Here is a 72089-nt window from a genome sequence, read left to right on the forward strand (position 1 = left end):
TCATCTACACTGATTGAAGTGGATTTAACCTGTCTCCTTCATCTACATGTCTTCCCCTTCATCTACACTGATCCCCTTCATCTACACTGATTGAGTGGATTTAACCTGTCTCCTCCCCTTCATCTACATGTCTCCTCCCCTTCATCTACATGTCTCCTCCCCTTCATCTACACTGATTGAAGTGGATTTAACCTGTCTCCTCCCCTTCATCTACATGTCTCCTCCCCTTCATCTACATGTCTCCTCCCCTTCATCTACACTGATTGGTGGATTTAACCTGTCTCCTCCCCTTCATCTACACTGATTGGAGTGGATTTAACCTGTCTCCTCCCCTTCATCTACACTGATTGGAGTGGATTTAACCTGTCTCCTCCCCTTCATCTACATTTTCATCTACTGTCTCCTCCCCTTCATCTACACTGATTGGAGTGGATTTAACCTGTCTCCTCCCCTTCATCTACACTGATTGGAGTGGATTTAACCTGTCTCCTCCCCTTCATCTACACTGATTGGAGTGGATTTAACCTGTCTCCTCCCCTTCATCTACACTGACTGAAGTGGATTTAACCTGTCTCCTCCCCATCTCATGATTGGAGTGGATTTAACTCCTCCCCTTCATCTACACTGACTGAAGTGGATTTAACCTGTCTCCTCCCCTTCATCTACACTGACTGAAGTGGATTTAACCTGTCTCCTCCTCTTCATCTACATGTCTCCTCCCCTTCATCTACACTGATTGGAGTGGATTTAACCTGTCTCCTCCCCTTCATCTACATGTCTCCTCCCCTTCATCTACACTGATTGAAGTGGATTTAACCTGTCTCCTCCCCTTCATCTACACTGACTGAAGTGGATTTAACCTGTCTCCTCCCCTTCATCTACATGTCTCCTCCCCTTCATCTACACTGATTGAAGTGGATTTAACCTGTCTCCTCCCCTTCATCTACACTGATTGGTGGATTTAACCTGTCTCCTCCCCTTCATCTACACTGATTGGTGGATTTAACCTGTCTCCTCCCCTTCATCTACACTGATTTGTGGATTTAACCTGTCTCCTCCCCTTCATCTACACTGATTGGTGGATTTAACCTGTCTCCTCCCCTTCATCTACACTGATTGGTGGATTTAACCTGTCTCCTCCCCTTCATATACATGTCTCCTCCCCTTCATCTACACTGATTGAAGTGGATTTAACCTGTCTCCTCAATAAGGGATCATAGCCTTCACCTGGATTCACTTGGTCAGTTTGTCACGGAAAGAGCCGGTGTTCTTAATGTTTTGTCCACACAATAGATAAGCTTGCCTGGTCCCAGATCTATTTGTGTTGTTGTCACCTTTTTTGAGTTGGTAAGACTGCATAGCTCTGGGAACCAGGCTATAAATGACCTGATGACTGTAATGGTTCGGAGAAAACAAACTAGTCTAGTGGCACAACTGAGATGAGTGTCAGTTTATGGCAAACTTTGTTCCCTTATGTTTAGAACCAGTGCATTCGGAAAGTATTCAGACTCCTTCCCTTTATCCACATTTTGTTACATTATATACATATACCCTGCTCAAAAAAATAAAGGGAACACTAAAATAACACATCCTAGATCTGAATGAAGGAAATATTCTTATTAAATACTTTTGTCTTTACATAGTTGAATGTGCTGACAACAAAATCACACAAAAATGATCAATGGAAATCAAATTGATCAACCCATGGAGGTCTGGATTTGGAGTCACACTCAAAATTAAAGTGGAAAACCACACTACAGGCTGATCCAACTTTGATGTAATGTCCTTAAAACAAGTCAAAATGAGGCTCAGTAGTGTGTGTGGCCTCCACGTGCCTCCACGTGCCTCCACGTGCCTGTATGACCTCCCTACAACGCCTGGGCATGCTCCTGATGAGGTGGCGGATCTCCTCCCAGACCTGGACTAAAGCATCCGCCAACTCCTGGACAGTCTGTGGTGCAACGTGGCGTTGGTGGATGGAGCGAGACATGATGTCCCAGATGTGCTCAATTGGATTCAGGTCTGGGGCACGGGCGGGCCAGTCCATAGCATACAATTTTTTTTTAAATAAAATGTTATAATGCTACCAAAGTTGTCTTTGAACTCACAAACTTGAGCCCAATATAACCATGACCAATTATCAATGTTTTTTCAGGCTCACATGTAAGATGCTCATCTGTCACTTCGCAATAGAAACCTTCTCCATTTGAAAAATAGGCTCTACTTTTCTATATCATTCTTATTGATTATGAATTGTGAAATATCATGTGAAATGTTAGCTCACAGAATAAAGGGTTTGTTAAGGGAGCCAGTAGCTAAAACCCGAAGCTAAGGTGAGGAAATAATTTCCAATTCATCATGGTATATTAATGGCCATCAAGTCTCAGCCGTCTAACCCATCAGCCATCAAGTCTCCTCAGCCGTCTAACCCCTCAGCCATCTAACCCCTCAGCCGTCTAACCCCTCAGCCATCAAGTCTCCTCAGCCATCAAGTCTCCTCAGCCATCAAGTCTCCTCAGCCGTCTAACCCCTCAGCCGCTCAGCCATCAAGTCTCCTCAGCCACCTCCTCAGCCGTCTAACCCCTCAGCCGTCTAACCCCTCAGCCATCAAACCCCTCAGCCGTCTAACCCCTCAGCCATCAAGTCTCCTCAGCCATCAAGTCTCCTCAGCCGTCTAACCCCTCAGCCATCAAGTCTCCTCAGCCATCTAACCCCTCAGCCATCATGTCTCCTCAGCCATCAAGTCTCCTCAGCCGTCTAACCCCTCAGCCATCAAGTCCCCTCAGCCATCAAGTCCCCTCAGCCATCTAACCCCTCAGCCGTCTAACCCCTCAGCCGTCTAACCCCTCAGCCATCAAGTCCCCTCAGCCATCTAACCCCTCAGCCGTCTAACCCCTCAGCCATCAAGTCCCCTCAGCCATCTAACCCCTCAGCCGTCTAACCCCTCAGCCGTCTAACCCCTCAGCCATCAACCCCTCAGTCTCCTCAGCCGTCTAACCCCTCAGCCGTCTCAACTCCTCAGCAGTCTAACCCCTCAGCCGTCTAACCCCTCTCAGCCCCTCAGCCATCAACCCCTCAGCCGTCTAACCCATCAAGTCCCCTCAGCCGTCTAACCCCTCAGCCATCAGCCCCTCAGCCATCTAACCCCTCAGCCGTCTAACCCCTCAGCCGTCTAACCCCTCAGCCATCAAGTCTCCTCAGCCGTCTAACCCCCTCAGCCGTCTAAACCCTCAGCCGTCTAACCCCTCAGCCGTCTAACCCCTCAGCCGTCTAACCCCTCAGCCATCTAACCCCTCAGCCGTCTAACCCCTCAGCCATCAAGTCCCCTCAGCCGTCTAACCCATCAAGTCCCCTCAGCCGTCTAACCCCTCAGCCATCAAGTCTCCTCAGACGTCTAACCCCTCAGCCGTCTAACCCCTCAGCCGTCTAACCCCTCAGCCGTCTAACCCCTCAGCCATCTAACCCCTCAGCCGTCCCCTCAGCCGTCTAACCCCTCACCCATCAAGTCCCCTCAGCCGTCTAACCCCTCACCCATCAAGTCCCCCCTCAGCCCTCAGCCGTCTAACCCCTCACCCATCAAGTCCCCTCAGCCGTCTAACCCCTCAAGAAACCCCCCCATCCCATCTACTTCTTATCCCCAATTTAAACCTATATTGAGACCTAAGAGACCTATATTGAGACCTATATTGAGACCTATATTGAGACGTATATCTAGACCTAATTGAGACTTATATCGAGACCTATATCGAGACCTAATTGAGACCTATATTGAGACCTTCCCCTTTTTCCTCCAAACATAACGATGGTCATTATGGCCAAACAGTTCTATTTTTGTTTCATCAGAACAGAGGACATTTCTCCAAAAAGTACGTTCTTTGTCCCCATGTGCAGTTGCAAACAGTAGTCTGGCTTTTTTATGGCGGTTTTGGAGCAGTGGCTTCTTTCTTGCTGAGTGGCCTTTCAGGTTATGTCTGGTTAGGTTAGGACTGGTTTTACTGTGAATATAGACACTTTTGTACCTGTTTCCTCCAGCATCTTCACAAGGACCTTTGCTGTTGTTCTGGGATTGATTTGCACTTTTCGGACCAAAGTACGTTCATCTCTAGAACGGGTCTCCTTCCTGAGCGGTATGACAGCTGTGTGGTTCTATGGTGTTTATACTTGCGTACTATTGTTTGTACAATGAGCGTGGTACCTTCAGGCGTGTGGAAATTGCTCCCAAGGATGAACCAGACTTGTGGAGGTCTCCAATTTTGTTTCTGAGGTCTTGGCTAATTTCTTTTGATTTTCCCATGATGTCAAGCAGAGGCACTGAGTTTGAAGGTAGGCCTTGAAACATATCCACAGGTACACCTCCAATTGACTCAAATGTTGTCAATTAGCCTATCAGAAGCTTCTAAAGCCATGACATCATTTTCTGGAATTTTCCAAGCTGTTTAAAGGCACAGTCAACTTCTGACCCACTGGAATTGTGATACAGTGAAATAATCTGTCTGTAAACAATTGTTGGAGAAATTATTTGTGTCATGCTCAAAGTAGATGTCCTAACCGACTTGCCAAAACTAGGGGTGATCAGTCCTTTATTCCAAATATTGGGGAAGATGCCAGAGCTAAGGATGATGTTAGAGTTTTCGTATCGCCAATTGGAATTTGTTGCCTGTATATTTGCTCATTTCACTGAGAATACCATCAACACCCCATGCCTTTTTGGGTTGGAGGGTTTTTATTTTTCCCTGTAGTTCATTGAATGTAATTGGAGAATCCAGTGGGTTCTGGAATCCAGTGGGTTCTGGAATCCAGTGGGTTCTGGTCGTCTTTAATAGTTGATTCTAAGATTTCTATTTGATCATGTATATGTGTTTGCTGTTTGTTCTTTGTTATGGAGCCAAAAAGATTGGAGAAGTGGTTTACCCAGACATCTCCATTTTGGATAGATAATTCTTTGTGTTGTTGTTTGTTTAGTGTTTTCCAATTTTCCCAGAAGTGGTTAGAGTCTATGGATTATTCAATTACATTGAGCTGATTTCTGACATGCTGTTCCTTCTTTTTCCATAGTGTATTTCTGTATTGTTTTAGTGATTCACCATAGTGAAGGCGTAGACTCAGGTTTTCTGGGTCTCTTTGTTGTTGGTTGGACAGGTTTCTACATTTCTTCACAGTTACAGTGAAACGTTTTGTCCAGGAAGTTGTCTAAAAGGGATTGAATTTGTTGTTGCCGAATTGTTTTTTGGTAAGTTTTCCACACTACATTCCTTCCATCTATAGCATTTCTTAATATCACTGTTCCTTTGGCTTTGATGCTTTCATGATTGAGTATTGCTCTGTTCAAGTAGACTGTGATTTTGCTGTGGTCTGATAGGGGTGTCAGTGGGCTGACTGAACGCTCTTAGAGACTCCGGGTAGAGGTCAGTGATAAAGTAATCTACAGTACTACTGCCAAGAGATGAGCTATAGGTGTACCTACCAGAGTCTCTCTCCTTTTTGAGTTTTGATTCTGTTCGTTAACTTATAGGGTACTATGGATGTCTAATTGTTGCCAGAAAAAAAAGCAACGCTTGGAGAAAAAAAATGGGTATGTGGGTGAAGGTCAAGCTTTAGGCGAATAAACTCTAAAGGAAAATAAATTGCTATAGTTTACACTTTTTTTGTTTGTAGTTATTTCATGAAATGTTGTTTTTAGAAAAGTGTTTTTAGTGTTTTTTAGTGTTTAAAGGTACCATGGAATAGCGTTACACACAAGTGTGTTAAAGTCCATTTAAATCAGGTTGATTTAGCAATTCTTTAGTAAGTAATACTTAAAAGCCAAGTCTAGTTGTCTTATTTGCACGATTTAAATCAAATATGAGGTGGGAATGGTGTTGCACATGTCACCATTAACATCCGCACTGAGGAGATTTGGCGTAAAGTCATCTGCTTCACTCACCGACACGACACATTCATTTTCTCTGTTCGTTCTTTGTTGTTTCTTTGCCATACATTCCATGATGTACAATTGCACTAAATATGATTTGAATAATACAAAATCTTAAATCTCGGCAGTTTTTTTATGTATTTTACATCAGACGATCTGGTAATAAATAAGGTTGCTAGCTAATTACTCCAATGAGCTTAAGCTAACCAGCTAGCTGGCTAGCATTTACTGCTAGTGAAGTTGCTAGCTATGACTCCAATGAGCTTAAGCTAACCAGCTAGCTATTTACTCCTAGCTATTACTCCAATGAGCTTAAGCTGGCTAGCATTTACTGCTGAAGTTGCCTATTACTCCAATGAGCTTAAGCTGCTGGCTAGCATTTACTGCTAGTGAAGTTGCCAGCTATGACTAATGAGCTTAAGCTAACCAGCTCTGGCTAGCATTTACTGCTAGTGAAGTTGCCAGCTATGACTCCAATGAGCTTAAGCTAACCAGCTAGCTGGCTAGCATTTACTGCTAGTGAAGTTGCTAGCTATTACTCCAATGAGCTTAAGCTAACCAGCTAGCTGGCTAGCATTTACTGCTAGTGAAGTTGCTAGCTTTACTGACTGAATGCTAACCAGCTAGCTGGCTAGCATTTACTGAGTGAAGTTTAGCTATGACTAACTTAAGCAACCAGCTAGCTGGCTAGCATTTACTGCTAGTGAAGTTGCTAGCTATTACTCCAATGAGCTTAAGCTAACCAGCTAGCTGGCTAGCATTTACTGCTAGTGAAGTTGCTAGCTATTACTCCAATGAGCTTAAGCTAACCAGCTAGCTGGCTAGCATTTACTGCTAGTGAAGTTGCTAGCTATTACTCCAATGAGCTATTACATTTACTGCTAGTGAAGTTGCTAGCTATTACTCCAATGAGCTTAAGCTAACCAGCTAGCTGGCTAGCATTTACTGCTAGTGAAGTTGCTAGCTAGCATAAACTAGCGCTAACTGGGCTAGTCATTGTCTAAATGACAGGTAGAAACACATTCATAACCCCCCAGGGGCCAGTTACCCCACAGGAGTCAGTTACCCCCCCCCCCCCAGGGGCCAGTTACCCCCAACACACTCATCCAATATATTACTACTCTAGAGAGAAAAAATATGAGTATTATTTTATTAAACAACTGGATTATTTATCTTAAGGCTTTCCTAGAGTGTCAAAACGACAACAAAACCAAAGTATTGATTTGTTGAGTATAAACTTTTAAAAGGATGTGTCATTCCACTACATTTTATGGGATGAAAATGCAAGCTTGTATTGTACTGCTTTCACAAATAGTATGTACTGTACTTTAGCCTATAAAAACAAATAGGGTAATGTTATATGAGCCCCTTATAAACAGGCCCATTTTTGACCACATTCTTGCCTGCATACACCTTTTAAAATCTCCTGTGTGTATAACAGCATGCCGTGGATGATTGGTAGTGGTGATATGCAGATGCAGGGTATTCCGTCACTGTAAATAAGAATTTGTTCTTAACTGACTTGCCTAGTTAAATAAAGGTTTAAAAAAAAGTTGTATATATATATATATATAACATGTGGGTGGGGTCTATTTTTATAAATCTATTGAAGATAAACCATCAAAAATAAATCCATTATTAATTTGTTTAGGAAAGTCCTAAGAAACACAAGACTAATAAAATGTATTTTCAAAACAATACAATGCCATATTTTGAATTTAATTAGGCCTATGTTATGGGTGTGTGCAGATGAATGAAACCAAATTAAATTTATATTTTGTTCATTAAAACAGACCAGACACACCTACTTGAAGTCAACACACATATATTTCGTAGTAAGAATGGAATACAATAGAATAACAAACAAATATTGTTCCCACACAACTGGGTGAACAAACAGCTGACCCGCACCCCACTAGTGGTGTCAGGTTGGGTGAAAATGGTGTTAGGTACTGTTGAATCAATGAAGGTAACCTGAAGTGGACTTGTGATAATTTTGTGTGCTTCTTCCGCCCAGAGGGAGGGGGCGCTCTGCGCCTGGAGAAAATACCCGATACTTGCTTTGCTCTCAGGAACAGGGCGTCACTGAAAGGAAGTGATTATTTGGAGTGGAGGTGGATCAACTGAAATGGAAGATTCCCAGTGTCTGTGAAGCTCGTAGTTTGGTATGACGCAGACGAGCAATGTAAAACAGAAGAGTCACTGTCTGTCCTTTTGAGTTTTGATTCTGAGTCTTTACCTGACAAAGTCATGTTAAGATATATCACTTATCCCGTAAGAGCTTTTGTTCCGAACCCACTACAGTGTTTCAGGTGCCAAGTTTATGGTCATGTTGCAGAAGTGTTTAGGAGGGATATTACAAGTACTTGACTTGGGCAGGAGCTCACCGGAGCTGAGTTTATTTTATTTATTTATTTTATTTCACCTTTATTTAACCAGGTAGGCTAGTTGAGAAAAAGTTCTCGTTTGCAACTGCGATCTGGCCAAGATAAAGCGTAGCAATTCGACACATACAACAACACAGAGTTACACATGGAATAAACAAAACATACAGTCAATAATACAGTAGAACAAAAGAAAACAAAAAGTATATATACAGTGAGTGCAAATGAAGTTAAATCAAGTTAAGGAAATAAATAGGCCATGGTGGTGAAGTAATTACAATATAGCAATTATACACTGGAATGGTAGATCGGCAGAAGATGAATGTGCAGGTAGAGATACTGAGTACCGGCACCTCAAATGTTCTACTGCTTGAGTTCCTGCACCTCTTATAGAATATTAGCGCAAATGTATTGTGGAAATATAAACAGTACCCTCACCCAATATAAGTACTGGCAAATATTTTAGTCCAAGTCGAGCAGAAGATGTGAGAAGTGTGCTCGAGGGCAGCTGCAGAGAAGTACGAGATTTTACTGCAGAAGAGTTACAAGACATTTTGAATGGCAGTGTGCCCTCCTCCCAGGCTGCTGGCCTGGAGTAGAATCTGATAGGGCCAAAGTAGTGGAATAGTGGTGAGCTTTTAATGGAAGTAGGGTTAGTTGGTAGGGCAATAGAGAATTCATAATAGAGAACAGTAGGCTGATACATAGCCAATGCAGTAGGTGGCGGCATGCACCTATAAAAACAATTTGCAGACCGCCATAATACCAAAGAAGAAGAGGCAGAAGAATCCGAAATGAGGACCAAACACTTAAAAGACACACCCTCTCCCCTCAGCCCTCAAATTAAGTGGACACTTCTCATGACGTCTGACGAGGTGACACTTGCAGGGCAAGGGGCGAGGGATAAGCAGGATGTTGTATCTATACCTTATGTCATGCCTTATTGGAATGGATTTATTGATAATATCTGTTGGAAAAAAGTTTGGATGTTGCCACAAACATACCTACTTGTTAACAAAATTAAGGAAGTTTCCTTTAAAATTATTCATAAATATTATTCTGCCAACCACCATATGAAGAAGTTTAAGGAAAACATCAACTCAAATTGCTCCTTTTGTAATGACCACCCAGAAACAGTTGTGCATCTTTTTTGGCATTGTATGCATGTAAGAAAACTGTGGCAAGACATCAGTAGGTTTATAATTGAACACATTTATGAAGATTTTACACTATTGTGGAGAGATGTACAGTTTGGATTCTTTACATACAATAGAAATAAGCTGAAACATTTTTATGTAATTAATTTCATTATTCTTTTGGCCAAATTTCATAATCACAAATGTAAATTTACAAACAGAAAACCACATTTTCGTAACCTACAAAAAGAAATGGAACTGTATTTTAAGACAGTTAAATGCTCTACTAACAAAAAAAGCTGTTAGAATTGTAAGTATATGCATGTCCCTTAAGGTCCTTGTGTAATTGTAATGTGATATTGTACCCCCTAGCCCCGCCCCTAGCCCCGCCCCCAGCCCCGCCCCTAGCTCGATTGTCCATTGTTTGTAATCTATGTATGCTTGTGTTCCCTCATGTGCTTTATGTATTGATTTGTTGTTAATAAAAAATAAATAAAAAAGGGGCGAGGGATAACAGGACTGACCAAGATGGCGGCTTGAACAGACGCTTTTTTTACCGAGCTCCGTACCAAACTTCAGAAAGATTGTGATTTTTTGTATTTATTTGTTCAAGATATAAGACCTTTCCTGTGACTGGAATAATAATTGGATCATTTATTTCAGCATGGCCATGCAAAGTCGTGACAAAAAAGAAAGGAAGAAGTTAACCGTTCTATTGCTAATCAACAAGAAAGAAACGCGCTTATAGACAACTGCCATAACTACGCTTGGCCTGTGGATAATATCATGCTTTTGAATGCTGTTGAAGACGACGAATACCCCTCTTTACCGGTTACTCCGTGCAAACCTCCACCCTCCAAAAACCCCAACATGAACTCTGACATCGTGGCTACCCTCTCCTTACTCATCAACTCCAGGTTTGACGCCATTGAGAAAATGGTAGGCGCGAACACCATGGTTATCGAAGGCTTGAAACAGACTGTGGAGTTTGCATGTGGTGAAATTCCTCCCTAAAATCTCACCAGAAGGAACAGGTTGACGGTTTCAGCCATGCTATTCTCCTTTTCCTTATGTTGTTTACCTAACAAGCATCAGGTGACTATTTTACAGGAATACTCAGGTATTTCAATTTATTAGTTTGTTCTTGTATGACCAGAAGACCTATTTTGTTTACAAACTTACGAAGAAGCCTGAAAGCTGTATTTATGTTTTATGTATACAGTAACTAAGATACTGTTTTAAAGGGCATACAGGTCTGCTCTGACTTTACACGGTTATTGTTCTATTTAGTTATAAATACTTATTTCCAAAAAAACGTCTTGTTGTTCAATTATTTTATGATCAGTTTTCATATGTACTTAAAATAGTAGGTACCCTTTTATTTAAATTATTATTTGTTGTTTTATTTCTCAGAATAGTTCCTGATTAAACTACATTTACATTTACATTTAAGTCATTTAGCAGACGCTCTTATCCAGAGCGACTTACAAATTGGGGTTTTTAGTCTCTCTTACTAACAAGAACCCTTGGTTTGGTCTTGAACATAATTTCCAGTTGCGTTGAATTTCAAAGCCAGATAACGTCTAGCTCAAAGGTTATGGAATAAGCTATTTTCACTTTAAATTGACTTGAATGGTGCAGATCTCGGTTCCTTGTCGTTTACGTTCACTGCTCCTACGTCTTTGACTCATCCTACTACAGTTTATACTTTTATATAATCTTTGTTGTTTTTCTTTGTCTATATTATATCTTAATGCTAGGGGGTTACGAAACAATGTGAAGCGCAAGGCCTTATTTTTATTTGCTCAACAATTTCGAACAGATCTTTTTCTTTTTTCAAGTCTCACTCAATTTTGGCTGATGCCAACTTCTGGAGGTCACAGTAGGGCAACGATATTTGGCTTTCCCATGGATTTGAACGCTCCGCTGGTGTCACTACAATGAACAATACCTTTGGTGGTAATATTCTACACTCTGTGACCCCGTTGGTGGTAATATTCTACACTCTGTGACCCCTCTGGTGGTAATATTCTACACTCTGTGACCCCTTTGGTGGTAATATTCTACACTCTGTGACCCCTCTGGTGGTAATATTCTACACTCTGTGACCCCTTTGGTGGTAATATTCTACACTCTGTGACCCCTTTGGTGGTAATATTCTACACTCTGTGACCCCGTTGGTGGTAATATTCTACACTCTGTGACCCCTTTGGTGGTAATATTCTACACTCTGTGACCCCTCTGGTGGTAATATTCTACACTCTGTGACCCCTTTGGTGGTAATATTCTACACTCTGTGACCCCTTTGGTGGTAATATTCTACACTCTGTGACCCCTTTGGTGGTAATATTCTACACTCTGTGACCCCTTTGGTCACTTTATTTATCTTGTGATCAGTTACAATGACATTACGCTCATTACTGTAAACTTCTACGGGTACAACACCAAACATGAGAATGATGAGTTGCTTGAATCTATAGAGAAACATATACTTCATTGGTTATCTAAATTTCCCAATTTGTTATTATTGATAGGAGGGGACTTTAACATTACAATAGATTATTCAACTGATAGATGGCCCCCAGGTAGGCCAACCAATCAGAATTTGGGTTTAATACTTTTTATGGAAGAGTTTGATCTTACGGATGGAGAGAGAGGTTTTCCGGCCAACAGATCATTCACTTGGAGTAACAAAACAGGCGCCAGACAATCCAGAATAGATTTTGGGTTTATATCCAAATGTATTGATGGTGAGTGTGTTACTACAAATATTTGTACTACTTCCCTCACAGACCATAGGGACATTTACATTGATATCAAAATATTCACCCCTGATACTAACCTTGGCAAAGCATCCTACTGGAAGGTAAATAGCTCATTATTAATTAATGATATACACTGCTCAAAAAAATAAAGGGAACACTAAAATAACACATCCTAGATCTGAATGAATGAAATATTCTTATTAAATACTTTTTTCTTTACATAGTTGAATGTGCTGACAACAAAATCACACAAAAATTATCAATGGAAATCAAATGTATCAACCCATGGAGGTCTGGATTTGGAGTCACACTCAAAATCAAAGTGTAAAACCACTACTACAGGCTGATCCAACTTTGATGTAAGGGAACACCCCCCTGAAATGGACAAAAATGAATGGGAAGTCATTGGCACTGGACAAACCATATACGCGGTGTCTAATACCACTCAATTCGGCGTTGTTTCGTTCAAAGTTGATTGCAAATGCCATTTGGCAAATGCCAGGTGTAACACTTTAAAAATCCAACAGGTGTTGAGCGCACTCCACTGTGGTTTTTCATATTGTAATGTCCTTAAAACAAGTCAAAATTAGGCTCAGTAGTGTGTGTGGCCTCCACGTGCCTGTATGACCTCTCTACAACGCCTGGGCATGCTCCTGATGAGGTGGCGGATGGTCTCCTGAGGGATCTCCTCCCAGACCTGGACTAAAACATCCGCCAACTCCTGGACAGTCTGTGGTGCAACGTGGCGTTGGTGGATATAGTGAGACATGATGTCCCAGATGTGCTCAATTGGATTCAGGTCTGGGGAACGGGCGGGCCAATCCATAGCATCAATGCCTTCCTCTTGCAGGAACTGCTGACACACTCCAGCCACATGAGGTCTAGCATTGTCTTGCATTAGGAGGAACCCAGGGCCAACCACACCAGCATATGGTCTCACAAGGGGTCTGAGGATCTCATCTCGGTACCTAATGGCAGTCAGGCTACCTCTGGCGAGCACATGGAGGGCTGTGCGGCCCCCCAAAGAAATGCCGCACCACACCATGACTGACCCATCGATAAACCGGTCATGCTGGAGGATGTTGCAGGCAGCAGAACGTTCTCCATGGCGTCTCCAGACTGTCACGTCTGTCACGTGCTCAGTGTGAACCTGCTTTCATCTGTGAAGAGCACAGGGCGCCAGTGGCGAATTTGCCAATCTTGGTGTTCTCTGGCAAATGCCAAACGTCCTGCACGGTGTTGGGCTATAAGCACAACCCCCACCTGTGGACGTCGGACCCTCATACCACCCTTATGGAGTCTGTTTCTGACCGTTTGAGCAGACACATGCACATTTGTGGCCTGCTGGAGGTCATTTTGCAGGGCTCTGGCAGTGCTCCTCCTGATCCTCCTTGCACAAAGGCGGAGGTAGCGGTCCTGCTGTTGGGTTGTTGCCCTCTTACGGCCTCCTCCACGTCTCCTGATGTACTGGCCTGTCTCCTGTGCTCCTCCTTGCACAAAGGCGGAGGTAGCGGTCCTGCTGTTGGGATGTTGCCCTCCTACGGCCTCCTCCACGTCTCGCATTGATGTGCCATCCTGGATGAGCTGCACTACCTGAGCCACTTGTGTGGGTTGTAGACTCTGTCTCATGCTACCACTAGAGTCAAAGCACCGCCAGCATTCAAAAGTGACCAAAACATCAGCCAGGAAGCATAGGAACTGAGAAGTGGCCTGGTCACCACCTTCAGAACCACTCCTTTATTGAGGGTGTCTTGCTAAATGCCTATAATTTCCACCTGTTGTCTATTCCATTTGCACAACAGCATGTGAAATTTATTGTAAATCAGTGTTGCTTCCTAAGTGGACAGTTTGATTTCACAGAAGTGTGATTGACTTGGAGTTACATTGTGGTGTTTAAGTGTTCCCTTAATTTTTTTGAGCAGTGTAGTTAAGTTTGAGGTTAAAGATCTGCTCTCACACTTTTGGGAAAGGGCTTGTGAAGAAAAATCTTATTGAACAGGGAGCTCTTTAAATTTGAGGTGTACAAATATCTTAGAAAATATGGTAGTAATCTTGCTAAGACCAGAAGAGCTGAGGAGGAAAAGGTGATCATTAAGATAACTTCCCTTTCTCAGAGGTCCCCAGCCGGCCTCTCGGGGGAGGAGAAGATGGAACTAATTGAGTTACAAAATAAACTGGATAATATATATAAATTAAAAGCAGAAGGAGCCTTTATTAGATCTAGGAAAAAAATGGATTGAGGAGGGAGAACAGAATTAATCCTATTTCTTTAGACTTGAGAAATTTCACTCTAAAAACACTATCCATAAGTTAAACATGGGTGTTATTACAGATGACCAAAAATGTATCGCTAAATACTGTAGCAATTTTTACAGGAAATTGTATAGCTCTACGTACTGTCAGGAATCCACAGATATGTTTTTTTAACTCACTGAATAATGTTCACTCTATCAGTGATATAGAATCTAAACAGTGTGATGAACCCATCAAAGTTGGAAGAGATTATAGAGTCTATCAAACATCTAAAGAACAGTAAATCACCAGGTGTTGATGGAATTACATCAGAATTTTACAAATTATTTTCTGAACAAGTAGCTCCCTTCCTATTTGAAGTCTTTTTAGAGAGTATTAAAAACAATGTTCTCCCTCCTACAATGAGTCAGGGGTTAATAACACTGATACCTAAAACCTAAAAAAGAAGTGCTGCTCATCGATAACTGGCGTCCAATTTGTCTTCTTAATAATGACTATAAGATATTAGCCTTACTACTTGCAAAAAGAATTAAAGAAGTCCTGGATGCAATCATTGATGAAACACAGTCTGGCTTCATGAGGAACAGACATATTTCTAAAAATGTCAGACTAGTATTAGACATACTTGCCTACTCAGACCTAATAACTAAGGATAGCTTCATATTGTTTTTAGATTTTTATAAAGCATTTGACACAGTAGAGCATCAGTTTCTTCTTCCACTCCCTTGAGAGACTTGGCTTTGGGGATTTTTTTTCTGTAAGGCTATTAAGACTCTCTATGCAAATGGTAACAGCTCTATCAAATTGAAATATGGCACCTCACCTAGATTTGAGTTAAAGAGAGGAATTAGACAAGGTTGTCCTATCTCTCCGTACCTGTTTTTATTAATCTCCCAACTTCTTGCAAATTCTTTAAATAATAGTCCTACAAAGTACAAGGGATTTCCATAGCTGGTAAAGAAATTATTATAAATCAGCTGGCTGACGATACTACACTTTTTCTGAAAGACGCTAACCAAATTCCCATATCGATCAATGTCCTTTTCCAAAGCGTCTGGTCTATATCTTAACATTAAGAAATGTGAACTCATGGCTGTCAAAGATTGTGTGACACCTTTCATATTATGGTATTCCAGTGAAAGAAGAACTTACATATTTAGGCATAACCATTACAAAGGATCAGAAGTCTAGAGGCTTACTAAATTTGAACCCTCTTATTAAAAAAAACCCAGAAGAAACTAAATCAATGGCTACAGAGGGACTTCTCTTTAAAAGGTAGAGTCCTAATAACCAAGGCTGAAGGTATCTCTAGACTAACATATGGTGCTCTATCTTTATATCTTGACCGTAAAATAAGCAAGGAGATAGACCAGATGCTTTTCAACTTTCTGTGGAGAAACCGTACTCATTACATTAGGAAAACTGTTGTAATGAACACTTATGAGAATGGTGGACTGAATTTTCTGGACTTTACTACTTTAAATAATACTTTTAAGATCAATTGGATAAAACAATTTCTAAGAAGACCCACTTCTATCTGGAATTTTATTCCTCATCATGTCTTCTCTACTTTTGGTGGCCTTAACTTCATGTTGTTTTGCAATTATAATATTGACAAAGTTCCAGTGAAACGTTCTGCTTTTCATCGGCAGGTTTTCTTGTCATGGTCCTTAATTTATAAACACAATGTTTCTCCACACAGATATTATATATGGAATAATGGGGATATATTGTATAAAAATATCTCTCTGTTTTTAGAATATTGGTTCAGAAATAATATCCTATTGGTGAGCCAACTGGTAAATGCAGAGGGTCTTTTACTCAGTTATAAAGAATTCTTATCACTTTACAAGGTCCCTGTAACACCTAAAGATTTTGCAATTGTTTTAGATGCCATTCCCTCAGGTGTTGCTCTGTTATTCAGGAACGTGTCAAGACCTGACCCTCAGAGCCTACCTTCTATTGACCCTGTTGACTCATCAGTAGGAAAGACCTGACCCTCAGAGCCTACCTTCTATTGACCCTGTTGACTCATCAGTAGGAAAGACCTGACCCTCAGAGCCTACCTTCTATTGACCCTGTTGACTCATCAGTAGGAAAGACCTGACCCTGTTGACTCATCAGAGGAAAGACCTCAGAGCCTACCTTCTATTGACTCCTGTTGACTCATCAGTAGGAAAGACCTGACCCTCAGAGCCTACCTTCTATTGACCCTGTTGACTCATCAGTAGGAAAGACCTGACCCTCAGAGCCTACCTTCTATTGACCCTGTTGACTCATCAGTAGGAAAGACCTGACCCTCAGAGCCTACCTTCTATTGACCCTGTTGACTCATCAGTAGGAAAGACCTGACCCTCAGAGCCTACCTTCTATTGACCCTGTTGACTCATCAGTAGGAAAGACCTGACCCTCAGAGCCTACCTTCTATTGACCCTGTTGACTCATCAGTAGGAAAGATTTGTTTCTCTTTTAGTCCATTCAACAACAGAGCGATACGATCCTTGTTTCAGCAGGATGTTTTATCTATACCTTATGTCATGCCTTATTGGAATGGATTTATTAATAATATCTGTTAGAAAAAAGTCTGGATGTTGCCACACACATACCTACTTGTTAACAAAATTAAGGAAGTTTCCTTTAAAATTATTCATAAATATTATTCTGCCAACCACCATTATGAAGAAGTTTAAGGAAAACATCAACTCAAATTGCTCCTTTTGTAATGACCACCCAGAAACAGTTTTGCATCTTTTTTGGCATTGTATGCATGTAAGAAAACTGTGGCAAGACATCAGTAGGTTTATAATTGAACACATTTATGAAGATTTTACACTATTGTGGAGAGATGTACTGTTTGGATTCTTTACATACAATAGAAATAAGCTGAAACATTTTTATGTAATTAATTTCATTATTCTTTTGGCCAAATTTCATAATCACAAATGTAAATTTACAAACAGAAAACCACATTTTCGTAACCTACAAAAAGAAATGGAACTGTATTTTAAGACAGTTAAATGCTCTACTAACAAAAAAAGCTGTTAGAATTGTAAGTATATGCATGTCCCTTAAGGTCCTTGTGTAATTGTAATGTGATATTGTACCCCTAGCCCCGCCCTAGCCCCGCCCCCAGCCCCGCCCCTAGCTCGATTGTCCATTGTTTGTAATCTATGTATGCTTGTGTTCCCTCATGTGCTTTATGTATTGATTTGTTGTTAATAAAATAAAACATTTTTAAAAAGGGGGTGAGGGAGGAAGGAAGGATTTTTAAATGGACCGCCCTTGGTCGGAAATTCGTCACTCGTTCATCCTGCAATGATTGGGTTTCCACCGGTAGCTTGTGGGTGCTTTATATGAGCTACAGTGAATTATGAGTGCATGTCTACTTCTATTAAATATATCATTATTAATATACACCTACTGTATGATAGCTAGTAAATTTATTAGCTAGCTAATGTTAGCCTGCCCACTGTATGATAGCTAGTACATTTATTAGCTAACTAATGTTAGCCTGCCTACTGTATGATGGCTAGTAAATTTACTAGCTAACTAATGTTAGCCTGCCTACTGTATGAGAGCTAGTACATTTATTAGCTAACTAATGTTAGCCTGCCTACTGTCTGATAGCTAGTAAATGTATTAGCTAACTAATGTTAGCCTGCCTACTGTCTGATAGCTAGTACATTTATTAGCTAACTAATGTTAGCCTGCCTACTGTATGATAGCTAATAAATGTATTAGCTAGCTAATGTTAGCCTGCCTACTGTATGATAGCTAGTACATGTATTAGCTAACTAATGTTAGCCTGCCTACTGTATGATGGCTAGTAAATTTACTAGCTAACTAATGTTAGCCTGCCTACTGTATGAGAGCTAGTACATTTATTAGCTAACTAATGTTAGCCTGCCTACTGTCTGATAGCTAGTAAATTTATTAGCTAACTAATGTTAGCCTGCCTACTGTCTGATAGCTAGTAAATTTATTAGCTAACTAATGTTAGCCTGCCTACTGTATGATAGCTAGTACATTTATTAGCTAACTAATGTTAGCCTGCCTACTGTATGATAGCTAGTAAATTTATTAGCTAACTAATGTTAGCCTGCCTACTGTATGATAGCTAATAAATGTATTAGCTAGCTAATGTTAGCCTGCCTACTGTATGATAGCTAATAAATGTATTAGCTAGCTAATGTTAGCCTGCCTACTGTATGAGAGCTAGTACATTTATTAGCTAACTAATGTTAGCCTGCCTACTGTCTGATAGCTAGTACATTTATTAGCTAACTAATGTTAGCCTGCCTACTGTATGATAGCTAATAAATGTATTAACTAGCTAATGTTAGCCTGCCTACTGTATGATAGCTAGTACATGTATTAGCTAACTAATGTTAGCCTGCCTACTGTATGATGGCTAGTAAATTTACTAGCTAACTAATGTTAGCCTGCCTACTGTATGAGAGCTAGTACATTTATTAGCTAACTAATGTTAGCCTGCCTACTGTCTAGACATTTAGCTAATGTACATTTACTGTCTGATAGCTAAAATTTATTAGCTAATGTTAGCCTGCCTCCTACTAGTACTTTATTAGAACTAGTTAGCTACTGTAAATTTATTAGCTAACTAATGTTAGCCTGCCTATGATAGCTAATAAATGTATGATAGCCTACTGTATGAAAATAAATGTATTAGCTAGCTAATGTTAGCCTGCCTACTGTATGAGAGCTAGTACATTTATTAGCTAACTAATGTTAGCCTGCCTACTGTCTGATAGCTAGTAAATTTATTAGCTAACTAATGTTAGCCTGCCTACTGTCTGATAGCTAGTAAATTTATTAGCTAACTAATGTTAGCCTGCCTACTGTATGATAGCTAGTACATTTATTAGCTAACTAATGTTAGCCTGCCTACTGTATGATAGCTAGTAAATTTATTAGCTAACTAATGTTAGCCTGCCTACTGTCTGATAGCTAGTACATTTATTAGCTAACTAATGTTAGCCTGCCTACTGTATGATAGCTAATAAATGTATTAGCTAGCTAATGTTAGCCTGCCTACTGTATGATAGCTAATAAATGTATTAGCTAGCTAATGTTAGGCTGCCTACTGTATGATAGCTAATAAATGTATTAGCTAGCTAATGTTAGACTGCCTACTGTATGATGGCTAGTAAATTTATTAGCTAACTAATGTTAGCCTGCCCAGCTGGAACTTCTGAAGAAGGAAAATGTTTTATTTCTACAATTTCCAAAAGATAACCAAATAAAACATTGTTACTTTTAATGAGATGTGTTTGAGCATTAATAGCACAAATGTTTTACTTATTTGCATTCGTTTTTTACTTCCACTTGTATGTTGACTTCTCCATTGATGTTGTGTTTAAGTTTTCTCAGACTTTTCTTAGCGGATGTACGATCGTTGCAAACTGATTTATGGGGAGTGTCAGGCTCCGGATTGAACATAATTGTACACTCGCAAAGTCGAATAAGAACGAGGGCTGAGGGGCTTACGTTGCAAACGTCCCTTGTTTGGCTAATCATTTGGACCGCCCCCCAAGGGCATAAGGCGAGGGGGTAAGTAGACAAGGATGTGTCTTTTAAGTGTTTGGACAATAGCCCCCATCTCTACATTTTCCTCCCTGGCTTTACCTGTGGGATGCTCTAGCTCAGTGCTTCCCAAACCATTTATAGTCCCTTACCCCTTCAAATATTCGGCCTCCAGCTGTGATCCCCCCCCCCCCCCCCTGACTTAGGTCAGTAAAGAAAACATTAAGCTCGTCTCTCAATTAAGAAAAACGTGTCCATACTTTGTCCCTTGATAACCAGCACACTTCTGTATGTTGTAAAAGCGTTACATGGTCCCTGCCCATATCATTGCATAGTGAATCAAATACATGAGAGTTCAGGGGGCCTTGCTTTAACAAAGTTAACCATTTTCACTGTAGTGTCCAAAACGTCTTTCAAGATGTCAGCAACAGCCTCTCGGTGGATGCTGCAGTGTACCCAAGTGGCATCGACTGCTTGCGTGCGCGTTACCACTCCACTATGTCTCACTGTCATGGCTTTTGTGCCATCAGTACAGGTACCAACACATCTTGACCACCAAAAACCATTTGTCACAAAGCTGTCCAGTACTTAAAAAATATCCTCTGATGTTGTCCTGGTTTGCAGAAGAGAATGTCTTCCTTAATTGACCCCCCCATGAACGTAACGGACAAATACCAGGAGCTGTGCCAGGCCTGTTGACTCATCCAGCTGTAACAGACATATACCAGGAGCTGTGCCAGGCCACGTCTGTTGACTCATTCAGCTGTAACCATATAATTCACTGTGAAGTGGTAATTGTTTCAAAACATCTCCTGCCATGTCACTAATGCGTTGTGAAACAGTGTTGTTTGATGAAGACATTGTCCGTATAGTTTTTCTGTCCTTTTCCCCCAGCATTGTCCCAGCCATATCTGCGGCAGCAGGAAGAATTACGTCCTCCACAAGAGTTTGGGGCTTGTCTGTCCAAGACACTCGGTAGCTCACCATATATGACGTTTCTAGCCCCTCCTTATTAATGGTATCTGTTGATTTTATACATGTCTAACTACTCGGAAGTCGTCCTAATTGTCGCTCAAAAAACTCCTGTGGCTTATTTTTCAAATGGGCATATTTTGTTTCTAAATGTTTGCGCAAGAGTGAAGGTTTCATCGAGTTGTGAGATAGTACTTTTGCACATATAACACACTGTGGCTGAGGAAAGGCACTACTCTGAATATAAGTAAACCCCAAATCAATGTAGTTCTCATCATATTTGAGTGGCTAGGACAGACACGCCCCATACTATTGTGGAGGACTTGGGTCCAACGTCCCTGTCTGTTGTTAGGTGCTCTCCCGGGTAAGGGGACAGTAGCTCTTCCGCTGTATCAGATTCACAACTGTCATTGTCCATGCTAGCTGGGCTAACAACAAATGTAGAATTACTAATGCTAGCATTGGATGTGCTCAGGGAAGCAGAATAACTTGTCGTCGACAGGTACAGAAGCAGTACTACCAGTAGAGCTGGTGTGCGTCTCTATGGACGCAGGCCTAACTAAATGTTTGAAAAAATATATATTTTTTTACAAAGAAATACAACTTTTTTTTTCTTTTTTTTTGTGTAAATGTGAATCACATTTTTTGTTGTTGTAGTTTTTCATTTTTTTATCGTACCCCGAACGGCATTGCCTACCCCAGTTTGGGAATACCTGCCACATTCACTGCTCTCGTTATCACCTGCCGCCATATTGGATCAACTCCCAGCGGAAGAGGAAGAAAACTGAAATGATTATGTCTCCTCCTATTCGTTGTAGGATAGTTAAAAACCAGACGTCCGTAGCTGTATGTATCGGGATAAACATTTGAAGTGGTTTATAACATCGGTCAGTGAGAGTACGAAGCGAAGGGTTTCGTCTTTTTGAGGGTTTTATTTGTTTTAGGACTTGTTGTAAATATGACTTCCCTGACACAGCGGAGTTCGGGCCTAGTGCAGAGGCGGACCGAGGCCTCTCGTAGCTCTGCCGCCGACAAGGACCGAGGAACCGGGGATGAGGACTTCGAGACCCGCCGCCGCGGAGGAGAGGAAGAGGAGGAAGAAGAGGATAAGGCAGACTCCAAAGAAACTCGACTCACATTGATGGAAGAAGTGTTGCTCTTGGGATTGAAGGACCGCGAGGTATAACTTAATAACATGTATTATATTATTATTATTCTTTTTACAGCTACAACCATATTATAGTATTTAGCTGGTTAGGTAACGTAAGTTAACGCTACTCAAAGATCTCATAAAATGTACTAACAGGTGCTATCTTCATTTTGTCAACATCGAATGAATGCAAATGTCAGCTAGCTACAATGTTGTTGTTTTTTCACCTTTATTTAACCAGGTAGGCCAGTTGAGAACAAGTTCTCATTTACAACTGCGACCTGGCCAAGATAAAGCAAAGCAGTGTGACACAGACAACAACACAGAGTTACACATGGAATAAACAATAAACAAGCCAATAACACAATAAACAAGTCAATGACACAGTAGAAAAAAGAAAGTCTATATACAGTGTGTGCAGAAGGCATGAGGAGGTAGGAAATAAATAGTAACTTGAGCGGGTATTGCATGAAGGAAGCTAAATCTACTCTGGGGAGGTTTTCTAAAGTTAACCAGTTTCTCTTAGCTTCACAGCGCAGTCATCTGCCTTACCATGATGATGATGATGATGGTGGTGGTGTGGTGGTGATGATGATGATGATGATGATGGTGGTGGTGGTGGTGGTGATGATGGTGATGTAGTATGTTGTTCGGCTTGTAATATACAGGGCCAACCCCGTTTTGGTCATTTCTGGTAGCTATGTAGCATACCACCCTGCATACCACTGCTGGCTTGCTTCTGAAGCTAAGCAGGGTTGGTCCTGGTCAGTCCCTGGATGGGAGACCAGATGCTGCTGGAAGTGGTGTTGGAGGGACAGTAGGAGGCACTTTTTTCCCCTGGTATAAAGAATATCCAAATGCCCCAGGGCAGTGATTGGGGACATTGCCCTGTGTAGGGTGCTGTCTTTTGGATGGGACGTTAAATGGGTGTCCTGACTCTCTGAGGTCAGTAAAGATCCCATGGCACTTATCGTAGGGGTGTTAACCCCGATGTCCTGGCTAAATTCCCAATATGGCCCTCAAACCGTCACGGTCACCTCATAATCCCCAGTAACTATTCCCCAGGTTGTTGCTGTAAATGAGAATGTGTTCTCAGTTAATTTACCTGGTAAAATAACAGATAAATAAAATGAAAATGTCTTACAAATTTAATCGCAACACGTTCATTCAGCAGTTTTTAAGTACAATACCATTGGAAATGAATGTTGAATGTATATTCCTTTAAACTTAAAATTGGAATTGATGCTTCCTGTTGACGAGACATTTTGATAAATATCCCAATCCAAACGCAGTTTGTTTATTGAAAACCTACAACATAGTGTATCTACATGTAACGGATGTGAAACGGCTAGTTTAGTTAGCGGTGGTGCGCGCTAAATAGCGTTTCAATCGGTGACGTCACTCACTCTGAGACCTTGAAGTAGTGGTTCCCCCTTTGCTCTGCAAGGGCCGCGGCTTTTGTGGAGCGATGGGTAACGATGCTTCGTGGGTGACTGTTGTTGATGTGTGCAGAGGGTCCCTGGTTCGAGCCCGGGTATCGGTGAGGGGACGGACTAAAGTTATACTGTTACATACATGTGCAACAATAGTAATCATATTTAATCATTAAGGGAGCACCTTAGAACCTACACATGTTGTTTTGAAAAGTGACATTCCGTCGATGATATTGATTAGGGGGGGGAATCGGGTTGTACACGCTGTTAAAACAAACACAACATCCCTGGTTAGAGCACAACTTGCAGAAGACATCTAGCCACATTTTGAAGTGTTGCGTTTTGATTCAAGTAAGTGTAACGCAATATATATATATTCACTTCCATCGACGTCACACTGAAATCAATAGAACGAGGGCGTTTGTGGGGTAGTGCTGTTTAAACTAACGCTATTCAATGGCTACACAGGAATGTGGAATAACCAATACTATTCAAAGGCTACACAGGAATGTGGAATAACCAATACTATTCAATGGCTACACAGGTGGAATAACCAATACTATTCAATGGCTAACAGGAATGTGGAATAACCAATACTATTCAATACTATTCATTCAATGGCTACACAATACTATTCAATGGAATGTGGAATAACCAATACTATTCAAAGGCTACACAGGAATGTGGAATAACCAATACTATTCAAAGGCTACACAGGAATGTGGAATAACCAATACTATTCAATGGCTACACAGGAATGTGGAATAACCAATACTATTCAAAGGCTACACGGGAATGTGGAATAACCAATACTATTCAAAGGCTACACAGGAATGTGGAATAACCTATACATGGTTGGTTTGATGAGAATTTACATTAGGCTTATATCTATATTTAGGAAGGTGGATTTTTTTTTTTGGGGGGCTGTTATCACGGAAAAGGTAACAATCCACTTTTTTTCTGTTAATTAACTTAACCTACAGTGGGGGGGGAAAAGCATTTAGTCGGCCACCAATTGTGCAAGTTCTCCCACTTAAAAAGATGGGAGAGGCCTGTAATTTTCATCATAGGTACACTTCAAATATGATGGACAAAATGAGAGAGAAAAATCCAGAAAATCATATTGTAGGATTTTTTAAATGAATTTATTTGCAAATCATGGTGGAAAATAAGTATTTGGTCAATAACAAACGTTTCTCAATACTTTGTTATTTACCCTTTGTTGGCAATGACAGAGGTCAAACGTTTTCTGTAAGTCTTCACAAGGTTTTCACATACTGTTGCTGGTATTTTGGCCCATTCCTCCATGCAGATCTCCTCTAGAGCAGTGATGTTTTGGGGCTGTTGCTGGGCAACACAGACTTTCAACTCGCTCCAAAGATTTTCTATGGGGTTGAGATCTGGAGACTGGCTAGGCCACTCCAGGACCTTGAGATGCTTCTTACGAAGCCACTCCTTCGTTGCCCGGGCGGTGTGTTTGGGATCATTGTCATGCTGAAAGACCCAGCCACATTTAATCTTCAATGCCCTTGCTGATGGAAGGAGGTTTTCACTCAAAATCTCACAATACATGGCCCCATTCATTCTTTCCTTTACACGGATCAGTCGTCCTGGTCCCTTTGCAGAAAAACAGCCCCAAAGCTGTTTTTTTACCAAAAAGTTATATTTTGGTTTCATCTGACAATATGACATTCTCCCAATCTTCTTCTGGATCATCCAAATGCTCTCTAGCAAACTTCAGACGGGCCTGGACATGTACTGGCTTAAGCAGGAGGACACGTTTGGCACTGCAGGATTTGAGTCCCTGGCGGCGTAGTGTGTTACTGATGGTAGGCTTTGTTACTTTGGTCCCAGCTCTCTGCAGGTCATTCACTAGGTCCCCCCGTGTGGTTCTGGGATTTTTGCTCACCGTTCTTGTGATCATTTTGACCCCATGGGGTGAGATCTTGCGTGGAGCCCCAGATCGAGGGAGATTATCAGTGGTCTTGTATGTCTTCCATTTCCTAATAATTGCTCCCACAGTTGATTTCTTCAAACCAAGCTGCTTATCTATTGCAGATTCTGTCTTCCCAGCCTGGTGCAGGTCTACAATTTTGTTTCTGGTGTCCTTTGACAGCTCTTTGGTCTTGGCCATAGTGGAGTTTGGAGTGTGACTGTTTGAGGTTGTGGACAGGTGTCTTTTATACTGATAACAAGTTCAAACGGGTGCCATTAATACAGGTAACGAGTGGAGGACAGAGGAGCCTCTTAAAGAATAAGTTACAGGTCTGTAAGAGCCAGAAATCTTGCCTTGTTTGTAGGTGACCAAATACTTATTTTCCACCATAATTTGCTAATTAATTCATTAAAAATCCTACAATGAGATTTTCTGGATTTTTTTCTTCTCATTTTGTCTGTCATAGTTGAAGTGTACCTATGATGAACATTACAGGCCTCTCTCATCTTTTTAAGTGGGAGAACTTGCACAATTGGTGGCTGACTAAATACTTTTTTGCCCCACTGAATATGTCGCGTTGTGATTCGTTTATCAACAGTGACTTGTTTGGCTGCTATTTTAAGTGATAGTTTGATTGTCAAATCCATGTATTGGTGTGTGGCCAATTTACTTTTATAGAGAGACAATGGTGTGCATGCTGGCGTTGCCGGGGATGAGTGGTGGTGTGCATGCTGGCGTTGCCGGGGATGAGTGGTGGTGTGCATGCTGGCGTTGCCAGGGATGAGTGGTGGTGTGCATGCTGGCGTTGCCGGGGATGAGTGGTGGTGTGCATGCTGGCGTTGCCGGGGATGAGTGGTGGTGTGCATGCTGGCGTTGCCGGGGATGAGTGGTGGTGTGCATGCTGGCGTTGCCGGGGGATGAGTGGTGGTGTGCATGCTGGCGTTGCCGGGGATGAGTGGTGGTGTGCATGCTGGCGTTGCCGGGGATGAGTGGTGGTGTGCATGCTGGCGTTGCCGGGGATGAGTGGTGGTGTGCATGCTGGCGTTGCCGGGGATGAGTGGTGGTGTGCATGCTGGCGTTGCCGGGGATGAGTGGTGGTGTGCAGTTGTGGGTGGGGTCTATTTTAATAAATCTATTAAAGATTCAGCATAAAAAAATATATCTATTAAAGATTCAGCATGAAAAATAAATCCATTCATCATTTTTTCAGTAGGTCCTAAGAAACAAGATTAATGTATTTAATTAAAACAAATATATAGAATAGCATATTTTAGAGTTTTATTTATTTATCCTTATTTATGTTTTCTGAGTCTACAGCCATGGCTGCGCCATCCAAATGAAATCAATATTTTGTTATTTTGTTCATTAAACAGACAAGGCACACCTACCCGATCAAAGTCAAGACACTAGGGCTGTCCCTGACTTCAAAAATAAAATAAAAATAGTAGTCAATCGAAAGTTAAACTTGTTTTTAATAAAATCAACAATATATGCATTAAGCTTGTCTGATGCTTTAAAGACTAACAATGAAATAGACAACACTTTATTTTAACGGTGATGCATAATTCAAAACATCAATACGCGTATTAGAGCTCATGCATATGAGAGAAGAAAAAAAAGATTTTAAATCATTATTATTATCCCGTTGGTTATACAATGCATAGCCTATTGCATATTAAGCACGGCCGAAAAAAAAATAAACTGATTTTAAGATGTCTTTTCATTGTTCTAGCCTATATTCCCGAAATTAAACAAATTCTAGTTTATTGCCTTTTTGAGTGCAGACTGTTATTGTTATGCATTACTGGATGGACTTGATTACCTTGTGTTACTCTCCACGTTCTATCCACGGGTCTGGGAGAGAACGTATAGGCCCTGGTGATGCTGTTGGTTCACTGATTGTGCATGGAGGTCTACAGAGTTAACCTAGAATTAGTGAATTTCTATTTGAATAGGACTTATAAGCATATCTAGTCTGCTAAATGAACAAACCTACAGCCTACGGCACGGAGCATAACTAGATAACATTCAGTACGTAGGATACATTTTATAAATTGTATAAATTTATAAATATTGAAATCCTGAAATACATTTTCATCATATCCTGTTTCTTTACCTAAAATAAATAATGGGTTTATTGTTATGGTTTATATTTAAATTGATTTATTAGACTTAAAATGTAGATTTTCCAGAGGCTTCTATGAGGCCTGGAGATACTAAACGTTGTTTGTCAATTACCTTGAGACCCGGCAGTCAGACAATAGCCGACTGACAAAAATGTAATTACCGCCACAGCCCTACACTCATAGGATAAATGCTGGATCTGGGGTCTCAGTCAGCAGTCACACGGGCATTAGTCTCCTAAGCAGCAGGCTGACCACTGTCCTTTCTGTCTCCTGACCTGCTCAGTTGCCCTTTCGGACCACCTGGTGGTACCACTAAACAACGATTGATTTAGAACCAGAGAGAGAGAAGGCTACAGGATGGCTCGGTGATCTGCATGCTCACACACACACACACACACACACAGTGTCTTCTCTCTGTGTTCAGGACTACATGTTGTTCTTGAACAACCATCTCGTCAGGCCTGTGTTGCAGCTTACACACACACACACTCACCCCCTGTCCTCCTCTCTCAGGGCTACACGTCGTTCTGGAACGACTGCATCTCGTCAGGCCTGTGTTGCAGCTTGCACACACACACACACACACACACACACACACTCACCCCCTGTCCTCCTCTCTCAGGGCTACACGTCGTTCTGGAACGACTGCATCTCGTCAGGGCTGCGTGGCTGCATGCTCACACACACACACACTCACCCCCTGTCCTCCTCTCTCAGGGCTACACGTCGTTCTGGAACGACTGCATCTCGTCAGGCCTGTGTTGCAGCTTGCACACACACACACACACACACTCACCCCCTGTCCTCCTCTCTCAGGGCTACACGTCGTTCTGGAACGACTGCATCTCGTCGGGGGCTGCATGCTCACACACACACACACACACTCACCCCCTGTCCTCCTCTCTCAGGGCTACACGTCGTTCTGGAACGACTGCATCTCGTCGGGGCTGCGTGGCTGCATGCTCATAGAGCTGGCCATCAGAGGACGACTACAGCTGGAGACCTGTGGCATGAGGAGGAAAAGCCTGCTCGCCAGGAAGGTAGGGGATCCTGACCAATCGGCTGCTCTTAACTAGTAACAGGAAGGTAGGGGATACTGACCAATCGGATGCTCTTAACTAGTAACAGGAAGGTAGGGGATCCTGACCAATCGGATGCTCTTAACTAGTAACAGGAAAGTAGGAGATCCTGACCAATCGGCTGCTCTATGTTCACTAACCGGGATCCTGACCAATCGGCTGCTCTATGTTCACTAACCGGGATCCTGACCAATCGGCTGCTCTATGTTCACTAACCGGGATCCTGACCAATCGGCTGCTCTTAACTAGTAACAGGAAGGTAGGGGATCCTGACCAATCGGCTGCTCTCAAGTAACTAGTAACGTTGGAAGGTGAAGGATCCTGACAAGGTACAAATCTGGCTGCTCTGAACAGGCGGCAGGTTAGCCTAGTGTTTAGACCGTTGGACTAGTAACCCACTGTTCCTGAAGGTTAACCCACTGTTCAAACCCCCAGCTGACCAGTTAACCCATTCCTAGACCAGTTAACCCACCGCCCCTGAACAGGCCAGTTAACCCACTGTTCCTAGACCAGTTAACCCACTGTTCCTAGACCAGTTAACCCACTGTTCCTAGACCAGTTAACCCACCGTTCCTAGACCAGTTAACCCACCGTTCCTAGACCAGTTAACCCTAGACCAGTTAACCCACCGTTCCTAGACCAGTTAACCCACCGTTCCTAGACCAGTTAACCCACTGTTCCTAGACCAGTTAACCCACTGTTCCTAGACCAGTTAACCCACTGTTCCTAGACCAGTTAACCCACTGTTCCTAGGCCAGTTAACCCACTGTTCCTAGGCCAGTTAACCCACTGTTCCTAGGCCAGTTAACCCACTGTTCCTAGGCCAGTTAACCCACTGTTCCTAGGCCAGTTAACCCACTGTTCCTAGACAAGTTAACCCACTGTTCCTAGGCCAGTTAACCCACTGTTCCTAGGCCAGTTAACCCACTGTTCCTAGACCAGTTAACCCACTGTTCCTAGACCAGTTAACCCACTGTTCCTAGGCCAGTTAACCCACTGTTCCTAGGCCGTCATTATAAATAAGAAGTAGTTCTTAACTGACTTGCCTAGTTAAATAAAGGTACAAAATAAAAAAGTATGTGTGTGTTGCCAGTGTTGTGACTTTGGCTATGAAAATTCAAGATCATTTACTGATTAAATTATTAAATTAATTTGGTTTCCTATTCAAATGAATCTGAGGGGCACCGTTTAAGGGTTTTGATATAGAGAGACCCCTTGAATGAATTCCTATCAGTAGTTACCATTTGGCCTGTTACACCATTTAATCCTATATCAACAATAGTCCTAATCAACAGTCACTTTGCTATCTTCTCATTCTGATTGGTCGTCGAGCTCTCAGACTTGGAGAATCCAATCGCTCGTGAAGGACTTCAATGCAACAATGGATTGAATTCAACGCTTTATCATCAAGACTAACAGATGGAAAATGAGAGGTACAGGTGTCTTAACAGACCCAAATGGAATGTGGTACAAATGAGAGAGGTACAGGTGTCTTAACAGACCCAAATGACAGAGGTACAGGTGTCTTAACAGACCCAATGGGATGTGGTACAAATGAGAGGGGTACAGGTGTCTTAACAGACCAATGGGATGCGGTACAAATGAGAGGGGTACAGGTGTCTTAACAGACCCAATGGGATGTGGTACAAATGAGAGGGGTACAGGTGTCTTAACAGACCAATGGGATACAGTACAAATGAGATGTACAGGTGTCTTAACAGACCAATGGGATACAGTACAAATGAGAGAGGTACAGGTGTCTTAACAGACCAATGGGATGCGGTACAAATGAGAGGTACAGGTGTCTTAACAGACCCAAATGAGAGGTACAGGTGTCTTAACAGACCCAAATGAGAGGTACAGGTGTCTTAACAGACCCAAATGAGAGGTACAGGTGTCTTAACAGACCCAAATGAGAGGTACAGGTGTCTTAACAGACCAATGGGATGCGGTACAAATGAGAGGTACAGGTGTCTTAACAGACCCAAATGAGAGGTACAGGTGTCTTAACAGACCCAAATGAGAGAGGTACAGGTGTCTTAACAGACCCAAATGGAATGCGGTACAAATGAGAGGTACAGGTGTCTTAACAGACCCAAATGAGAGGTACAGGTGTCTTAACAGACCCAAATGAGAGAGGTACAGGTGTCTTAACAGACCCAAATGGAATACAGGTGTCTTACAAATGAGAGAGAGTACAGGTGTCTTAACAGACCCAAATGAGAGGTACAGGTGTCTTAACAGACCAATGGGATGGTGTCTCACAAAAATGAGAGAGGTACAGGTGTCTCAACAGACCCAAATGAGAGAGGTACAGGTGTCTTAACAGACCCAAATGAGAGAGGTACAGGTGTCTTAACAGACCCAAATGAGAGAGGTACAGGTGTCTTAACAGACCCAAATGGGATGCGGTACAATCGCTGACATGGGGAACTCTCCAGATCAATCGAATAGTTTGATGTAGCCTACTGACAGGCAGAGTACAGGCAACACCTTAACAGGACTTTGGAGAATTATACATTCTTATTTGTGAGAACAGGACGTGTTGAGAGACTACTACATCAGTGAAACTTCAGTCGTGAAACTAAAATCAGGGGTTAACCTGTAACCGGGCATGTTAACACCCACTGTGGACAATATTGGTTATTGATATGTCAATCCAACTAACAGTCTTACAGTAATCAGCATCTGCCACCACTTTCACACAGACACCGCGTCACCTAAAGGGAAATCCGATGCAATTATGTATTTAACGTGCATTTTGAGCTGATCGTCGTCTGGTTCCGTTGGGTTTTTCTGATTTGACAGAGATGAAACGGGGAAAAGATCAGTGTTTCTGACAACTGGGCTTGTAGCCCGAAGAAGCTTCTTCCCTCGTTGGAGCTCACGCATAGGGGGGGGGGGGGCTGCTCTCTTTCTCAGACTCAGTCCTCAAATCTGTTCAGTCCAAAGATCTAAAGTTTAAAGCATACCAAGGTGCAGTGGAATGTTCTGGTCCTCTTAGGGAAAGGTAAAACCCAGCGGGTCGTCGTGAGCGACCAGAGTGTTTGTGGCTCTGCCAAGTTCCTCTCAGGTGACTCTTCTGTCTGAGCTGGATAATGCTTCCTCGATCTGAGTTTTGGGTTTTCAAGGAGATGGGATCATTTGTCCCACGGATGTGGCCTTGCCTTAAAGAACTTGATTCTTGTTTCTGGTTAGTAAAGGTCTCTAATTTATAGGGAGACTCACAGAAGGTGGGCTCTAATGGACGGATAGTACCATTTGGTACCTCCGGATAGTACCATTTGGTACCTCCGGATAGTACCATTTGGTACCTCCGGATAGTACCATTTGGTACCTCCTGATAGTACCATTTGGTACCTCCTGATAGTACCATTTGGTACCTCCTGATAGTACCATTTGGTACCTCCGGATAGTACCATTCGGTACCTCCGGATAGTACCATTCGGTACCTCCGGATAGTACCATTCGGTACCTCCGGATAGTACCATTCGGTACCTCCGGATAGTACCATTCGGCACCTCCGGATAGTACCATTCGGCACCTCCGGATAGTACCATTCGGCACCTCCGGATAGTACCATTTGGTACCTCCGGATAGTACCATTTGGTACCTCCTGATAGTACCATTCGGTACCTCCTGATAGTACCATTCGGTACCTCCGGATAGTACCATTCATTCGGATAGTACCTCCGGATAGTACCATTCGGGATAGTACACCTCCGGATAGTACCATTCGGCACCTCCGGTATAGTACCATTCGGCACCTCCGGATAGTACCATTCGGCACCTCCGGATAGTACCATTCGGCACCTCCGGATAGTACCATTCGGCACCTCCGGATAGTACCATTCGGCACCTCCGGATAGTACCATTCGGCACCTCCGGATAGTACCATTCGGCACCTCCGGATAGTACCACCTCCGGATAGTACCATTCGGCACCTCCGGATAGTACCATTCGGCACCTCCGGATAGTACCATTCGGCACCTCCGGATAGTACCATTTGGTACCTCCGGATAGTACCACCATGCCTCAGCGTTGATTGTAAGGATTCGGCATGGCAACCTGAGACTTTTACAAGTGTTCACAGTATGTTATTATTTTTGTTGCCCGGGAGACGGTTACACATTCCCCATGATGAAGAACGAAGCCTGTAAAGGTACAGACATGACCATGGTTCCTTCACACACTCTGTATGCTAACAGTAAAACCACCATTAAACCCTCTTTTAATGACAGGATTATCAGAAGAAAGATATTCAAGTAATATCAACAGTTTTAATAGTGAAGATTTTAATATATATATATTTTTACCTTTTTATTTTACTTAGGCAAGTCAGTTAAGAACAAATTCTTATTTCCAATGACGGCCAAATCCGGATGACACTGGGCCAATTGTAAGCCGCCCTATGGGACTCGGCCGGTTGTGATACAGCCTGGAATTCGAACCAGGGACTGTAGTGACGCCTCTTGCACTGAGATGCAGTGTCTTAGACCACTGCGCCACTCGGGAGCCCAAGAAAGCGTGTTTAAATGTCCTTTTGTGCTCTTGGTGCCATTTTTCTCTTTGTTACGAAGAGTAAAAATTCCTGACTTTCCTCTTAGGGTACACGTGTAGTTCACCAGGCGCTCTGCAGACTCTGCAGTGGTTTCTGTCTCCTGACCTGCTCAGTTCCTGAAATAGACGTTTCGGACCACCTGAACTATTGATTTAGAACCAGAGAGAGAGATACCGCAAGTCGCAAAGAGAACAGGAGCTGCTTCCACTATTCCAGCACCATGTCCACATCAACGTGACAAATAAAAGATACCAAAAACAATTTAGTCCTATCGACATAAGCTAAATATGATATGGCTGTCCATGGTTCTGCTTTCTGTTTGTAGAGTGACGCCAATGCCATTCTCTCTTTCATGTTTCTGTTAGTGATGTGTGCTCTCAAAACAATTTGATAGGAGAGAAGCCAAATCCAGTGATGTATGCACTCAAAACAATTTGATAGGAGAGAAGCCAAATCCACTAATGTATGCTCTCAAAACAATTTGATAGGAGAGAAGCCAAATCCAGTGATGTATGCACTCAAAACAATTTGATAGGAGAGAAGCCAAATCCACTAATGTATGCTCTCAAAACAATTTGAATAGGAGAGAAGCCAAATCCAAGCTAATTCCATTATGCTCTCAAAACCAATTTTTATTTATTTATTTCACCTTTATTTAACCAGGTAGGCAAGTTGAAACAAGTTCCATTTAATGTATGCTCAAGATAAAGCAAAAGTTCAATTTGACACAGAGTTACACATGGAGTAAAACAAACATACAGTATAAAAAAGTCTATATACGATGTGAGCAAATGAGGTGAGAAGGATTGAGCTTGCTCGGTTTAGCTGAAAGATGATTAGGAATATGTTTTTTTTTTTTTTTTTTTTTTTTTTGTGAGCATCTGTTCTCCCTTTACCAATAAAAAATCAATAAAAAGACAAGTATTCTTCTGCTGATTCTGACATGTATTTAGTCTATAAGTTGTGTTCTGTGTGGTTGTCTCATCTCGAGGGAATCTATAGGTCATTGAGTGGCAGTATTGTTCCGACTGTGATCTACATACAGTCGACTAAAGCTTTTTGTGGTTTTTGTATTGTGTGTCTAGGTGTTCTGTAAGTCATTGAATGGCGGTACAGGTTGTGTTTTCATTCTGTCTCATCTATTGTGTATCCTAGGTGATCTGTAAGTCAGATGCTCCGACAGGGGACGTGCTATTGGACGAGGCTCTGAAACACGTGAAGGAGACCCAGCCCCCAGAGACACAGAGCTGGATTGAGCTGCTCAGCGGAGTAAACCACAAACATAGAGTTCACTACTAACAGAGTGGTCTCAGCCACCAGAGGTTCACTACTAACAGAGTGGTCTCAGCCACCAGCAAATACTAACAGGTGGTCTCAGCCACCAGACAGAGATTCACTACTAACAGAGTGGTCTCAGCCACCAGACAGGTTCACTACTAACAGAGTGGTCTCAGCCACCAGAGGTTCACTACTAACAGAGTGGTCTCAGCCACCAGACAGAGGTTCACTACTAACAGAGTGGTCTCAGCCACCAGACAGAGGTTCACTACTAACAGAGTGGTCTCAGCCACCAGAGGTTCAAAAAGAGTGGTCTCAACCAGACAGAGGTTCACTACTAACAGAGTGGTCTGCTGATTCACTACTAACAGATGGTCTCAGCCACCAGACAGAGGTTCACTCTGAGTGGTCTCAGCCACCAGACAGAGGTTCACTACTAACAGAGTGGTCTCAGCCACCAGAGGTTCACTTAACAGAGTGGTCTCAGCCACCAGAGGTTCACTACTAACAGAGTGGTCTCAGCCACCAGACAGAGGTTCACTACTAACAGAGTGGTCTTTGCCACCAGAGGTTCACTACTAACAGAGTGGTCTCAGCCACCAGACAGAGGTTCACTACTAACAGAGTGGTCTCAGCCACCAGACAGAGGTTCACTACTAACAGAGTGGTCTCAGCCACCAGACAGAGGTTCACCACTAACAGAGTGGTCTCAGCCACCAGACAGAGGTTCACCACTAACAGAGTGGTCTCAGCCACCAGACAGAGGTTCACTACTAACAGAGTGGTCTCAGCCACCAGAGGTTCACTACTAACAGAGTGGTCTCAGCCACCAGAGGTTCACTACTAACAGAGTGGTCTCAGCCACCAGACAGAGGTTCCCTAACAGAGTGGTCTCAGCAGGTTCACTACTAACAGCTGGTCTCAGCCACCAGAGGTTCACTACTAACAGAGTGGTCTCAGCCACCAGAGGTTCACTACTAACAGAGTGGTCTCAGCCACCAGACAGAGGTTCACTACTAACAGAGTGGTCTCAGCCACCAGAGGTTCACTACTAACAGAGTGGTCTCAGCCACCAGACAGAGGTTCACTACTAACAGAGTGGTCTCAGCCACCAGAGGTTCACTACTAACAGAGTGGTCTCAGCCACCAGACAGAGGTTCACTACTAACAGAGTGGTCTCAGCCACCAGACAGAGGTTCACTACTAACAGAGTGGTCTCAGCCACCAGACAGAGGTTCACTACTAACAGAGTGGTCTCAGCCACCAGACAGAGGTTCACCACTAACAGAGTGGTCTCAGCCACCAGACAGGTTCACTACTAACAGAGTGGTCTCAGCCACCAGACAGGTTCACTACTAATCTCAGCCACCAGGTGGCAGTATGGTTGTTTTTATTCTGACAGTGATTGTATTGGATATATGTGTTTAGTTATTACAGTTGTATTATAAAAAATAAAATAAAAACCCTGTAACACCTTCCCCCTTAAGACAACAAATATCCTATATTTTTGTTGGACAAGTTTGCTCACAACCAACAGAACTTCCATTTCACAACATGATCAAGTTAAATGGTCACTTTCTCCAATGTCAACATGGTGTCTACTGGCTGTCAATATTTTATATATATTTAGTATGTTACGTTCCCCAGCAAGAAACCAGTAATGCTAATCAAACAGAAGGGGAATTAGCAACGACTCTCTGACCTGTGCTAGCCCAGGTGTTATTTTAACAGTGGCTGACCAAGTAACACAGCTTAGTGAGTTACCACAGAGAGAGCATCAGTAACACAGCTTAGTGAGTTACCACACAGAGAGCATCAGTAACGCAGCTTAGTGAGTTACCACAGAGAGCATCAGTAACACAGCTTAGTGAGTTACCACACAGAGAGCATCAGTAAGTTACCACAGAGAGAGCATCAGTAGCTGTGAGTTACCACACAGAGAGAGCATCAGTAACACAGCTTAGTGAGTTACCACACAGAGAGCATCAGTAACACAGCTTAGTGAGTTACCACACAGAGAGCATCAGTAACACAGCTTAGTGAGTTACCACACAGAGAGAGCATCAGTAACACAGCTTAGTGAGTTACCACACAGAGAGAGCATCAGTAACACAGCTTAGTGAGTTACCACACAGAGAGAGCATCAGTAACACAGCTTAGTGAGTTACCACACAGAGAGCATCAGTAACACAGCTTAGTGAGTTACCACACAGAGAGCATCAGTAACGCAGCTTAGTGAGTTACCACACAGAGAGAGCATCAGTAACACAGCGTAGTGTGTTACCACACAGAGAGAGCATCAGTAACACAGCGTAGTGAGTTACCACACAGAGAGCATCAGTAACACAGCGTAGTGAGTTACCACACAGAGAGCATCAGTAACACAGCGTAGTGAGTTACCACACAGAGAGCATCAGTAACACAGCTTAGTGAGTTACCACACAGAGAGCATCAGTAACACAGCTTAGTGAGTTACCACACAGAGAGCATCAGTAACACAGCGTAGTGAGTTACCACACAGAGAGAGCATCAGTAACACAGCTTAGTGAGTTACCACACAGAGAGCATCAGTAACACAGCTTAGTGAGTTACCACACAGAGAGAGCATCAGTAACACAGCTTAGTGAGTTACCACACAGAGAGCATCAGTAACACAGCTTAGTAAGTTACCACACAGAGAGCATCAGTAACACAGCTTAGTAAGTTACCACACAGAGAGCATCAGTAACACAGCTTAGTGAGTTACCACAGAGAGCATCAGTAACGCAGCTTAGTGAGTTACCACACAGAGAGCATCAGTAACACAGCTTAGTGAGTTACCACACAGAGAGCATCAGTAACACAGCTTAGTGAGTTACCACACAGAGAGCATCAGTAACACAGCGTAGTGAGTTACCACACAGAGAGAGCATCAGTAACACAGCGTAGTGAGTTACCACACAGAGAGCATCAGTAACACAGCTTAGTGAGTTACCACACAGAGAGCATCAGTAACACAGCTTAGTGAGTTACCACACAGAGAGCATCAGTAACACAGCTTAGTGAGTTACCACACAGAGAGCATCAGTAACACAGCTTAGTGAGTTACCACAGAGAGCATCAGTGAGTTACCACAGAGAGCATCAGTAACGCAGCTTAGTGAGTTACCACACAGAGAGAGCATCAGTAACACAGCTTAGTGAGTTACCACACAGAGAGAGCATTAGTAACACAGCTTAGTGAGTTACCACAGAGAGCATCAGTAACACAGCGTAGTGAGTTACCACACAGAGAGCATCAGTAACACAGCGTAGTGAGTTACCACACAGAGAGCATCAGTAACACAGCTTAGTGAGTTACCACACAGAGAGCATCAGTAACACAGCGTAGTGAGTTACCACACAGAGAGCATCAGTAACACAGCTTAGTGAGTTACCACACAGAGAGCATCAGTAACGAGCTTAGTGAGTTACCACACAGAGAGAGCATCATCAGTAATTAGTAACACAGCTTAGTGAGTTACCACACAGAGAGAGCATCAGTAACACAGCTTAGTGAGTTACCACACAGAGAGCATCAGTAACACAGCTTAGTGAGTTACCACACAGAGAGCATCAGTAACACAGCTTAGTGAGTTACCACACAGAGAGAGCATCAGTAACACAGCTTAGTGAGTTACCACACAGAGAGAGCATCAGTAACACAGCTTAGTGAGTTACCACACAGAGAGCATCAGTAACACAGCTTAGTGAGTTACCACACAGAGAGCATCAGTAACACAGCTTAGTGAGTTACCACACAGAGAGCATCAGTAACACAGCTTAGTGAGTTACCACACAGAGAGAGCATCAGTAACACAGCTTAGTGAGTTACCACACAGAGAGCATCAGTAACACAGCTTAGTGAGTTACCACACAGAGAGAGCATCAGTAACACAGCTTAGTGAGTTACCACACAGAGAGCATCAGTAACACAGCTTAGTGAGTTACCACACAGAGAGCATCAGTAACACAGCTTAGTGAGTTACCACACAGAGATCAGTAACACAGCATGAGTTACCACACAGAGAGCATCAGTAACACAGCGTTAGTGAGTTACCACACAGAGAGCATCAGTAACACAGCTTAGTGAGTTACCACACAGAGAGCATCAGTAACACAGCGTAGTGAGTTACCACACAGAGAGCATCAGTAACACAGCGTAGTGAGTTACCACACAGAGAGCATCAGTAACACAGCACCACACAGAGAGCATCAGTAACACAGCTTAGTGAGTTACCACACAGAGAGCATCAGTAACACAGCTTAGTGAGTTACCACACAGAGAGAGCATCAGTAACACAGCTTAGTGAGTTACCACACAGAGAGCATCAGTAACACAGCTTAGTGAGTTACCACACAGAGAGCATCAGTAACACAGCTTAGTGAGTTACCACACAGAGAGAGCATCAGTAACACAGCTTAGTGAGTTACCACACAGAGAGCATCAGTAACACAGCTTAGTGAGTTACCACACAGAGAGCATCAGTAACACAGCTTAGTGAGTTACCACACAGAGAGCATCAGTAACGAGCAGTCAGTTACCACACAGAGAGCATCAGTAACACAGCTGTGAGTTACCACACAGAGAGCATCAGTAACACAGCTTAGTGAGTTACCACACAGAGAGCATCAGTAACACAGCTTAGTGAGTTACCACATCAGTAACACAGCTTAGTGAGTTACACACAGAGAGCATCAGTAACACAGCTTAGTGAGTTACTACACAGAGAGAGCATCAGTAACACAGCTTAGTGAGTTACCACACAGAGAGCATCAGTAACACAGCTTACCACACAGAGAGCATCAGTAACACAGCGTAGTGAGTTACCACACAGAACACAGAGCATCAGTAACACAGCTTAGTGAGTTACCACAGAGAGCATCAGTAACACAGCTTAGTGAGTTACCACACAGAGAGCATCAGTAACACAGCTTTACCACACAGAGAGAGCATCAGTAACACACAGTGAGTTACCACACAGAGAGAGCATCAGTAACACAGCTTAGTGAGTTACCACACAGACATCACCAGTAACACAGCTTAGTGAGTTACCACAGAGAGCATCAGTATTACAGCTTAGTGAGTTACCACAGAGAGCATCAGTAACACAGCTTAGTGAGTTACCACACAGAGAGCATCAGTAACACAGCTTAGTGAGTTACCACACAGAGAGCATCAGTAACACAGCTTAGTGAGTTACCACACAGTATTACAGCTTAGAGCATCAGTAACACAGCTTAGTGAGTTACCACACAGAGAGCATCAGTAACACAGCTTAGTGAGTTACCACACAGAGAGCATCAGTAACACAGCTTAGTGAGTTACCACACAGAGAGCATCAGTAACACAGCTTAGTGAGTTACCACACAGAGAGCATCAGTAACACAGCTTAGTGAGTTACCACAGAGAGCATCAGTAACACAGCTTAGTGAGTTACCACACAGAGAGCATCAGTAACACAGCTTAGTGAGTTACCACACAGAGAGCATCAGTAACACAGCTTAGTGAGTTACCACACAGAGAGCATCAGTAACACAGCTTAGTGAGTTACCACAGAGAGCATCAGTAACACAGCTTAGTGAGTTACCACACAGAGAGCATCAGTAACACAGCTTAGTGAGTTACCACACAGAGAGCATCAGTAACACAGCTTAGTGAGTTACCACACAGAGAGCATCATCAGTAGTTACCACACAGAGAGCATCAGTAACACAGCTTAGTGAGTTACCACACAGAGAGCATCAGTAACACAGCTTAGTGAGTTACCACACAGAGAGCATCAGTAACACAGCTTAGTGAGTTACCACACAGAGAGCATCAGTAACACAGCTTAGTGAGTTACCACACAGAGCATCAGTAACACAGCATGAGTTACACAGAGAGCATCATTAACACAGCTTAGTGAGTTACCACACAGAGCATCAGTAACACAGCTTAGTGAGTTACCACACAGAGCATCAGTAACACAGCTTAGTGAGTTACCACACAGAGCATCAGTAACACAGCTTAGTGAGTTACCACAGAGAGCATCAGTAACACAGCTTAGTGAGTTACCACAGAGAGCATCAGTAACGCGTTCTGTTGTTTTGGCTGTCGTTCTGTTGTTTTGGCTGCCGTTCTGTTGTTTTGGCTGCCGGCTGCCGTTCTGTCGTTCACAACTAATGAACTGGTATAATACTAATGAACTGGTATAATACTAATGAACCGGTATACAATACTAATGAACCGGTATACAATACTAATGAACTGGTATAATACTAATGAACCGGTATACAATACTAATGAACTGGTATAATACTAATGAACTGGTATACAATACTAATGAACCGGTATATAATACTACTAATGAACTGGTATAATACTACTAATGAACTGGTATACAATACTAATGAACTGCTATATAATACTAATGAACTGCTATATAATACTAATGAAACGGTATAATACTACTAATGATCTGGTATAATATTAATGAACCGGTATACAATACTAATGAACCGGTATACAATACTAATGAACTGGTATATAATACTAATGAACTGGTATAATACTAATGAACCGGTATATATAATACTAATGAACCGGTATACAATACTAATGAACTGGTATATAATACTAATGAACTGGTATATAATACTAATGAACTGGTATATAATGCTAATGAACTGGTATATAATGCTAATGAACTGGTATATAATGCTAATGAACTGGTATATAATACTAATGAACTGGTATTATAATACTAATGAACTGGTATATAATGCTAATGAACTGGTATATAATACTAATGAACTGGTATATAATACTAATGAACCGGTATATAATACTAATGAACTGGTATATAATACTAATGAACTGGTATATAATGCTAATGAACTGGTATATAATGCTAATGAACCGGTAGGTATAGTACTAATGAACTGGTATACAATACTAATGAACTGGTATAATACTAATGAACTGGTATACAATACTAATGAACCGGTATATAATACTACTAATGAACTGGTATAATACTACTAATGAACTGGTATACAATACTAATGAACTGCTATATAATACTAATGAACTGCTATATAATACTAATGAAACGGTATAATACTACTAATGATCTGGTATAATATTAATGAACCGGTATACAATACTAATGAACCGGTATACAATACTAATGAACTGGTATATAATACTAATGAACTGGTATAATACTAATGAACCGGTATATATAATACTAATGAACCGGTATACAATACTAATGAACTGGTATATAATACTAATGAACTGGTATATAATACTAATGAACTGGTATATAATGCTAATGAACTGGTATATAATGCTAATGAACTGGTATATAATGCTAATGAACTGGTATATAATACTAATGAACTGGTATTATAATACTAATGAACTGGTATATAATGCTAATGAACTGGTATATAATACTAATGAACTGGTATATAATACTAATGAACCGGTATATAATACTAATGAACTGGTATATAATACTAATGAACTGGTATATAATGCTAATGAACTGGTATATAATGCTAATGAACCGGTAGGTATAGTACTAATGAACTGGTATACAATACTAATGAACTGGTATACAATACTAATGAACTGGTATATAATACTAATGAACTGGTATATAATACAAATGAACTGGTATATAATGCTAATGAACTGGTATATAATACTAATGAACTGGTATATAATACTAATGCACTGGTATATAATACTAATGATCCGGTATTATAGTACTAATGAACCGGTAGGTATAGTACTAATGAACTGGTATAGTACTAATGAACTGGTATAGTACTGTTATTATAATACTAATGAACCGGTAGGCATAGTACTAATGAACTGGTATAGTACTAATGAACTGGTATAGTACTAATGAACTGGTATAGTACTAATGAACTGGTATAGTGATGAACTGGTACTAATGAACTGGTATAATACTAATGAACTGGTAGGTGTAATACTAATGAACTGGTAGGTATAGTACTAATGAACTGGTAGGTATAGTACTATTACTACGTTGCTGAACCTCAAATGAGATAAAAGAAGAGAATAATAAAATACCATGAAAGCCAAACCCCTTTCTTTCCCCGCTGCAATTTGATTGGACTGTTATCGAGTTGTTGACACAAGTCACATTCAATCACGATGCTTTAGGCTTTGAACTCTGTAGCACGCTTAACTCTCCCCCGCCCTCCCCTCCCCTTGCAGGCGAGACGTGGAACCCTCTGAAGCTGCACTACCAGCTGAGGAACGTGAGGGAGCGCCTGGCCAAGAACCTGGTGGAAAAGGGCGTGCTGACCACGGAGAAACAGAACTTCCTCCTCTTCGACATGACCACTCATCCGCTCACCAACAACAACATCAAACAACGCCTCATCAAGAGGGTTCAGGAGGCCGTGTTGGAGAAATGGGTCAACGACCCGCACCGCATGGACAAACGGATGCTCGCCCTCATCTTCCTTGCCCACTCGTCTGATGTCCTGGAGAATGCCTTTTCCCCTCTGCTGGACGACCAGTATGACCTGGCCATGAAGAGAGTACGGCAGCTCCTGGACTTGGAGCCAGAGGGGGAGAGCACGAAGACCAACGCCAATGAGTTGTTGTGGGCCGTGGTGGCCTCCTTTACCAAGTGACCTGACCTACCACCTTCAGACACCAGAGGGCGCTGTTGGTTTGGCGTTGGTTGATGACGCTGGGGTTGAGGGAGAGGACAGGACAGTTTGGGGAGGGACAACGAGGAGAGGGCTGGTCTGTCTGGCCCATCAAGGTAGTGACTTGACTGACTTGAGGTCACCTCCATCTGTCTTTCTGAACAGAATGGTCTGTTCCAAACCTGTCCCACAGCTTTCTGAACAGAATGGTCTGTTCCAAACCTGTCCCACAGCTTTCTGAACAGAATGGTCTGTTCCAAACCTGTCCCACAGCTTTCTGAACAGAATGGTCTGTTCCAAACCTGTCCCACAGCTTTCTGAACAGAATGGTCTGTTCCAAACCTGTCCCACAGCTTTCTGAACAGAATGGTCTGTTCCAAACCTGTCCCACAGCTTTCTGAACAGAATGGTCTGTTCCAAACCTGTCCCACAGCTTTCTGAACAGAATGGTCTGTTCCAAACCTGTCCCACAGCTTTCTGAACAGAATGGTCTGCACCAGACCTGTCCCACAGCTTTCTGAACAGAATGGTCTGTTCCAAACCTGTCCCACAGCTTTCTGAACAGAATGGTCTGTTCCAAACCTGTCCCACAGCTTTCTGAACAGAATGGTCTGTTCCAAACCTGTCCCACAGCTTTCTGAAAACAGAATGGTCTGTTCCAAACCTGTCCCACAGCTTTCTGAACAGAATGGTCTGTTCCAAACCTGTCCCACAGCTTTCTGAACAGAATGGTCTGTTCCAAACCTGTCCCACAGCTTTCTGAACAGAAAATATCTCTCTCCCTCGGTCCTTCTCCCTTCATCGAGCTCTTTCTCTCTGCACAGATGTCATTTAATCACTCACTTTTACAAGAAATAAAAACTCCCCCTGCTGGAGAGTGACAAGCAAGGTTTTGAATACTGGACTGAAATATGAAGATCCAATCATCATCCTCTTCCTCCCTGGACACATCTTTCACAAATGTCTTCACAGTATGTATGTTATTCTCTACAGGTATCTATCTAGCTCTTATTCACTATAACCGACAGGGAACTCCAACAGTATTGGGACAGTGAGCTCCAACAGTATTGGGACAGGGTGCTCCAACAGTATTGGGACAGGAGCTCCAACAGTATTGGGACAGGGTGCTCCAACAGTATTGGGACAGGGAGCTCCAACAGTATTGGGACAGGGAGCTCCAACAGTATTGGGACAGGGAGCTCCAACAGTATTGGGACAGGGAGCTCCAAAAGTATTGGGACATTGACCCATTTGTTGTTGTTTTGGCTCTGTACTCCAGCACTTTGAAATTTGAAATTATACATCGACTGTGAGGTTAAAGTGCAAACTGTCAACATATTTTTTGAGGTTATTTTCATCCATATCGGGTGAACCGTTTAGAAAGTACAGAACTTTTTTGTACATTGTCCCCCCCAATGACTACTTTAATACACATAGAAGTGAATTTGTCCCAATACTTTTGGTCCCCTAAAATGGGTGGGAGGACTATGTACAACAACAACAAATGCTTTAATTTCTCAACAGTTCACGTGATATGGGATGAAAATACCCTCAAATTAATGCTGACAGACTGCACTTTAACCTCCATAGTCAATGTATCAGAGCCAAAACAACAAATATAATATGTCCCAAAACTTTTGGAGCTCAGTGATGTAGATTCCATGTATGTGGAACACTCACTGTAGTAGTATATGACTTGAATAATAGATCATTATCTTCCTGACAAGTCTTGGATTTGATTTCCTCTCCAACATGACGACATGGTCTGAAGTTTCCTGTTTCTGTGTTACTCTCGTGTTTTGTGGTTGAAAAGCTCCCCCCCCCCCCCCCGTAAAGGTGTCCGACCACGGCTTCCCCCCGTTAAGGTGTCCGACCACGGCCCCCCCCGTTAAGGTGTCCGACCACGGCTCCATCTGAAATCTATCCTACTACGTAGACACTGAGTGTACAAAACATTAGGAACACCTTCCCTAATATTCAGTTACGCACCCCTTTCTGCCCTCAGAACAGCCTCAATTCATCAGGGCTATGGGACTCAATTCATCAGGGCTATGGGACTCAATTCATCAGGGCTATGGGACTCAATTCATCAGGGCTATGGGACTCAATTCATCAGGGGTATGGGACTCTACAAGGTGTCGAGCGTTCCACAGGGATACTGGCCCCATGTTGACTCTCATTCTAGACTCTATCCGATACCTAAGAAATATAGATCTATGAAATTATAGCCTAGATCTCCAAAGGAAACTCGGGAGTACTGTCTGGTCTGGTAAGGGTACGTCTAGCTGGGAATATATATAGTGCACTACTATAGACCAGAGCCCTATTCCCTATATAGTGCACTACTATAGACCAGAGTCCTATTCCCTATATAGTGCACTACTATAGACCAGAGCCCTATTCCCTATATAGTGGTATTACTACTATAGACCAGAGCCCTATTCCCTATATAGTGGTACTACTATAGACCAGAGCCCTATTCCCTATATAGTGGTACTACTTTAGACCAGAGTCCTATTCCCTATATAGTGTACTACTTTAGACCAGAGTCCTATTCCCTATATAGTGGTACTACTTTAGACCAGAGTCCTATTCCCTATATAGTGTACTACTATAGACCAGAGCCCTATTCCCTATATAGGTGTACTACTATAGACCAGAGTCCTATTCCCTATATAGTGGTACTACTATAGACCAGAGCCCTATTCCCTATATAGTGTACTACTATAGACCAGAGTCCTATTCCCTATATAGTGGTACTACTTTAGACCAGAGCCCTATTCCCTATATAGTGCACTACTTTAGACCAGAGTCCTATTGCCTATATAGTGGCACTATTTTAGACCAGGGTCAGTAAGATTCTGGCACCCTATTCCCTATATAGTGCACTACTTTTGACCAGAGCCCCCATAAGGAATAGGTGGTCGTTTGAGACTTACCCATTCCCTCCCCCCTCTTTAGTTTCTACATTTCGGTCCGTCCTCTGAGCGGGATTCGGTAACGGGACAGAAACGGCTCCAACGATCCACCACTGAAGTCCCTCCCTCCCCTCTGTGTGAAAGAAAGGTCGTCTTCTTCTTCTTCATTCATCTTCGTCTTATCGTTGTTTCTTATAATAATAGTTTTTGTTTTTGTAACTTTCTCATCAAGACAGCGAGTGATTGTGTTAGTTGTGTCTGTGCACACCAAGGTCTGTGCAGAATAAAAGTATGAAACGAGAATGGAGGGGGGGGGGTGGCTGTCTCTGTTATAGAGCTTATGGACAGTCACATATGCAGTGCCTTCGGACAGTATTCACACCCCTTGACCTTGTTCTACATTTTGTTTTAAAGATGTATTTGTTATGTCACTGTCCTACACACCACAATCACAATGTCAAAGTGGAATTGTGTTTTTAGAAATGTTTACAAAATGTTTTTTTTTGTTTTTTTTTGGAAGGGAAAAGCTGAAATGTCTCGAGTCAATTTTAGTTTTCAACTTCTTTTGTTTATGTCAAGCCTAGATACGTTCAGGAGTAAAAATGTGCTCAACAAGTCACGTAACAAGTTGGCGTGGACTCTCTCTCTGTGTGTAATGATAGTGTTTATTTAACGTGATTCTCTGTAGCCCACACAGACAATTATCTCTAAGGTTCCTCAGTCGAGGAGATGTAGTGCATTCGAACCCGTTGTTTTGGTTTTTTTCTCCACATTTTGTTACGTTACCGCCTTGATCATCCATTCTACAACTTGATTGGAGTCCACCTGTGGTAAATTGAATTGATTGGACGTGATTTGGAAAGGCAACACACCTGTCTATATAATGTCCCACAGTTGACAGTGCATGTCAGAGCCAAGGACAATCCATGAAGTGTAAAGCTGTCATCGAGGTAAAAGGTGGCTACTTTGAAGAATCTCAAATATAAAAATATACCTTGATTTGTTTAACACTTTTTTGGTTATTACATGATTCCATATGTGTTATTTAATAGTGTTGATGTCTTCACTATTATTCTACAATGTAGAAAATAGTAAAAAAATAAAGAAAAACCCTTTTGAATGAGTAGCTGTGTCCTAACATTTGACTGGTACTGTAGGTATTATTGGCTGAGTAGCTTGGTTAGCTTGGACTGCGAATGCAAGTTGCCGCCATTCAAATGATTTGCTTCTTTTAGAGAACATGTATGTAAGCTTGGATCCGCTTGTCTTGCTGAGCTCCAAGGTCATTGTCACAACATAGGGTCTTTAATGGTCTGTACTGGTCTTTAATGGTCTTTAATGTTCTCTACTGGTCTTTAATGGTCTGTACTGGTCTTTAATGGTCTGTACTGGTCTTCAATGGTCTCTACTGGTCTTTAATGGTCTCTACTGGTCTTTAATGGTCTCTACTGGTCTTTAATGGTCTGTACTGGTCTTTAATGGTCTCTACTGGTCTTTAATGGTCTCTACTGGTCTTTAATGGTCTCTACTGGTCTTTAACGGTCTCTACTGGTCTTTAATGTTCTCTACTGGTCTTTTAATGGTCTGTACTGGTCTTTAATGGTCTGTACTGGTCTTTAATGGTCTCTACTGGTCTTAAACGGTCTCTACTGGTCTTTAATGGTCTCTACTGGTCTTTAATGTTCTCTACTGGTCTTTAATGTTCTCTACTGGTCTTTAACGGTCTGTACTGGTCTTTAATGTTCTGTACTGGTCTTTACTGGTCTTTAATGGTCTTTACTGGTCTTTAATGTTCTCTACTGGTCTTTAATGGTCTGTACTGGTCTTTAATGGTCTCTACTGGTCTTTAATGGTCTCTACTGGTCTTTAACGGTCTCTACTGGTCTTTAATGGTCTCTACTGGTCTTTAATGTTCTCTACTGGTCTTTAATGGTCTCTACTGGTCTTTAATGGTCTCTACTGGTCTTTAATAGTCTCTACTGGTCTTTAATGGTCTCTACTGGTCTTTAATGGTCTCTACTGGTCTTTAATAGTCTGTGCTGGTCTTTAATGACCTGTGCTGGTCTTTAACGGTCTGTAACGGTCTGTACTGGTCTTTAACGGTCTGTACTGGTCTTTAACGGTCTGTACTGGTCTTTAATGGTCTGTACTGGTCTTTGACGGTCTGTACTGGTCTTTAATGGTCTCTACTGGTCTTTAATGTTCTCTACTGGTCTTTAATAGTTCTCTACTGGTCTTTAATGTTCTCTGCTGGTCTTTAATGGTCTGTACTGGTCTTTAACGGTCTGTACTGGTCTTTAACGGTCTCTACTGGTCTTTAATGGTCTTTAACGGTCTGTACTGGTCTTCTACTGGTCTTTAATGGTCTGTACTGGTCTTTAACGGTCTGTACTGGTCTTTAACGGTCTGTTCTGGTCTTTAACGGTCTGTACTGGTCTTTCTTTCTTTTCCATGATTTATTACTTAATGACTTCATCCTCAAAATAGCGCACTATATAGGGAATAGGGCGCCATTTGGGATTTATCCAATGTCTTCAGGACGTTGTCTTCTTCAGGACGTTGTCTTCTTCAGGACGTTGTCTTCTTCAGGACGTTGTCTTCTTCTTGTCTTCTTCAGGACGTTGTCTTCTTCAGGACGTCTTCAGGACGTTGTCTTCTTCAGGACGTCTTCAGGACGTTGTCTTCTTCAGGACGTTGTCTTCTTCAGGACGTTGTTTCTTCAGGACGTCTTCAGGACGTTGTCTTCTTCAGCCTGTCAAAGAAAGCCTTTGACGAATCACTTAATTTCATGTTGCACGATTTAAAATGTTTGTTTTATTTTCTCAGAACTCTCATGATTTGTACTCCTGAAGTTTATTGCTTGTTGTAACGGTCTGTTAATGCATTATCTTGTTGAAAGTCTGTTGACCAATCATTATCTTCATGTTGTAACGGTTTAAATGTTTGTTTTATTTTCTGATGATTATCTTGATTTGTACTCTGTTAATGCATTATCTTGTTGTAACGGTCTGTTAATGCATTATCTTGTTGTTACTGTCTGTTGGTGCATTATCTTGTTGTAACGGTCTGTTAATGCATTATCTTGTTGTTACTGTCTGTTGATGCATTATCTTGTTGTAACGGTCTGTTAATGCATTATCTTGTTGTTACTGTCTGTTGATGCATTATCTTGTCGTTGCTGTCTGTTGATGCATTATCTTGTTGTAACGGTCTGTTGATGCATTATCTTGTTGTTACTGTCTGTTGATGCATTATCTTGATGTAACGGTCTGTTGATGCATTATCTTGTTGTTACTGTCTGTTGATGCATTATCTTGATGTTACGGTCTGTTGATGCATTATCTTGATGTTACTGTCTGTTGATGCATTATCTTGTTACTGTCTGTTGATGCATTATCTTGTTGCGGTCTGTAGGTGTGATGTTTGGATGTAACAACACCTGCACAGGATCGGTATATGTGGTTTTAACTGAGCATTACTTTCCCAGAATCTATGTTCATTGATTCTCTCGTTTTAGTAGTGTCAGTTTGGCGATTTGAGGAGTTGAGACAAATTATCGGTAGAAAAGTTAACTTCTGTAATAGATCTCAGCACATATACTGGTGAGGAGGTAAGGCCAGAGTAATGGATCTCAGCACAGATACTGGTGAAGAGGTAAGGCCAGAGTAATGGATGTTGAAGAGGTACAATCTTAGATAAAAAGGTGCTATCAAAAAGCGTTCTTCAGCTGTCCCCAGAGATCAGTGGTCACCAACCGATCTTTTGACCGGTCCATCTTCAAGGCATTCCTAGTCGATCTACAAACATTTATGTAGAAAAAAACAACCTGAAGGCGATTCTTAAAAATAATATATATTATTAGTGTAAAAATAAATAAAAATATGTATATTTATATTATTAGTTTAAAATAAATAAATACAAATAAATATATATTAGTGTAACAAAAAATATATATATATTATTAGTGTAACAAAAAATATATATATATTATTAGTGTAACAAAAAATATATATTATTAGTGCACTTGATTCAGAAGCCCTGCGCACCATTTATAACCATTTTAATTTGTCTGAAAAGACCAACTCTACCTACCTGGCGTACTGGGAGATCTGTAGCTAAATCGAGTGCGTATACTGTGCTGGCCAATTCGATAGCTCACCTACCTTCCACGGCCACAGCAACGTGTGAGAGCAGATATTAAAATCTTACCCTACGAGGTCCTGACTACTAGCTGATAGTTAATTTCACCCACCTGGTTATAGTTCCGTTTCAGTCTCTGATTAAAACGAGAGGAATACAAATCAGTGGAACTGGCTTTCAGGGTCCTAGAGTCACACCCCATTTATAGAGAGTTTGGAGGAAAGGATCTGCCACAGAACAGCGCCTTTGGAACATCTGAGGGAGGAAGGGGGGGGGAAGGGACGGACTGTGCAAGTAATAAGAGTACTGCAACATGGTTTTAGATCAGTGTCCTGCGGTGAAATGAGTTTCATGAATCCTGGGTAGTCTCCGGACCAGAAAAACAGACTAGATCAGATCAAATAAAAATGTTATTTGTCGCATGCTTCGAAAACAACAGCTGTAGACTAAACATGTACTGTGTACAGTGGACTTCCTTTACAAGTCCTTTTCCTATCAAGGCAGAGTTAAAGACAAACATTTTTTTGTAAACAATTCAGCTGACTTCCTCAAGTAATAGAAGTCGCAGATGTTAATTGTCTGTTAAAATAAAAATGTATATATATATTTTTTTTTTACAATGAATAGACTTCTGTAAATGTTTTAGAAATTTTGGGACACACACACACACCAATTCAATGGTTTTACTTGTTTATTACATTATTGTATTAACAAATTATTAACCGTTGTTAATAATCCTTTATACCTAATTTTATGAAGATATAGCCGCCTAGGGATCTGATCTCATTATTCTGTCAACTTCTCCCTGATTGGACAAAGAGCTCATAAATCAATGGCGCTGACTCCGCCCCGCATTCGGGGTTCTGCTCTGAAGACGGAGCATGGAAATATTATTTAGGCTCAACTTCAGCAAAACGTAACTGCATCTATACACAAGAAGACTTCCGGTTTTCGGATTTTGCCTTCAAAATAAAAGTCCGTGGTAAAACCCCTATGCGTCTGATATGTTACAAAATCAATCTTTTTTTTTTGTTTGTTGTAGCTTTGCATAGTGAATAATGTTTAAATTATTTTACAAACTTCAACTACATGGAGGGAAACTAAAGAGAATTACTACTTTATATAAGATAAACAGTTTTATAAGATGGAGCACATTGAGTAAATTAATGTAAAGAACATAATAATAGCCTACTGGTATAAAAATATATACACTATAAATACACAAAGTATGTGGACACACCTTCAAATTAGCTATTTCTACTCGTTGCTGACAGGTGTATAAAATCGAGCACACAACAGTGCAATCTCCGGGCCTGCCGGGTGGTGCAGTGGTCTAAGGCAGTGCCACCAGAGACTCTGGGTTCGAACCCAGGCTCTGTCGCAGCCGGCCGTGACCGGGAGGTCCATGGGGCGATGCACAATTGGCCTTTGGCTGGTAGGGATATCCTTGTCTCATCATTCCTGTGGCGGGCTGGGGCAGTGCACGCTACCCAGGTCGCCAGGTGCACGGTGTTTCCTCTGACACATTGGTGCGGCTGGCTTCCGGGTTGGATGCGCGCTGTGTTAAGAAGCAGTGCGGCTTGGTTGGGTTGTGTTTCGGAGGACACATGACTTTCAACCTTCGTCTCTCCCGAGCCCGTACGGGAGTTGTAGAGATGAGACAAGATAGTAACTACTAACAATTGGATACCACGAAAAAGGGGGGTAAGATGCAATCTCCAAACATTTGCAGTAGAATGGCCCGTACCGAAGAACTCAGTGATTTTCAATCTGGCACCGTTATAAGATGCCACCTTTCCAACAAGTCAGTTTGTCAAATGTCTGCCCTGCTAGAGCTGCCCCGGTCAACTGTAAGGGCTGTCATTGTGTAGTGGAAACGTCAAGGAGCAACAACGGCTTAACCGTGAAGTGGTAGGCCACACAAGAACTGGACCGTGAAGTGGTAGGCCACACCTTCTCACAGAACCGGACCGTGAAGTGGTAGGCCACACCTTCTCACAGAACCGGACCGTGAAGTGGTAGGCCACACCTTCTCACAGAACCGGACCGTGAAGTGGTAGGCCACACCTTCTCACAGAACCGGACCGTGAAGTGGTAGGCCACACACCTGAAGTGGTAGGCCACAAGCTCACAGAACCGGACCGTGAAGTGGTAGGCCACACAAGCTCACAGAACCGGACCGTGAAGTGGTAGGCCACACAAGCTCACAGAACCGGACCGTGAAGTGGTAGGCCACACAAGCTCACAGAACCGGACCGTGAAGTGGTAGGCCACACCTTCTCACAGAACCGGACCGTGAAGTGGTAGGCCACACAAGAACCGGACCGTGAAGTGGTAGGCCACACAAGAACCGGACCGTGAAGTGGTAGGCCACACAAGCTCATAGAACAGGACCGTGAAGTGGTAGGCCACACAAGCTCACAGAACCGGACCGTGAAGTGGTAGGCCACACAAGCTCATAGAACAGGACCGTGAAGTGGTAGGCCACACAAGCTCACAGAACCGGACCGTGAAGTGGTAGGCCACACAAGCTCACAGAACCGGACCGTGAAGTGGTAGGCCACACAAGCTCACAGAACCGGACCGTGAAGTGGTAGGCCACACAAGCTCATAGAACCGGACCGTCGAGTGCTGAAGCACGTAGTGCGTAAAAATCATCTGTCCTCGGTTGCAAACTGCCTCTGGAAGAAACGTCAGCACAAAAACTGTTCGCCGGGATCTTCATGAAATGGGTTTCCATGGCCGAGCAGCCGCACACAAGCCTAAGATCACCATGCGCAATGCCAAGCGTCAGCTGGAGGGGTGTAAAGCTCTCCGCCATTGGATTCTGTGGCAGAGGAAACACGTTCTCTGGAGTGATGAATCATGCTTCACCATCTGGTTGTCCGATGGATTAATCTGAGTTTGGCGGATGCCAGGAGAATCCTACCTGCCACAATGCATAGTGCCAACTGTAAAGTTAGGTGAAGAAGGAATAATGGTCTGGGGCTGTTTTTCATGGTTCAGGCCCCTTAGTTCCAGTGAAGGGAAATCTTAACGCTACAACATACAATGACATTCTAGATGATTCTGTGCTTCCAGCTTTGTGACAACAGTTTGGGGAAAGCCCTTTCCTGTTTCAGCATGACAATGCCCTTGTGCAAAAAGCGAGGTCCGTACAGAAATGGTTTGTTGAGATCAGTGTCGAAGAACTTGACTGGCCTGCACAGAGCCCTGACCTTAACCCCATTGAAAACCTTTGGGACGAATTGGAACACCGACAGCGGGCCTAATCGCCCACCACGCTCTTGAGAAGCAAGTCCCCACAGAAATATTACAACATCTAGTGTTAAGACTTCCCAGAAGAGAGGAGGCTGTTATAGCAGCAATGTTCCTACATCTAGTGGAAAGCCTTCCCAGAAGAGTGGAGGCTGTTATAGCAGCAATGTTCCAACATCTAGTGGAAAGCCTTCCCAGAAGAGTGGAGGCTGTTATAGCAGCAATGTTCCAACATCTAGTGGAAAGCCTTCCCAGAAGAGTGGAGGCTGTTATAGCAGCAATGTTCCAACATCTAGTGGAAAGCCTTCCCAGAAGAGAGGAGGCTGTTATAGCAGCAATGTTCCAACATCTAGTGGAAAGCCTTCCCAGAAGAGTGGAGGCTGTTACAGCAGCAACTCCATATTACTGCCTGGGAATTTGGAATGAGATATTCCACGAGAAGGTGTCCACATACTTTTGGTCATATACTGTACAATTGTAATAAAATCAAAATATATATATTTTTTTTAATGATTCTTGTTCATTTACTGGTGCTAAGCAATGTATTAATTTACACTTTATTCATAACAAATGATCATCAACAGTAACACAGAAGTAAGATCAGGGTTCAGTATACCAGCTCCTGAAACACACCAAACAATCTGTGAACCGTAGTGTAGTGTGTGTACAGGTTACACCACTTTCGGCACATCATTGTAACTACATTCCGCTTTATGATGTCACAGTCAGCCCCTCGGAACACTGGTCCTCAACAATCTCAAACACCTTGGATACCCAAGACAAACATTCTCTAACCAGTCACATTCACAAATCAACCCAGGAGAAGAAGGCTGCCAGGAATTGAATGCAGATTGCAGATTGATCTTTTGACGATGTCGATAACGGGAAGAGTTATTTCAAGACGTTCACCAATCAATGAGTCTGATTTACACATTCATAGATAACAACATTAATACGATCATCTTTTATTTCTCCTGATAATTCATCCAAAATACAACGTCTCATGTTTTCGTGAATGAATTCATTGATGTTATCTCTGTAACGTTAGTGAACAAACACACACGGATTACTTCCATCTACCTGACAGTGGCGATTTTAAATCTTGGTGGGGCATCAAAAAACAAAAGATAGTGGGATCCATGCCAGCAAAGCCACTACACAACACATTAATTACACTATAATGGTAACAAAGGTGCCCACAAACTGTTAGGGCCTAAAGCTGTCCCAACAGCAGAGTCCCAACACCTTACCACTGCTACACCGGGATATCAGCAGAGGCTTGTCTGACAGCGAAACAGTTCATTCAGCCTCATTTACTGCCTTTTAAAAAGACATAGCTGATTTGACTGACTTGCTTAAACAAATGTGGTTTCTACTGACAGTTGAGATGTACAAACTAGATTGAATCGTACTACACCGGCTGCGACGCTCGTCGGATGTGGCAGTGCCTGCAAACTATTACACACTACAAAGGAAAGCACAGCCACGAGCTGAGAGCTGCCCATTGACACAAACCTCCCAGACGAGCTAAATTGCTTCTATGCTCGCGTCGAGCCAAGTAACACTGAAACATGCATGAGAGCATCAGTTGTTCCAGACAACTGACCCGTAGCACTCACATCTGTACCCATGAAGAGCTTTGAAAGGCTGGTCATGGCTCACATCAACACCGTTATCCCAGAAATCCTAGACCCACTCCAATTTGCATCCCGCCCCAACAGATCCACAGATGATGCAATCTCTATTGCATTCCACACGGCCCTTTCCCACCTGGACAAAAGGAACACCTGTGTGAGAATTGACTACAGCTCAGCGTTCAACACCATAGTGCCCTCAAAGCTCATCAGTAAGCTAAGGACCCTGGGACTAAACACCTCCCTCTGCAACTGGATTCTGGACTTCCTGAAGGGCTGCCCCCAGGTGGTAAGGGTAGGTAACAACACATCTGCCACACTTCACTGTAAAGTCTACACTTGTTGTATTCAACTCATGTGATAAATAACATTTGATTTGATTGCATTGGAGGTATTCATTTAAACCCCACATTTAATGCAAATGTCAGGTACATATGAACAAATATGAATAATTGTTAATGTTTAGCAATTATTTTGAATATATCATGAATACAACAGGTGTAGAACTTACCGTGAAATGCTTACTTACAAGCCCTTAACCAACAATGGAGCTAAGAAAATATTTGACGTGGGGGGACTTTTATTCTGAAACTTTCCGAAGTTCCGTGACCCGGAAGTACCATTTTAATGTTGCTGACGAGCCGCTGGCGTCAAGCGACGCTACCAGTGACGAACGCGCACAACAGTCCCGTCTTAATTTAGCAAGGATTAATTTATGATTCAATGTAATTTCATATTTAGGCTTCGCGCACATTTGTGAATACATTGTATGAAGGACTTTTATTTATTTATTATTATTTGCGTGCAGAAAATAATTTCCCTGGATTGTTTTCAGTTATTTGAGAAGTCTACTCTTCGGATAACTAACGTTTTGTCTTGCTACTCAGGCGTAAATTAATCTCCTTTTAGCGGAGGAACCCTCAACTAAGGAGAAGTCCGTGGTTGTATTCGCTAAAAGTTTTTATTGAAAGTTGGAATTTCAGCATTTGGGCATCAGTTGTACGGGACAAGCATAAGTACAGGTAAGCGTTTTCAGAATTTACATTTTTTACAAGAATCGACTCATGGTGACCCAATGTTGTTGCTTGCAAATTACGCGACCAGTCATCAAAGCTGAACTCCGCCTCGATATAAGAGAACGGAATTGAGGGAGCATCAGCTTGTGTAAAACAAAACAAATGATTAATTAACATGCTGTTTAGACGAGGTTATATTCTTCATCTAGTATTTGTTTTTTAAAGGGTTCTTATCCTAGGTGAATTGGTTGAATAGATCCAAAGCTATAAAAAGCAATGTTTAGAAGATAATGTATATGAGATATTTCTTTGAACGTCAAGAGCCTGAATTCCATAATTCAAAGTTGGAGAATCATTCAAGTTTCAAGAGTTACATAGAACTCATTCGTTCGCATTGCATTGCAAGAAAAAGCTGGACCAAAATATATATATATATATATAGTTTTTGAATAGAATGGATTGGCGATGTGTGATGTGTTACCGCCTTCTCGACCTCTACATTTGCTTGGAAAAAGGTTGACATTAGGCTACGTTATCGACGGCGTGCGTGTCTCATTACAAAGCCCTATAGTACAGCGCAGGGGACGTTTGCATTGATGTGCATTGTCTGCGTTTACTGTTATCAACAGTCATCATCATATTAATCATCACCCGATTCAATCGGTTTTGTTTTTGTTTTGTAGCTCACTACTGATGATAACTTCTCAGTTGGTGATTACTAGGCTCTCGTGTGTGTGTGTGTGCAGGGCTGGGTAGGTTACTTTAGAAATGTAATCCGTTACAGTTACTAGTTACCAGCCTAAAATTGTAATCGGTAACATAGTTTTTGGATTACCTCAGTCAGTAACGTAATCTGAATACTTTTAGTAACTTTTGGATTACTTTGCCCCCTAAGGTTGATGAAATTAGCATAATAAAAACATCCCCGTAAAAGTCATTCGGTTTCAGATATAAATCTCTCTCTCTCTTTTTTTTTTTTTTTGCATCCCATTCGATGTAACACTTCCGGATCTTCGATGAAAGGTGACAGAGCGGTGTTCGTCAGACCCCGAGACGTCCCGAAAAATCTGTATTTTCACAAAATCGTCTGTAGCGTGGTTTGGCCAACAAAACTATTATATCTGTGGACTCTCAGGAACATGTCGGTTGTTTTGCTCTCGGCTGCCTACAGGCCTTGTGTAAAGGGCCCCTGTGGTACCAGTTGGGAAAAAAGACGAGACTCGTCACGAACACGGTGTTCTCCATTTTACTCTACGACCCCCACAAGCGTCTGGAGACTCGTCTGAAGTCGGTACAGCTGATCTGCCAACTCCTCGTCTGTAGCAGTGGAGGAAGGCGCATAATAATGTCTGGAATGGATTCAATGGAATGGTATCAAAACACATCAAAGACGCGGTTTCTATCTGGTTGATTTCACTCCATTGACTCCATTCCAGCTATTATAATGAGCCCGTCCTCCCCTCAGCAGCCTCCACTGGTCTGTAAGTGTCCAAACAGTTTGGCCTACAGACTAATACGACCCCTCTGTGGAAAGTTGAGACTCTCACGGACACAGACACGTTGATCGTTTTGCACTTGGACACCCACAGACTGGTCTGAAGGTGCCACGGTCCCGGTTGGGGAATGGTGAATGGAAGTATATATGGAGACTGTTTAGTGCTACAGAACAAGGGGTTAAATAAATGTAAAACAATCCTGATCAACACAATGGCCAAATCTAAAGGAGGGGGAACCATCTGTTCCATGCAGTGAATCTGTTATTCAATGCGTTTCAATGGGCTAATAGCAGTAAGACCAAATTTAAAAAATGTAATCAAATAATTTTTATTTATTTTGTTTTGTTACTTCAAAGGGTCTTAAAAATCAATTAGCAAAATAATCCTTAGTATGACCTTCTTAAAATAATTCCACACAGCTTAGACAGGGCTTAGACTCCTATTGGTGAAGAGACAAAGGATCCATCAAATGCATTTGGTGTGTCATCATATTGGTCTCTGATTGGTGGTCATCATAGTGGTCTCTGATTGGTAGTCATCATTTGGTCTGTCATTATAGTGGTCTCTGATTGGTGGTCATCATTTGGTGTGTCATTATAGTGGACTCTGATTGGTGGTCATCATTTGGTGTGTCATAGTGGTCTCTGATTGGTGGTCATCATTAGGTGTGTCATAGTGGTCTCTGATTGGTGGTCATCATTTGGTGTGTCATCATAGTGGTCTTTGATTGGTGGTCATCATTTGGTGTGTCATCATAGTGGTCTCTGATTGGTGGTCATCATTAGGTGTGTCATAGTGGTCTCTGATTGGTGGTCATCATTTGGTGTGTCGTCATAGTGGTCTCTGATTGGTAGTCATCATTTGGTGTGTCATAATAGTGGTCTCTGATTGGTGGTCATCATTTGGTGTGTCATCACAGTGGTCTCTGATTGGTAGTCATCATTTGGTGTGTCATAATAGTGGTCTCTGATTGGTGGTCATCATTTGGTGTGTCATCATAGTGGTCTCTGATTGGTGGTCATCATTTGGTGTGTCATCATAGTGGTCTCTGATTGGTGGTCATCACAGTGGTCTCTGATTGGTGGTCATCATTAGGTGTGTCATAGTGGTCTCTGATTGGTAGTCATCATTTGGTGTGTCATAATAGTGGTCTCTGATTGGTGGTCATCATTTGGTGTGTCATCACAGTGGTCTCTGATTGGTGGTCATCACAGTGGTCTCTGATTGGTGGTCATCATTTGGTGTGTCATAATAGTGGTCTCTGATTGGTGGTCATCATTTGGTGTGTCATCATAGTGGTCTCTGATTGGTGGTCATCACAGTGGTCTCTGATTGGTGGTCATCATTTGGTGTGTCATCATAGTGGTCTCTGATTGGTATCATCATTAGGTGTGTCATAGTGGTCTCTGATTGGTGGTCATCATTTGGTGTGTCGTCATAGTGGTCTCTGATTGGTGGTCATCATTTGGTGTGTCATCATAGTGGTCTCTGATTGGTGGTCATCATTTGGTGTGTCATCACAGTGGTCTCTGATTGGTGGTCATCATTTGGTGTGTCATCACAGTGGTCTCTGATTGGTGGTCATCATTTGGTGTGTCATCATAGTGGTCTCTGATTGGTGGTCAGCATTTGGTGTGTCATCATAGTGGTCTCTGATTGGTGGTCAGACCCACTCAGGTGGAACAAACTTAAACTTGCACATTTGTTTAATGCTGAATTGAATTTCATTAAGAAAACAGAAAAGTGTCATAAATATATTTTTGGAATTTTAAATTAATACAAGAAGTAATCATCTATTTTTTTTCCAAAAGTCTCTGTAATCTGATTACAATATTTTAGCTGCTAATGATTGGTGGTAATCATTAGGTGTGTCATCATAGTGGACTCTGATTGGTGGTCATCATTTGGTGTGTCATCATAGTGGTCTCTGATTGGTTGTCATCATTTTGTGTGTCATCATAGTGGTCTTTGATTGGTGGTCATCATTAGGTGTGTCATAGTGGTCTCTGATTGGTAGTCATCATTTGGTGTGTCATTATAGTGGTCTCTGATTGGTGGTCATCACAGTGGTCTCTGATTGGTGGTCATCATTTGGTGTGTCATAGTGGTCTCTGATTGGTGGTCATCATTTGGTGTGTCGTCATAGTGGTCTCTGATTGGTGGTCATCATTTGGTGTGTCATAGTGGTCTCTGATTGGTGGTCATCATTTGGTGTGTCATCATAGTGGTCTCTGATTGGTGGTCATCATTTGGTGTGTCATCACAGTGGTCTCTGATTGGTAGTCATCATTTGGTGTGTCATAATAGTGGTCTCTGATTGGTGGTCATCATTTGGTGTGTCATTATAGTGGTCTCTGATTGGTGGTCATCATTTGGTGTGTCATCATAGTGGTCTCTGATTGGTGGTCATCATTTGGTGTGTCATCATAGTGGTCTCTGATTGGTGGTCATCACAGTGGTCTCTGATTGGTGGTCATCATTTGGTGTGTCATCATAGTGGTCTCTGATTGGTGGTCATCATTTGGTGTGTCGTCATAGTGGTCTCTGATTGGTAGTCATCATTTGGTGTGTCATCATAGTAGTCTCTGATTGGTGGTCATCACAGTGGTCTGTGATTGGTGGTCATCATTTGGTGTGTCATCATAGTGGTCTCTGATTGGTGGTCATCATTTGGTGTGTCATCACAGTGGTCTCTGATTGGTGGTCATCATTTGGTGTGTCATCACAGTGGTCTCTGATTGGTGGTCATCATTTGGTGTGTCATCATAGTGGTCTCTGATTGGTGGTCATCATTTGGTGTGTCATCATAGTGGTCTCTGATTGGTGGTCATCATTAGGTGTGTCATCACAGTGGTCTCTGATTGGTGGTCAGACCCACTCAGGTGGAACAAACTTAAACTTGCACATTTGTTTAATGCTGAATTGAATTTCATTAAGAAAACAGAAAAGTGTCATAAATATATTTTTGGAATTTTAAATTAATACAAGAAGTAATCATCTATTTTTTTTCCAAAAGTCTCTGTAATCTGATTACAATATTTTAGCTGCTAATGTAACTGATTAGTTCATTTTTTAAAATTGTAAACAGTTACTCCCCAACCCTGTGAGAGATGATGATAATGACCGGGATGTCTGGGCTGGTGGTACCAGGCTCACATCTTCTGTTTTGACCAGATCAGATCCAAGCCTTTCAGGCTTACCGAGAGAAAGTGTGTGTGTTTATCACGCCATGATTTGGGTTGATTTGTTGACACTATATATTTTGATAACATTGTCTCAGCCTTTGATAGTTGCTTTAATTAAACCAGTCACAAAATCCTCATTTTGATGGTGTCCAATGTCTGAACGGATCAGAAAATGGGCTTATGTGGACCTTATATCCATGTATAACATCCTCTATTCATATTCAAGCCTACATACCTCTTACTTTGACAGTTCATAGGATACGAACTGTTAGTGTCCAGTTTGGAATGTCCCGTTTGGAATGTCCAGTTTGGAATGTCCAGTTTGGAATGTCCTGTTTGGAATGTCCAGTTTGGAATGTCCAGTTTGGAATGTCCCGTTTGGAATGTCCAGTTTGGAATGTCCAGTTTGGAATGTCCCGTTTGGAATGTCCCGTTTGGAATGTCCAGTTTGGAATGCGTTATGTCATAAATGACAACATTACGTGGTGGGATAATGGATGGAATTATATTTTATTCAATTTATAACTAATATAACATCTCATGCAACATTCAAGATAAGTATTTAACTTTTAGGCTAACTTTCTTAGCTTGAACTCAAAAGTTATTCCTCAGATGACTCTGTCATGTGTTCCTTATGTTGAGCTTATTGGTTTAAATGGTAAGTACAGTGCCTTATTATTACCATATATCGATAGATACAGTATATACACCGTTTAAATGGTAAGTACAGTGCCTTATTATTACCATATATCGATAGATACAGTATATACACCGTTTAAATGTTAAGTACAGTGCCTTATTATTACCATATATCGATAGATACAGTATATACACCGTTTAAATGGTAAGTACAGTGCGTTAAACACATTTATGTACAATGCATTTGGAAAGTTCAGACCTCTTCCCCTTTTCTACATTTTGTTACTTTACAGCCTTATTCTAAAATGTATTAAATAAAAAAAATCCTTATCAATCAGCACACAATACCCCATAATGACATCACAATACCCCATAATGACATCACAATGGCATCACAATACCCCATAATGACAAAGCGAAAACAGGTTTAGATTTTCTTGATAATTCATAAAAAATATAAAAAAAATACCTTATCTACATACAGTGGGGAGAATAAGTATTTGAAACACTGCTGATTTTGCAGGTTTTCCTACTTACAAAGCATGTAGAGGTCTGTAATTTTTTATCATAGGTACACTTCAACTGTGAGAGACGGAATCTAAAACAAAAATCCAGAAAATCACATTGTATGATTTTTAAGTAATTCATTTGCATTGTATTGCATGATACATCAAAAAAGCAGAACTTATTATTTGGTACAGAAACCTTTGTTTGCAATTACAGAGATCATACGTTTCCTGTAGTTCTTGACCAGGTTTGCACACACTGCAGCAGGGATTTTGTCCCACTCCTCCATACAGACCTTCTCCAGATCCTTCAATAATACGGACTTTCAGCTCCCTCCATAGATTTTCTATTGGGTTCAGGTCTGGAGACTGGCTAGGCCACTCCAGGACCTTGAGATGCTTCTTACGGAGCCACTCCTTAGTTGCCCTGGCTGTGTGTTTCGAGGCGTTGTCATGCTGGAAGACCCAGCCACGACCCATCTTCAATGGGGGAAGGAGGTTGTTGGCCAAGGTCTCGTGATACATGGCCCCATCTATCCTCCCATCAATACAGTCCCCTTTGCAGAAAAGCATCCCCAAAGAATGATGTTTCCACCTCCATGCTTCACTGTTGGGATGGTGTTCTTGGGGTTGTACTCATCCTTCTTCTTCCTCCAAACACGGCGAGTGGAGTTTAGACCAAAAAGCTCTATTTTTGTCTCATCAGACCACATGACCTTCTCCCATTCCTCCTCTGGATCATCCAGATGGTCATTGGCAAACTTCAGACGGGCCTGGACATGCGCTGGCTTGAACAGGGGGACCTTGCGTGCGTCGCAGGATTTTAATCCATGACGGCGTAGTGTGTTACTAATGGTTTTCTTTGAGACTGTGGTCCCAGCTCTCTTCAGGTCATTGACCAGGTCCTGCCGTGTAGTTCTGGGCTGATCCCTCACCTTCCTCATGATCATTGATGCCCCACGAGGTGAGATCTTGCATGGAGCCCCAGACCGAGGGTGATTGACCGTCATCTTCAACTTCTTCCATTTTCTAATAATTGCGCCAACAGTTGTTGCCTTCTCACCAAGCTGCTTGCCTATTGTCCTGTAGCCCTTCCCAGCCTTGTGCAGGTCTACAATTTTATCCCTGATGTCCTTACACAGCTCTCTGGACTTGGCCATTGTGGAGAGGTTGGAGTCTGTTTGATTGAGTGTGTGGACAGGTGTCTTTTATACAGATAATGAGTTCAAACAGGTGCAGTTAATACAGGTAACGAGTGGAGAACAGGTGCAGTTAATACAGGTAACGAGTGGAGAACAGGAGGGCTTCTTAAAGAAAAACTAACAGGTCTGTGAGAGCCTGAATTCTTTATTTATTTATTTATTTATTTTACCTTTATTTAACTAGGCAAGTCAGTTAAGAACAAATTCTTATTTTCAATGACGGCCTAGGAACAGTGGGGTTAACTGGTCTAGGAACAGTGCGTTAACTGGTCTAGGAACAGTGCGTTAACTGGTCTAGGAACAGTGGGTTAACTGGTCTAGGAACAGTGGGTTAACTGCCTGTTCAGGGGCAGAACGACAGATTTGTACCTTGTCAGCTCGGGGGTTTGAACTTGCAACCTTCCAGTTACTAGTCCAACGCTCTGTTCATCAAGGGGTCTGAATACTTTCTGAATTGGCCGTATGTAAAGTAGATAGGTAGATAAAGGCTCTGTTCATCAAGGGGTCTGAATACTTTCTGAATTGGCTGTATGTAAAGTAGATGGGTAGATAAAGGCTCTGTTCATCAAGGGGTCTGAATATGTTCTAAAAAAATGTGTATCTCTCCCATTTGTTTCATCCAGTAACACAACACAATAATGCTAGTCACTGTGAGCCGGTTTCAACATTTTAATGACCCCCTTCTAGACAACGTAGCGTCCGAGACTTTGGAAGAAGAAGTCAACGGAAACATTGACACCTGAGACAACCTGAGACACAGTAGATTTTGTCCAGCAGGTCCCTGGGGGTCGTTAAAGGGTTAACCTTTAATCCTGCTGTTTAAAGGTTATGAAGCAGGTGTCTCTTTCATTCACCACTGTTTGGAGGTTGGAGATGTGTTGTGAGTGGATGAACCAGCTGCTGGGAAGCCTGTTAAAGGAGACCTTTTGAAGTGATTTGTTTGACAATCAGATGAGAACATCATGAATGGTTGTGTTTATGGTTGTGTTTATGCCACCATGAAAAGTTAATACATTTAAAAAGTTAAATGACACATCTTTATGACTAGATCCACAGAGATCTTAGTGAATTAATAGAGATTCTATATGTAGTTCTATGACTAGACCCACAAAGATCCTAGTGAATTAATAGAGATTCTATATGTAGTTCTATGACTAGATCCACAGAGATCCTAGTGAATTAATAGAGATTATATATGTAGTTATATGACTAGACCAACAAAGATCCTAGTGAATTAATAGAGATTCTATATGTAGTTCTATGACTAGATCCACAGAGATCCTAGTGAATTAACAGCAGAGGGAACACCCCCCTATCCACATCGATGGAACAGTAGTGGAGAGGGTAGCAAGTTTTAAGTTCCTCGGCATACACATCACAGACAAACTGAATTGGTCCACTCACACTGACAGCGTCGTGAAGAAGGCGCAGCAGCGCCTCTTCAACCTCAGGAGGTTGAAGAAATTCGGCTTGTCACCAAAAGCACTCACAAACTTCTACAGATGCACAATCGAGAGCATCCTGGCGGGCTGTATCACCGCCTGGTACGGCAACTGCTCCGCCCTCAACCGTAAGGCTCTCCAGAGGGTAGTGAGGTCTGCACAACGCATCACCGGGGGCAAACTACCTGCCCTCCAGGACACCTACACCACCCGATGTTACAGGAAGGCCATAAAGATCATCAAGGACATCAACCACCCGAACCACTGCCTGTTCACCCCGCTATCATCCAGAAGGCGAGGTCAGTACAGGTGCATCAAAGCTGGGACCGAGAGACTGAAAAACAGCTTCTATCTCAAGGCCATCAGACTGTTAAACAGCCACCACTAACATTGAGTGGCTGCTGCCAACACACTGTCATTGACACTGACCCAACTCCAGCCACTTTAATAATGGGAATTGATGGGAAATGATGTAAATATATCAATAGCCACTTTAAACAATGCTACCTTATATAATGTTACTTACCCTACATTATTCATCTCATATGCATACGTATATACTGTACTCTACATCATCGACTGCATCCTTATGTAATACATGTATCACTAGCCACTTTAACTATGCCACTTTGTTTACATTGTCTACATACTCATCTCATATGTATATACTGTACTCGATACCATCTACTGTATCTTGCCTATGCTGCTCTGTACCATCACTCATTCATATATCCTTATGTACATATTCTTTATCCCCTTACACTGTGTATAAGACAGTAGTTTTGGAATTGTTAGTTAGATTACTTGTTGGTTATCACTGCATTGTCGGAACTAGAAGCACAAGCATTTCGCTACACTCGCATAACATCTGCTAACCATGTGTATGTGACAAATAAAATTTGATTTGATTTGATTAATAGAGATTCTATATGTAGTTCTATGACTAGACTCCTAAAATATAGGAGGTCCCGTACCAGGAATACATGTATTCTGCTTTCTCCCCTGCACATAACCCCCGTAACAAACCCAATCACACAATACAGCTTGCCTAGCCGATGACATCGAGGATGAGGAAACTCCACAAAGACCTAAATGGCTCAAACAGAGATGGTATAAGCCGTGTCTGGATGATCCTGGCAGAGAGCCAGATAGTAAAGCCTTTAGAAAGCCCTGACACAGATCAAAACAGACTGTGAATATTTGTTATTTTATTTAAAGTGAACAACCCCCGACCACCCAGCCTGTGTGATGCAGGGTATTTCTATTACTTGATGAGGTGCTTTTCTCTTTTGGCCGCATTCCATATCGGATCTAGTGTCGTCCATCATTTTGTAACGGTCTACAGATTGTCCTGTGTAGAGGTCTCTGAAGACAGAGCTTTGTAAACAGTCTACAGACTGTCCTTTGTAGAGGTCTCTGAAGACAGAGCTTTGTAAACAGTCTACAGATTGTCCTGTGTAGAGGTCTCTGAAGACCTTTTGGGAGAGCAGTATGTCAGAGTCATTTCAGTAGAAAGAAATTCACTCCATACAGGGTCTAACATCGCTGAGAGGAACAGGGTCTAATATCACTGAGAGAAACAGGGTCTAACATCACTGAGAGGAACAGGGTCTAATATCACTGAGAGAAACAGGGTCTAATATCACTGAGAGAAACAGGGTCTAATATCACTGAGAGAAACAGGGTCTAATATCACTGGGAGAAACAGAACAGACACCTGACATTATCACACTGTAGGGGAGGGTGTTATCACTACCAGCATTATCACACTGTAGGGGAGGGTGTTACCACTACCAGCATTATCACACTGTAGGGGAGGGTGTTATCACTACCAGCATTATCACACTGTAGGGGAGGGTGTTACCACTACCAGCATTATCACACTGTAGGGGAGGGTGTTACCACTACCAGCATTATCACACTGTAGGGGAGGGTGTTATCACTACCAGCATTATCACACTGTAGGGGAGGGTGTTACCACTACCAGCATTATCACACTGTAGGGGAGGGTGTTATCACTACCAGCATTATCACATTGTAGGGGAGGGTGTTACCACTACCAGCATTATCACATTGTAGGGGAGGGTGTTACCACTACCAGCATTATCACATTGTAGGGGAGGGTGTTACCACTACCAGCATTATCACATTGTAGGGGAGGGTGTTACCACTACCAGCATTATCACATTGTAGGGGAGGGTGTTACCACTACCAGCATTATCACACTGTAGGGGAGGGTGTTATCACTACCGGCATTATCACACTGTAGGGGAGGGTGTTATCACTACCAGCATTATCACACTGTAGGGGAGGGTGTTATCACTACCAGCATTATCACATTGTAGGGGAGGGTGTTACCACTACCAGCATTATCACACTGTAGGGGAGGGTGTTATCACTACCAGCATTATCAATGGTAGCAACACACACACACACAGGATTATGTACAGTGGGGAGAACAAGTATTTGAAACACTGTAATTGTTATCATAGGAACACTTCAACTGTGAGAGACGGAATCTAAAACCAAAATCCAGAAAATCACATTGTATGATTTTTAAGTAATTCATTTGCATTTTATTGCATGACATAAGTATTTCATCACCTACCAACCTGTTTCAGGTGCTGCCACAACATCTCAACAGGGTTTAGGTCTGGACTTTGACTAGGCCGTTCCAAAACATTATATTAGTTGCTTTTCAGCCATTCTGATGTAGACAAATTGCTTGTGTGTTTTGGATCATTGTCTTGCTGCATGACCCAGCTGGGCTTCAGATTCAGCTCACAGACAGATGACATTCTCCTGTAGAATTATCTGATACAGAGCAGAATTCATGGTTCCTTCTATTAAGGCAAGTCGTCCAGGTCCTGAGGCAGCAAAGCGTCCCCAAACCATCACACTACCACCACCATGCTAGACCCCAAACCATCCCACTACCACCACCATGCTGGACCCCAAACCATCACACTACCACCACCATGCTGACCCCAAACCATCACACTACCACCACCACCATGCTGACCCCAAACCATCACACTACCACCACCATGCTGACCCCAAACCATCACACTACCACCACCATGCTGACCCCAAACCATCACACTACCACCACCACCATGCTGACCCCAAACCATCACACTACCACCACCATGCTAGACCCCAAACCATCCCACTACCACCACCATGCTGGACCCCAAACCATCACACTACCACCACCATGCTGACCCCAAACCATCACACTACCACCACCACCATGCTGACCCCAAACCATCACACTACCACCACCATGCTGACCCCAAACCATCACACTACCACCACCATGCTGACCCCAAACCATCACACTACCACCACCATGCTAGACCCCAAACCATCCCACTACCACCACCATGCTGGACCCCAAACCATCACACTACCACCACCATGCTGACCCCAAACCATCACACTACCACCACCACCATGCTGACCCCAAACCATCACACTACCACCACCATGCTGACCCCAAACCATCACACTACCACCACCATGCTGACCCCAAACCATCACACTACCACCACCACCATGCTGACCCCAAACCATCACACTACCACCACCATGCTAGACCCCAAACCATCCCACTACCACCACCATGCTGGACCCCAAACCATCACACTACCACCACCATGCTGACCCCAAACCATCACACTACCACCACCACCATGCTGACCCCAAACCATCACACTACCACCACCATGCTGACCCCAAACCATCACACTACCACCACCATGCTGACCCCAAACCATCACACTACCACCACCATGCTGACCCCAAACCATCACACTACCACCACCACCATGCTGACCCCAAACCATCACACTACCACCACCATGCTAGACCCCAAACCATCCCACTACCACCACCATGCTGGACCCCAAACCATCACACTACCACCACCATGCTGGACCCCAAACCATCACACTACCACCACCATGCTGACCCCAAACCATCACACTACCACCACCACCATGCTGACCCCAAACCATCACACTACCACCACCATGCTGACCCCAAACCATCACACTACCACCACCATGCTGACCCCAAACCATCACACTACCACCACCATGCTGACCCCAAACCATCACACTACCACCACCACCATGCTGACCCCAAACCATCACACTACCACCACCATGCTGACCCCAAACCATCACACTACCACCACCACCATGCTGACCCCAAACCATCACACTACCACCACCATGCTGACCCCAAACCATCACACTACCACCACCATGCTGACCCCAAACCATCACACTACCACCACCATGCTGACCCCAAACCATCACACTACCACCACCACCATGCTGACCCCAAACCATCACACTACCACCACCATGCTAGACCCCAAACCATCCCACTACCACCACCATGCTGGACCCCAAACCATTACACTACCACCACCATGCTGACCCCAAACCATCACACTACCACCACCACCATGCTGACCCCAAACCATCACACTACCACCACCATGCTGACCCCAAACCATCACACTACCACCACCATGCTGACCCCAAACCATCACACTACCACCACCATGCTGACCCCAAACCATCACACTACCACCACCACCATGCTGACCCCAAACCATCACACTACCACCACCATGCTAGACCCCAAACCATCCCACTACCACCACCATGCTGGACCCCAAACCATCACACTACCACCACCATGCTGGACCCCAAACCATCACACTACCACCACCATGCTGACCCCAAACCATCACACTACCACCACCACCATGCTGACCCCAAACCATCACACTACCACCACCATGCTGACCCCAAACCATCACACTACCACCACCATGCTGACCCCAAACCATCACACTACCACCACCATGCTGACCCCAAACCATCACACTACCACCACCATGCTAGACCCCAAACCATCCCACTACCACCACCATGCTGGACCCCAAACCATCACACTACCACCACCATGCTGGACCCCAAACCATCACACTACCACCACCACCATGCTGACCCCAAACCATCACACTACCACCACCACCATGCTGACCCCAAACCATCACACTACCACCACCATGCTGACCCCAAACCATCACACTACCACCACCATGCTGACCCCAAACCATCACACTACCACCACCATGCTGACCCCAAACCATCACACTACCACCACCACCATGCTGACCCCAAACCATCACACTACCACCACCATGCTGACCCCAAACCATCACACTACCACCACCACCATGCTGACCCCAAACCATCACACTACCACCACCATGCTGACCCCAAACCATCACACTACCACCACCATGCTGACCCCAAACCATCACACTACCACCACCATGCTGACCCCAAACCATCACACTACCACCACCACCATGCTGACCCCAAACCATCACACTACCACCACCATGCTAGACCCCAAACCATCCCACTACCACCACCATGCTGGACCCCAAACCATTACACTACCACCACCATGCTGACCCCAAACCATCACACTACCACCACCACCATGCTGACCCCAAACCATCACACTACCACCACCATGCTGACCCCAAACCATCACACTACCACCACCATGCTGACCCCAAACCATCACACTACCACCACCATGCTGACCCCAAACCATCACACTACCACCACCACCATGCTGACCCCAAACCATCACACTACCACCACCATGCTAGACCCCAAACCATCCCACTACCACCACCATGCTGGACCCCAAACCATCACACTACCACCACCATGCTGGACCCCAAACCATCACACTACCACCACCATGCTGACCCCAAACCATCACACTACCACCACCACCATGCTGACCCCAAACCATCACACTACCACCACCATGCTGACCCCAAACCATCACACTACCACCACCATGCTGACCCCAAACCATCACACTACCACCACCATGCTGACCCCAAACCATCACACTACCACCACCACCATGCTGACCCCAAATCATCACACTACCACCACCATGCTGACCCCAAACCATCACACTACCACCACCATGCTGACCCCAAACCATCACACTACCACCACCATGCTGACCCCAAACCATCACACTACCACCACCACGCTGGGCCCCCAACCATCACACTACCATCACCATGCTGACCCCAAACCATCACACTACCACCATCATGCTGACCCCAAACCATCACACTACCACCACCATGCTGACCCCAAACCATCACACTACCACCACCACCATGCTGGACCCCAAACCATCACACTACCACCACCACCATGCTGACCCCAAACCATCACACTACCACCACCACGCTGACCCCAAACCATCACACTACCACCACCACCATGCTGACCCCAAACCATCACACTACCACCACCACCATGCTGACCCCAAACCATCACACTACCACCACCATGCTGACCCCAAACCATCACACTACCACCACCATGCTGACCCCAAACCATCACACTACCACCACCATGCTGACCCCAAACCATCACACTACCACCACCACCATGCTGACCCCAAACCATCACACTACCACCACCATGCTGACCCCAAACCATCACACTACCACCACCATGCTGACCCCAAACCATCACACTACCACCACCACCATGCTGACCCCAAACCATCACACTACCACCACCACGCTGGGCCCCCAACCATCACACTACCACCACCATGCTGACCCCAAACCATCACACTACCACCATCATGCTGACCCCAAACCATCACACTACCACCACCATGCTGACCCCAAACCATCACACTACCACCACCACCATGCTGGACCCCAAACCATCACACTACCACCACCACCATGCTGACCCCAAACCATCACACTACCACCACCACGCTGACCCCAAACCATCACACTACCACCACCATGCTGGACCCCAAACCATCACACTACCACCACCATGCTGACCCCAAACATCACACTACCACCACCATGCTGACCCCAAACCATCACACTACCACCACCACCATGCTGACCCCAAACCATCACACTACCACCACCACCATGCTGGACCCCAAACCATCACACTACCACCACCATGCTGACCCCAAACCATCACACTACCACCACCATGCTGGACCCCAAACCATCACACTACCACCACCACCATGCTGACCCCAAACCATCACACTACCACCACCATACTGACCCCAAACATCACACTACCACCACCATGCTGACCCCAAACCATCACACTACCACCACCACCATGCTGACCCCAAACCATCACACTACCACCACCACCATGCTGGACCCCAAACCATCACACTACCACCACCATGCTGACCCCAAACCATCACACTACCACCACCATGCTGGACCCCAAACCATCACACTACCACCACCACCATGCTGACCCCAAACCATCACACTACCACCACCATGCTGGACCCCAAACCATCA

General features: G+C 43.0%; 1 protein-coding gene across 1 annotated transcript; it reads left to right on the top strand.

The window, feature by feature from the left end:
- The first annotated feature begins 21583 nt into the window (after positions 1-21583).
- On the top strand, positions 21584-45048 carry LOC115124867 (Golgi phosphoprotein 3-like). The gene is made up of 4 exons (XM_065011330.1): positions 21584-22145; positions 28519-28650; positions 34406-34519; positions 42787-45048. Exons 1-4 carry the CDS (start codon positions 21924-21926, stop codon positions 43204-43206), a joined length of 888 nt encoding a protein of 295 aa, XP_064867402.1. The 5' UTR covers positions 21584-21923; the 3' UTR covers positions 43207-45048.
- The last annotated feature ends 27041 nt before the right edge of the window (positions 45049-72089 follow it).

The sequence above is a fragment of the Oncorhynchus nerka genome, linkage group LG27 (genome assembly GCF_034236695.1).
Source record: "Oncorhynchus nerka isolate Pitt River linkage group LG27, Oner_Uvic_2.0, whole genome shotgun sequence".
NCBI classification, from domain to species: Eukaryota; Metazoa; Chordata; class Actinopteri; order Salmoniformes; family Salmonidae; genus Oncorhynchus; species Oncorhynchus nerka.

What these genes read in the sequence shown, in the direction of transcription:
- LOC115124867 (XM_065011330.1), top strand. Translation starts at nt 21,924, where the DNA reads ATGACTTCCCTGACACAGCGGAGTTCGGGCCTAGTGCAGAGGCGGACC. An exon ending in TGGGATTGAAGGACCGCGAG is followed by an intron (nt 22,146 to 28,518) that starts GTATAACTTAAT and finishes CTCCTCTCTCAG; the next exon opens with GGCTACACGTCGTTCTGGAA. An exon ending in GGATTGAGCTGCTCAGCGGA is followed by an intron (nt 34,520 to 42,786) that starts GTAAACCACAAA and finishes CTTGCAGGCGAG; the next exon opens with ACGTGGAACCCTCTGAAGCT.